The sequence below is a fragment of the Vicia villosa genome, unplaced genomic scaffold (genome assembly GCF_029867415.1).
Source record: "Vicia villosa cultivar HV-30 ecotype Madison, WI unplaced genomic scaffold, Vvil1.0 ctg.003310F_1_1, whole genome shotgun sequence".
Taxonomy (NCBI): domain Eukaryota; kingdom Viridiplantae; phylum Streptophyta; class Magnoliopsida; order Fabales; family Fabaceae; genus Vicia; species Vicia villosa.
The window spans coordinates 181381-253469 of record NW_026706172.1 but is presented as its reverse complement, the minus strand read 5'-3'; the positions used below and the strand labels follow the sequence as shown (position 1 = coordinate 253469).

At 38.2% G+C, this 72089-nt stretch overlaps 5 protein-coding genes across 5 annotated transcripts; 3 read left to right on the top strand and 2 right to left on the bottom strand.

Annotated features, from left to right (window-relative positions):
- Positions 1 to 26703: 26703 nt before the first annotated feature.
- On the bottom strand, positions 26704 to 29658 carry LOC131640780 (small ribosomal subunit protein cS22-like). The gene is made up of 4 exons (XM_058911162.1): positions 29247 to 29658; positions 28365 to 28466; positions 27977 to 28279; positions 26704 to 27109 (listed from the first exon to the last, which is right to left on the bottom strand). Exons 1-4 carry the CDS (start codon positions 29520 to 29522, stop codon positions 27071 to 27073), a joined length of 720 nt encoding a protein of 239 aa, XP_058767145.1. The 5' UTR covers positions 29523 to 29658; the 3' UTR covers positions 26704 to 27070.
- Positions 29659 to 32770: 3112 nt separating this feature from the next.
- LOC131640782 (uncharacterized) lies at positions 32771 to 33409 on the top strand. The gene has a single exon (XM_058911164.1). It carries the CDS (start codon positions 32771 to 32773, stop codon positions 33407 to 33409), a length of 639 nt encoding a protein of 212 aa, XP_058767147.1.
- A 4060-nt stretch (positions 33410 to 37469) lies between these two features.
- LOC131640781 (uncharacterized) lies at positions 37470 to 38873 on the top strand. The gene has a single exon (XM_058911163.1). The coding sequence runs from the start codon at positions 37470 to 37472 to the stop codon at positions 38871 to 38873; it is 1404 nt and encodes a 467-aa protein (XP_058767146.1).
- A 3492-nt stretch (positions 38874 to 42365) lies between these two features.
- On the top strand, positions 42366 to 44702 carry LOC131640784 (FT-interacting protein 4-like). The gene is made up of 2 exons (XM_058911165.1): positions 42366 to 44287; positions 44390 to 44702. Exons 1-2 carry the CDS (start codon positions 42366 to 42368, stop codon positions 44700 to 44702), a joined length of 2235 nt encoding a protein of 744 aa, XP_058767148.1.
- A 578-nt stretch (positions 44703 to 45280) lies between these two features.
- LOC131640779 (FT-interacting protein 1-like) lies at positions 45281 to 48032 on the bottom strand. The gene is made up of 2 exons (XM_058911161.1): positions 47051 to 48032; positions 45281 to 46916 (listed from the first exon to the last, which is right to left on the bottom strand). The coding sequence occupies exons 1-2, from the start codon at positions 47894 to 47896 to the stop codon at positions 45297 to 45299; spliced, it is 2466 nt and encodes an 821-aa protein (XP_058767144.1). The 5' UTR covers positions 47897 to 48032; the 3' UTR covers positions 45281 to 45296.
- Between the last annotated feature and the right edge of the window lie 24057 nt (positions 48033 to 72089).

The window sequence follows — 72089 nt, the reverse complement described above, 5'->3', positions numbered from 1 at the left end:
CAAGGATAATTCAAAAACAATCAAATAACCTCTCATCCTTTCTAGGAACCTTTCTAGGTAATCTTTTCTAAGACGTTTATCATCCTTTCGAGGAACCTTTCTAGGTAATCCTTTCTAAGATAATTCATATCCTTTCTAGGAACCTTTCTAGGTAATCTTTTCTAAGATAACTCATATCCTTTCTAGGAGCCTGTCTAGGTAGTCTTCTCTAAGACGTTTATTAACCTTTCTAGGTAATCTTTTCTAAGATAATTCATATCCTTTCTAGGAACCTTTCTAGGCAATCTTTTCTAAGATAACTCATATCCTTTCTAGGAGCCTGTCTAGGTAGTCTTTTCTAAGACGTTTATTACCCTTTCTAGGTAATCTTTTCTAAGACAATTCATATCCTTTCTAGGAGCCTTTCTAGGTTAGTCCTGTTTAAGACATATCTCAACCTCTCTAGGTAATCTCCCTTTAAAATATTTAACCAACACTTTCTAAGACATCTACTGCCCTTTCAAGGAGCCTCTCAATAATCTTCTACAAAGACACTTTTTCCCGAGCTTTGTTTAAAGCCTAATCTCTTTTACGTCAGTCAATGATCTATCTATTCAGGAACCTCTTCAGGTAGTCTTCCGTAAGACATTACTTCATTTTAATGAATCTCTTCTTCAATCGATGCATATGATCCCGTCTGAAAAGCATCTGCTTTAGAACAACAATTCTTCAAACATCTGATGGCATCTTCAAGCCCATCTCCAACAAGCGCCTTTCAATGCCTCAAGCTCGGATATAGTCTAGCGTACGACTTATCCTGACTTTCGTACTTATCCAGATCAAGTGGCATCTTTAAGCCCATCTCCTACAAAAGGTTCCTTGCTTCAGCTAGGGCAAATTCCTGGGTATTCTAGTGTTCAATCCTCTTCTACCCTCAGATTCCGACTGGCATACAAACCAGTCTACATCTTCAGGTTTAAGATAATTGAACAGGGGCAGCTGTCATACCCCAAAATTTGCCCACGAATTTGAATCTCACTACTGACGTTTTATTTGCTTCTAACTGCAGTTTTAATTGTATTTGATAAAAAAAAACCCACAAAAAATAAGTTTTTTTAATTTAACATTTTTTTAAATATCCAATTTTTATTATTACTCACCTTTTATTCAAAAAATCATACATTAAAAAAAAATGAAAAAAGATTTTCTCTTTTTATAGTTTAAACCAGTATTTTCTTAATTAGTTAAATATAGTCTTAAGTCTCAAGTAAAATTGTGGGCTTTTGGCCATTTAAATTAGTTATGGTCCATAATTTTATCTAACCTAATTACCTCTTATAAAAACTAAGGACTAATCCTAATTTTAGGATTCATGATCTTTCTCACGATCACAAGGATTTTTCTGCAGTCGAGTACCATAACCAAGGCCAAAATTTCAAGGAAAAAGCCAAAATCGTTCCATTGGTTACAGCGGATATAAAAGCGATTTGAAGGTTCAAACGTGTTGCTGGAGGGTTGTTGATCATCTCCCAGTCAGAATCGAAGCCCAGAACGCTCGGAATCATCACCTACGAGTTTACGGTTTGGCTTTCATAAACTTGAATCGTTTGATTTAATTTGTGTATGATAAACAAATTTTGATTGCATATTCACGTTCATGACATCGAATCGAAGTTGTCCATATGATTTAATTGTTGTTTAAGCATATAAATCGGTATCTGCCATGGTTAGGTTGTGAAGGTTTCAAATTGGGGTTTCCCAAAATAGGTAAAATTAGGCCAAACCGATGCCCCTGTCATGTTTAGAAGGTAATTTTAGGATGAACCGTATGCTTACTTGGGATTTATTCATAGTATTTGTCGAGCTTTGATTTGCAGGACCTATGGCAACAAACGAAAAGCGTTGCCAAAAAGTGCTGTGTTCTTGACATTTCCAACGAAGAAGAGGAACAGTGACAAGCGCGCGTTTTGGTTTAAATTTAAAATGTTACTCTGTTTATTTTGACTGTATTTCCATATTGAATCACATTAAGCGCGCAGCATGATTGGCAAAGACAAGGAGCTGCTGGTGGTGGGCACGCTGGTTCGATTCCCAGCCCCAGCGTTTATTTTTACGAATTCATAACTTTCTTGGTCCCATGCGCCTCATGCATGCAAGCCTGCCACACGCCCTCAATGCTCAGCCACAGGATCTTCCCAGCGCAAGATCCAATGTCTCAGAAGGTGTAGTCCACCATACACCATCAGGAGCGCGTCACATACAAGCAGAGCTAAGTCTCTTCCATTTTTATTTTATTTTTTATTTATTATTTATAATATAATCTTTTTATTCATTTATTATTTGTTTTGTCTATTAATATCTATTATAAAAATATGTTAAAAAGTCCCTTTTCACACAATTTAGTTTAATAATATTTATTTAATCTATTTATTTTAATAATAATTTATTTTAAAATGTTTTAAATTAATTTGACTTGTTTAGTTATCTTTATTAATTTTTATATAAATATTAGGGTTAGGATATTTTAATCGAGATTTTATTTTTAATGATTTGATTAATTAGGTTGAAGACCAATAATTAATTAAATCGTTTATTTAAATTCGTACCCTAATCAGGGTTTGCGAAGATCATGCCCTACACTGAATGTTTTTTTATTTATGCCTTTTCAGGGTTACTCTTCAAATGCCTTCCGAATACGCGCCAATCTCAAAACGCGAAGTTAAGTGTTCTATTCAGTCTAATTTAAATTCTATTTGGTTTATTTTTAAAATTAGGGTTTGTTTCGCCTTCATTCTTCTTTTGCCTTGCCTCTTTTCAGGGTTAACCTAAAGGCATCCTCCGACTACCAACCATATCAGGTCAAATGCAAAAAGTTAAGTGCCCTTTATTTGATTACTTATTTCAAATTATTGTCTCGACCTTCTTATTTTAGGGTTAGAGACGTTCGCCTCTGAATTAGCCATACACTCACCCTATTTTTGGTTTGTTTGCCTTTTCAGGGTTCGTTGATCGCCAAAGCTACGAGTTTGGTAACCCTAAACTCTAATCTTTTATTCTTTCTGTTAAATTATTACTTATGTCAAACCCTACTAAGGGATCCGCTGGTTTCATTGTCCCCTCCCCCATATTATTGTTGTTCTTGCCTTATATTATCTGCGTGGTTAGTAAAATAGGGAGTGACAACCACGAATTGAATTTAGAATCGCTAATTTACAAGATAATATAATTGAATATAATCACGTGATTGGTGCACACACGCACGCTTTTGGGTAACCCTCTCTGTTGCCTTGTTGCCTACTGCCTGTTGCCTTTGTGTTTTTTTGCAGAATAAGCCATGTCCCTCGAATACGAGGATACCTCAGCCATGCTACCTCGATAAATAAAGGTCATACGACCCTAAATGATGCTGCCTTCGATACACAAATATGACCTCGACCCTCGGAAGTTGCCTACGGAAAGAGGCTGAGGTATCTTCTGGCTGCCTACGAATAAGGCTTATTCTGATCCTTGCCTTAGACTACCTGCCCTCCTATGGCATGGGACAGTCTTATGGCAAAGGATGCTTCGACGACCCTTCAACCTCCAAACGAAAGGCTTCCTGCCCTCTTATGGCAAGGATTGACCCTTTCATTCTGAAAGGCTAAAAAGAGACCTATCATCTGAGTTTAAGGTAATTGCCCCTAATTGCCTTGCCATGCTTTATTTTCTATATTCTTTCTCAAAATTCTTCAAAAACTGGCTACGCTCATCTTACGAGCTAGAGTCCATTTTTCCTTTTTCATCTACATTTTCTGAAAACGAGCAAGCAAAGCAATTAAGAGCCCATGGAAAACCATGGATGCAAAGGGTGCCTTACACCTTCCCTTTGCATAAATTACCCCCCGAACTTAGATTTCTTTAAAAGGTTTTTTCTGTTTCTTTTTGCCTTTCTGATTTAGTTTGGATAAAATAAAAGTCGGTGGCGACTCTTGCTTACCGCGACATTCCGATCGATAAAAAGTCAGTTCACCGTATTACATCAGTGAATGGTAGTCTTCATCCAGAAGATAGTTCATGATCCCCAGCGGAGTCAACAAATGGTAGTCTTTCCCCAAGGAAAGACAGTTTGTCTGTTAAATACTCAAGAGATCGACAAATGGCAGTTTCTTCAAACAGTTTGTCTGTTTCAGGGATGTTTAGTTCCCCACAGATTCGATAAATGGTAGTTTTCCCCTTAGGAAAACAGTTTGTTGATTCCCCAGGCACCAGTCGACGAATGGCAGTTTCCACCCCGAAAACAGTTCGTCCGCCTTCAAACAAAGTCATTAGCCCCTCAAAAGAGCGCGGGCCCATATGACAATCTTTCAAAGATGCCAAGTCAAAAGGGAAGATGGTGAAGTTTCTTTATTACCATCAAATGGTATCTCATCTCCAAGTGCTGATGAGAAGTTTGATGAGGAAACAACCTTTGAAGTTTCTTTATTACCGTCAAATGGTATCTTACCTCCAAGTGCTGGTAAGAAGTTTGATGAGGAAACAAACCTTTGAAGTTTCTTTATTACCATCAAATGGTATCTCATCTCCAAGTGCTGATGAGAAGTTTGATGAGGAAACAAACCTTTGAAGTTTCTTTATTACCGTCAAATGGTATCTTACCTCCAAGTGCTGATGAGAAGTTTGATGAGGAAACAAACCTTTGAAGTTTCTTTATTACCATCAAATGGTATCTCATCTCCAAGTGCTGATGAGAAGTTTGATGAGGAAACAAACCTTTGAAGTTTCTTTATTACCGTCAAATGGTATCTTACCTCCAAGTGCTGGTAAGAAGTTTGATGAGGAAACAAACCGTTGGAAATTTTCTCTTTATCTGAGATATTGTCCAAACGCAACTAAGACCAGTTTCGAGATATGGACATCCGAAACAAGGGGAGGTTGTTTACCTTTTTCTAAGTGTTAACACTTAGTTAAAAAAGATGGATTGCGCATCCTACATTGCCATCCATTCACTAGAATCCACATCAAGTATTTCTGCAGGAGTTTGTCTCCTCATCCCCCGCCAAGTGCGACAACGGGATCAAATCATGCAAAGATTTTATCATCTCAGGAGCGCCCAAAATTCGGGCATTCTTTGATATTTAAGTCTCTTTTACGCAGGAGAAATCGAGATCTCAATCGCTCTCCCTCCAGATAAAAGAAACTTAAATAGGGGCATCTGTCATACCCTAATTTTTGACCCCCCTGAGATGACATATCTTCAGGATTTTCATCAAGTCAAAGTAAGTACCCAGGGCAGTCTGGCATTTAATCGAGGGTGTTCAAAGACAAGAAAACTCAGGCAAAGGATCAATCCATAGAGGGATTAGTCTCTAATACAATCATAAGACTCAAAAGCCTCATTATTACACCTATGATTGATTAAGACACCCAGTCATCTAAGTACAGGATTACTCAGATCAACAGACTAGGGTTTGGAGCCTATCAAGGACTAAAATCAGGGATCACCTTTGGGAAACCCTAAAAAGCCCCAAGAGACCATTCAAAGACATTAATCATCTTCAAATAACTCTTATGACAAGATCCACTGGACATTACACCTCAATTCAAAGTCTACACTCATCATTGTCCTCTGGTCGACAATTAGGGTTTTTTGACCTAATTCACCAAGATAGTTGACTTTTAATCAGGGCATGGATCCAAAACTCAAGACATGATTCAAGAATCTCTACTACCTCAATATAATCCATTTACATCATTCATTTGAGGAGAAGATCTTGTTTCTACACAAAAAGCCCAAAAAATTCACTTTGTCAGGAAAAGTCAACTGTGTGGGATCATCATTGACTTTTAAGGTTTTTGGTCAAAAAATGACTTTCAAAGATCAATATCATCAATATATGGATGTCAAAGTCATTTGACCAAAGAAATTCAAAGAAATTCATCAAGGAGCAAAAAGTCGGGAATTAGGGTTTTTGAGGGCATAGTGAGAACTCAAAATTTCACCTACACAACTCAAAAAACTTCCAACATGAAAGTTGTAGATCTTGCAAAATAAAACAACATCTCACATAAGAACTTTTTTCAAAAGATCAACCATTTAAGGGTTTTGAAAATTTTGAAGTTTTAGGTCATAAACACTTAGAAAATTTTCTAAGTGTTTTAACCTAGTTTTCATCCAACTTTGGGCTCATTTTTCACAAATTTCCCAAATGATTCTGAAGAAGACATAAACTAATGATTTGAAGTAGATGTTTAGGGCTTTCCAAATTGTGTTCAACCTTCTCCAAATTCAATTTGAGCTAAGAGTTATGCTTGTTCAAAGTTGGCCTCATGAAGTAAAATTATAGGTCATGCATCATTTTTGAACTTTGAAATTTTGTGCACATGACCTCAATTATGGATGCTACACGACCCATAACATATATGAAACAATGCCATGCATTCATTTTCACCATGCCATAAGGATTGAAGAAGATTCTAAAAACAAGAACATGTGATTATGTAATGATTACATTTGTGAATTTATGGCAAATTGATGAATCACCCAAGGAATCTTCTCACCAACCAATTAGAGCTCATTTCTGGCTCAGAATTGTCCCCTAAGATCAAGCAAAATCGAGGGCTAGGGGATTGATCAAATGGAATCAAAATTCTCATCATTGCATAAGAGATATTTGCAAACTTCCTTCATGCTTAAGAAACCAAACTTCTTTCATTAAGCAAGCTCACTCTTCTGCAACTATACTGAACCAATTGCCTATAAATAGAGGCCTCATTCTCATTCAAAAAACACACCAAAGCAACAGAATTCTTGCTTTCTCTTTTCTTTCTTCATACTTAGTTTTTTCAAAGGTCCTTTGGCAAGAAGACTCGGATTCTTCAAACCAAAGCTCTCTCTTTGAAAATAAGTATTCAAACACATTGAGGGAGGCATTTGGAGGTGATCCAAACCTCTGGAACACTGCTGGGTGTGGAGAATCATCATCTCCACCTCTCATTTGGAGCACTTGCAGTTTGAGGACCACAGAACAATTCAGGAGGTTTCAAGCCAAGCCAATCATCCAGGCACACTCCTCAGGTCATAGTGAAGCTAACCAGATGGCTGCAGCTCATCTGTAACTCCAAATTCAACAACCTCCATGTTCACTTGAAGCTGAAATCGAGGGAGGTCCATAGAGCGATTCAGGAGGATTCAAGCTCCAATAAGCATTCAGTTAGCATAATTGAGTCTCAGGGAAGCTATTGAGATCATTCATTCAAGCCCAGGTGCTCTCTATCATCCTCACGACCTCCATTTTCAGAGGTAAGTTTCTGAACCTCACCTCTTTAATTTAAGCACTCTTTGTGATAAAGCTCGATTCTATCTTGTTTAGCATCATCAGAGGATTAAAAACCCTCTATCATCATTCATTTATCTTTCAGTATAGTCATTTAATTTGATTTTTAAAATTTAGGGTTCTTCACGATTTCTGGTAAATTAGTTAGATGTAGTTAATATAAATAGATATTAGTTACATATTTAGATTCGTGAGGAAATTTGGAGTGAAATTCATCTTTACATCATCACGTTTGGTTGAGAAACGAGTAAGTTCAGAAGTTCAAATTTGAAGAGCTTGAGGTTGAAGATGAAGATGGTGGGTGGCGCCATTTTTGGATTCTCAGGGGAGGGTTTAAAATATATTTAACTGAAAGCGTGTTTTAAACGAATACATCGTTTGCCCTAGTGGCCTCACATGCACTCTTAGTCTCCTCATGCCTCAAGTCTGGGGTTCGAATCCCCCTCGCCCCAGACTTTTTATTCCTTTTATTTTTTTCATGGTTTACACGTTTATCTGAAAATATAATGTGTTGGATGTGTATCACTATCACCATGCGCGCGCTGGCCCAGTGGTTTGGTTTTGGGTATGTGACCTAAAGGGCGTGAGTTCAAGCCTTGGTGGAGACATTCCTAATTTTTTATCACTTGTCACACCTATTTTCTTCACAACTTCACACAATTAATTCACCTATCAAACTAAATCATTTTCACTTCATTTTTCATACACCTATTATTTAATATATCTATTTTGTGAATAGTCAAAAAAATCATAAAAATATTATTTATTTCATGAATTTTTATTAGGTTTAAAATAGTATGTTTTTAAGTGTTTTCTTAAATACTTTAAATATATATTGTCACTTTATTTTAACCTAATCATTTTGTAAATAATTTTATGATAAAACCCTAATTGTTTAGGTCTTAATTAGGTAAAAGATCTTTATTTTTACCTTAATTAAGTTGACTTTTGTCAATTTTCAAAACTGTTTTCAATCTCCGAATAAATCAAATGATTAGGGTTTTCAAACAACAAAACCTTGCACCATTCCAAATCATTTTTCAAATTGCTTTTACACCAGTACTGTAAAGTACTGGGCCTCTAATAGAGTGTAAGTCCCAAAAACCTTCTCTTCTTAGCTTGTTTTCAAAACTGTATTTTCAAAATCTTCTTTCTGTTTTCAAAACATTCTTCTGGTATTTGAAGGGCATTATTCCCGGTGAAACTCTTCAGATACCTATGTGACCTTTGTCCATCTTCACTTCTTCTGTTTTCAAAAACCATTAACTGTTTATCATATATATATATTCAACTGTTATCAACAAAACAACAAAAATTACTGTTGAGGCTCTGTACATACTTCTTCAATGGCCTCCACTCCATCCAGGTTAGGCTTTACAAGCTTTCAATTTACAGTCTTTATTTAAATTACTGTCAAATATAAACTGTGCATATATTAGTTTAGAACTACGTTTGAGTATAAACCCTAGGACAGTTAAACTATATATATATATATATATATTATAGGAATATGACCTAGGATTGAGAATGTCTTCCCGGTGAAGGCTCTTTCCTAATTAGAGATCTGTAGTTCAAACCCCCAAGATGAATTATTCCCGGTGAAACATCTTGGCAAAAACCTTAGAATCCAAAAAATATAGGACACATCCACCCAAAGAGGAATTATTCCCGGTGAAACCTCTTACCCATTTGCTTAGAGCCAAAATAAGTTCAAAACTACATAGCTTTCTCTTGTGCTATAACAAGGACCCTCGATTAGCCTCCTCTTGGGCTTTGTACAAGGACCCACAGGCTTCTTAAAAGCATTTCCAGCTTCCTCTTGAGCTTGTATACAAGGACCCATCAGGTTTCTTATAAACATAGGAACAGGTCTTTAGTCACCTTTTAGCCTACCCTGGTGAGTTTCTTCCAATTTAAACCAGACTTTAAACAAGCTAAGTTTGTCTCAATTTTGCATTGAGTACACCTTTTGGAATGAGAGACATGGACAGTCTCTATCACCCTTATCTCCATCAATCTTCCTTAGCAGAGTCTAGGATCTATGTTTATTTTCTCCTCAGCATGTGTCAGCCTTCATCTTGGGCTTTAAACAAGAAGTCTCCATTAGATAATCTTTCTGCCATCCATTTTTCAATCATAAAATCCCTGGAAAGGGTTAGCTTCCACACATTCTTTCATTTTTAATATAAATCCCTGGAAAGGGTTAGCTTCCACACATTCTTTCATTTTTAATATAAATCCCTGGAAAGGGTTAGCCTCCAAAGTCAATTAAAATCAGTCAATCATTTCAATAAAATTCCCTGGAAAGGGTTAGCCTCCAAAGTCAATTATTAAATGTCAATAAATAAAGATTCATTTCTCTTAGGAGATAATTTCTCCAAAAAGAGTCAAAACCCCTGGAAAGGGTCAGCCTCCAAAAACATGATAAAGTCAGTCTTTTAACAGACAAATTCACCAGCTGAGTCAAAATCCCTGGAAAGGGTTAGCTTCCAAAGAAAAACAGTCTTTTAATAAATAAAACCTCCTCAGTAGAGTCAAAACCAACAAAAATAGTTAGCCTCAACCTTGGGCTTCATACAAGGCACCCAAACAATAAAACTCCCCTGTCAAGAGTCAGCCTCAACCTTGGGCATTGTACAAGGCAGATAATAGAGTCTCCCTAGTGAGTTCTTCATCATTCAGTAGCCACAACCTTGGGCTTTGTACAAGGCAGATAAACCATATTTTCATGTGTCAAAGATTCCTAACACCTAGGATCTTTTCCCCATAGAGTCATCCATACTCAGTTTATTTAAGAGTCAGCCACAACCTTGGGCTTTGTACAAGGCAGAAAATAATGTTTTTTTCCTAGCTAGAGTCAGCCACAACCTTGGGCTTTGTACAAGGCACACAAAATAAAGTCATTCATAGTCTCAAAAATTCAATTATCCTCAACAGTTAGCCACAACCTTGGGCTTTGTACAAGGCACATAAATAGAGTCTCCCTAAGTAGAGTCAGCCTCAATTCTGGGCTTTGTACAGAACACAAAAATACCCTGTAATTAATCCCCAGTGGAGTCATCTCCCAGAGTCAATAATATTAATTAATCAATCAAAAAGCCTCAAGCTTGGGCCTCATACAAGCCAGCTAAAGTCAAATCTTTTATACAGTAGATAGACATAGCTTATCTCTATAGAGAGATATTTTTACTACTCTACCACATTCAAACAAACAAACATTTCATTTCAATTTTAATCAAGTCTCCCATTTAGGATTTTGAAAGGCATGAGCTGGCAGTAAAACCCAGACATGTGGTAACTTTCCCTAATTTGGATGAGCATCTTTCTTTCATTTAAGAGGCATTTGACTGGTATACTTGCACATACACAAGTAAGGTCCCCCTCTTGAATGAAATGAATTCAGTTATTCTGTCACTCCTTTAAATGTTTGTGGTAGAATAGTACTAATACCTCTCTGTAGAGATGATTCCATGTCTCTTTACTGTAAACAGAGATTTAATTCAAAGCTTCAACCTTGAGCTTTAAGCAAGGCACCAAAAATAAGTAATTTCCCTAGTTAGTTCCCCGAACTACATTAAGCTCTGACTTCAAATAGGGATATGTAGGCATGAGGTTCACAAGGAATCTCAGCGAGCTAATAAAATACCAAAAATAGTCAGTCTGTCTATCTGTCTGTCTTTCTTTAATCAATTCAATTCCTTCTCCTAATACAAAGGAGAAACTTTCCCAATCATTAGCAGCAAACATAATCACAATGACACAGAGAAGGTTCCTGTAGAGTACTACAGATATGTAGGGTGTTTAAACACTTCCCTATGTATAACCGACCTCCCGGACTCCAGAATTTTTAGTCTAGGTGAAATCCCCACACTTAGCAAACTCCTAGGGTTTAGTTGAGATCTTTTTTCCCCTTTCCTACTCGTAGGACAAATAAGAAAGTTCGTGTGATATCGTAGGAAGAACTGAAACAAAATTCATCCCACCATGGGCGCATTCTCCTTCCAAATTTCGCGTGAAGGGTTTAGCGTGCCGTCCTCCCAAGTGAAACGGGGAGGTAAAGAAAACGAACACCACATGGGCTAGTGGCTCGGAGAACACGACGGCGAGCAGCTCTGATGTTGAAGTTGTTGAGATTCAAAACACGCCCGCCACAGCCGAGGAGGACCATGAGGATTCCCCCGGCTCGGATGCCGAGGGACGGGTTTCTCCAATGCCGCTCTTTAGTTATGAATGTACGGTCGACCTAGACTAGGTAGCCGACGAACCTATGTCGGTCGTTTCCCGATACACCGAATCCTTAAACGGAGCTTGTAGGGAGATCGAGGTTCGGGGAGATGGTGACGAGTTGAACTACCAAGTAGGCTGCCCGTCTCGAGATGAGCGCGTATGTTCTCATTTTGACGGAGACAGTTTTGCTATGTATGAATATGTGTTCAAGGAGCTTGGTTTTCGTCTGCCCTTCTCTGGCTTCCAGACTTCTTTGTTGGCGTTTCTTGCCCTGGCACCCTCTCAATTGCATCCGAACGCCTTCGCCTTTATGCGGGCATTTGAGATTGTCTGCGACTACTTGGGTATCGGTGCTACGACCGCTTTGTTCGGCCGCTGCTTCCGTGTCCAAAGACAGACGGCGGACGGGCGTTATAGCTGGGTCTCCTTTAGAAATGCTGACAGAAAACTTTTCGGGATGTATACCGACTCAGTGAAGGGTTTTAAGGATCGGTATTTCCTCGTCCGTCCGTACAGCCCGGTAGCTTATTCTGATTTGTCTGATATCGTGGAGGTGCGGGATGAGGCCGGCAACTTGGAGAGGGATGAAAACGGGCAGGTAGTGAAGGAGTTCTGCACGGTGTTCCCGTTCTTTTGGTGGAAAGGCCACTTCTCGTCTCCCCCTAAAAATTACGCTTGGAAAGACGGAGAGCTGGACGAGCAGGATACGGCGTCGTATTCGGTTCTCTGCAAGTATGTAGACGGTTTCACCATGTCACAGTGGGTGACGAGGAAAGGGGATCCCGTCTTGGACGAGAATGGTGTGCCGAAGGTAGAGCCGCGGGCCATCAATACTAAGGCCCTGTTATCTTGTCAGACTCCCGAGGAGACCCGTGCGCTGTTAGGTCGTATTTGGGTTATTTTTGTTTTGTCTCTTCTGTTTGGTGTTTTCGCTAACCTGTTTGCTCTCCTTTTCAGATGCTATGCCGGATAAGGAGGACAAGCTCTTGAAGATGGTGACTCAAGACGCGAGGAAGCTTCGGGAGAAAAAGGCCCGGGCGGCGGGTGCCGGTGACAACGCAGGTTCGGCTGGTTCGCCCCGGGTAATCTTGGATGGTGAAAGGACTCCAAAAAGGTCTCGTCCTGCCGAGGGCGCTCGTGAAGAGACGTCGAGCCTTAGGCCCGACCGCGCTTTTGTGCTGCCTCCTTGCTTCAAAGATGGGGGTTACTTTGAGAAGTTTCCTCTAGCAACCTCTCCGGATGAAGCCCGTCGGGTAGAGAAGATGGGATCCCCTGCCCTCCTCAAGCAGCTAGCGAGTGATGGTGCTGCCGTGATAAGGGTTTTGGGGATGGCTCAAGTGTTGGCTAGGGGTGGCCCGGTTTCTGCCGAGGCTCTGAAGAAGGAGGAGTCGGCCAGGAAGCATGCCGAGGACGAGGCGAAAACCTTGAAGGCCGACCGTGAGAAGTTGAAGAAGAAGATTGATGGGGTTCTGAAGCAGAAGGACGTGGAGATTGCGGCGGAGAAAAAGAAACTTGTCGATCTTCAACTGGAACGGGCACCCTCCGCTGACGAGTTCCCGGATGTGGCTGCTCTGAAGTCCAGAGCCGAGCTCGTCGAGAAGATAGACGGGCTGAAGATGAACCTTGCCGAGATGGCTGAAGCTGGGTTCAATTGTGCAGTCCGTCAGCTGAAGCTTCTGAACCCGGGCCTGAAGATGGAAAACATTGGGCTTTCGTCAAAAATTGTGGACGGGGCGCTGGTGCCTGAGTCTCCCGATGACGAAGAGGAGCCTTAGTCTGGGACTGCGTGCCCGTTCTTTGTTGGCCTGCGTGCCTTTGTAATTCGTATGTTAGGCTATGCCCGGATGATTTTTGGGGCCTGCGTGCCCGTCAATTTATTGTAATATTTGGATATCGCCGGCCAATTTGGTCGGCAGTTAATGCTTTACTATTCCGCATTTATGCTTTGATCATCCCAGTGTGTGTTTTAGAATTTTTATTGTTGCATGTTTTGGGTCCGGGTTATGTTTGTTCCGGGAGGTATTCCAACACTTAGGAATATTTTGCTTTTGGATTGTGCTCGGCCGAGGTTGACTGCCCGGGCGTGTGGTGCGCAAAGCAGGTGTGCGCCATGAGCGGGCACGAGACCGCGGTCGGGGCCAAGTGGTCGCAGCGTGAATGGTCCCATCGCGAGCTGGGGTTCTGCCGTATAGGTACTGCCACGGTGGGTCTAGGTGTAGAATCCGCCGTGTAGCCGGTTCTATCCTTTTGATAGGGAGCTCCGACTGTCGCTGTCGTGGAGTGCTCGCGTTCGTACCATGACGCGAATCCATGCCCGGTTTCCTCTCGTGTTCAGGACGAGCGGCCGGGGAGCGTTAGGTTGGGTCTAACTGTAATAGCGTCTGAGTTTTTCAGCATTCCAGGGTCGAGCAAGCTTTTCACCGAGAAGGCTCTCGAGGTAATAGGCGCCATTCTCGGTTTTATCATAAACTCGGTATGGGCCTTCCCAGTTTGGGGCGAGTTTGCCCTCGCGTGAATCTTTCATGTTTCTGCGGAGCACTAGGGCGCCGACTTCGAACTCGCGTTTGAGAACTTTGGCGTTATGGCGTAGAGCTATCTGTTGTTTTAATTTTGCTTCTCAAAGGGAAGACCCTGCTCGGATCTCTTCGACCATATCGAGCTCTTCCCTCATAGCCTTGTCGTTGAGCTCTTCCTCGAGAGGCGACTCGGTCCACCGAGAAGGTTCTCGGATTTCCACGGGGATTACGGCTTCGGTGTCGTAGGTTAACCTAAATGGGGTTTCGCCCGTGCTTGAATGGGGCGTCGTACTATATGCCCAAAGCACACTGTGTAATTCCTCGACCCAAGCTTTCTTAGCCTCGCCGAGTCTCCTTTTTAATCCTCGGAGGATGACTCGGTTGGCTGCTTCGGCTTGCCCGTTTGTTTGGGGGTGTTCAACCGAGGTGAAGTGTTGTTTCGTGCCGAGCTTGGCTACAAACTCTTGGAATTTCTTATCTGTGAATTGGGTGCCATTGTCGGTTATTATCGCCTGTGGAACCCCGAACCGAGCGAGTATGTTCCGTTTATAAAAACGGAGCACGTTTTGGGACATGATTTTGGCGAGCGCTTCGGCTTCTATCCATTTAGTGAAGTAATCTACGACGACCACCAGATATTTGTTTTGGTATGACCCGACTATGAATGGTCCGAGGAGGTCCATTCCCTAGGTTGAGAAGGGCCAGGGTGATGAGAGAGACTTAAGCTCGTTTGGGGGAGCTAAGTGCATGTCGGCATGACGCTGACATTTATCGCATTTTTGGATGTGCTTCTTGGCGTCTTGTTGCATGGTCGGCCAGTAATACCCCGCCCTGAGGGCCTTTCTTGCCAATGATCGGCCTCCGAGGTGTTGGCCGCTGATCCCTTCGTGAAGCTCTTGTAGTATCTCGAGTGCTTGCGAGGCGTCGACACATTTGAGGAGAGGAATGGAGAAACCTCGCCAGTATAGTTTGTTCTCGACGATAGTGTACGAGCAGGCTCGTCTTTTGATTGCCGAAGCTTCTTTCGCGTTGGTCGGAAGTTCGTCCCTCGTGAGGAAGTTGTATACCGGGGTCATCCAGCAGTGGTCGTCGCCTATGGCGAGCACTGGTAGGGGTCGTGCGTCCTTGTCTATGCTTGGTAGGGGTGGGAATAGGCCAGGCCGGCCTACAGGGGCCTATAGCCTAGCCTACTTAAGGCCAGGCCAAGCCAGACCTATTTGATAAAAAGGCTAGGCTTGGGCTTTTTTAAAAGCCTATTTAATAAAATAGGCCAGGCCTAGGCTATTAAAAAAGCCTATAGAGCCTTGTAGGCCGGCCTATATTTTCATATATATTAAAATTAGTTTAAATAGGTTAGCCTATATATGCATATATATTAGAAAAAATGTTAAATAGATTGGTCTATATATGCATATATATATTAGAAAAAAAATGCTAAATAGGTCGGTCTAAATGTTCACATATATATATATATATATATATATATATATATATATATATATATATATATATATATATATATATATATATATATATATATATATATATATATATATATATATATATATATATATATATATATATGACCTATAAGGCTGCTTAAGTAATATGAATTAATTGAAAACATTAATAAGAAAGAGGCTTTTAAATAGGCTTTCAGGCCAGGCCAGGCTTTTAAAAAGGCCAGGCCAGGCTGAAAAAACGAGCCTATAGTAGGCCATAGGCCAGACTCAGGCCTTGTAAATTTATCGTAGGCCAGGCCCAGGCCTTATAAAGCCTAGCCTAGCCTAGCCTATTCCCACCCCTAATGCTTGGCCTTGACAGGATTTCCTGGATCACCGACTTGTTTCCGCCTTTCTTTCTCGTGCTCGCGAGTTTGGATAAGACGTCGGCTCGTGAGTTGTGTTCTCGGGGAATATGCTCGACTTCTGCCTTTGCGAATTCTTTCATATTATCTTTGACGAGCGTGAGGTACTCGATGAGTACGTCATTTTTGGCTTGATAATCGCCGCTGATTTGGGACGCGACGAGCTGGGAGTCGGTGTAGATCTTAACTTCCCGAGCACCCACATCTTCGGCGAGTCGTAAGCCCGCTAAGAAGGCTTCGTACTCGGCCTGGTTGTTCGATGTGGTGAAAGATAAAACTAAGGATACTTCGATAATAAGCTCTTCGTCGTTTTCTAGGATAATGCCGGCCCCGCTTCCCGAGCTGCTTGAGGCGCCATCTACGTAGATGGTCCACTTGTTCTCAGCGGGGGCCGGGGAGTTAGCGATTGAGGTCATCTCGGCAATGAAATCTACCAGTGCCTGAGCTTTCAGTGCCTTCCTTCTCTCGTATTGTACGTCGAATTCGGATAGCTCGAGGGACCACTTTAGCATTCTCCCGGCCATGTCTGGTCGGCTGAGGAGTTGCTTGATAGGCTGATCTGTTTGAACGACGATGGTATGGGCGAGGAAGTAGTATCTCAGCCTTCTGGCTGCCGTTATTAGGGCTAGCGCGACTTTCTCGAATTGTTGGTATCGCACCTCGGGTCCTTGCAGGGCTTTGCTGGTGAAGTATACGGGTTTCTGCCCGTCTTCAGTCTCTCGGATCAAGGCCGCGCTGACGGCCTCGTTTGAGACGGCCAGGTAGAGATATAAGGTCTCGTTGTCTCCAGGTCGGGAGAGAACGAGTGGTTTTGAGAGTACTTGCTTAAGGTGGGATAGTGCTCGCTCGCATTCCTCGGACCATTCAAAGGTCGCTTCCTTTCGCAGTAACTTGAAGAATGGGAGAGCGTGTTGGGCGGATTTTGCGACGAAATGGGATAGTGCCGTGAGCATCCCGTTTAGGACTTGGATGGATTTTTTGTTGTTAGGAGTGGGGAGTTCCGAGAATGCTCGGAATTTATCTGGGTTGGCTTCTATTCCTCTTTCGGTTAAGTAGAATCCGAGGAATTTGCCTGCCCGGACACCGAAGGTGCATTTCTCTGGGTTGAAGCGCATCTTGTAGGATCTGGCCTGCTCAAACACTCGCTCGAGATGCGTGGTGTGGTCGGAGTCCTCCCGATATTTGACGATCATGTCATCCATGTATACCTCGAGGGTGTCGCCGATCTCTCCTCGGAATACCTTGTTCATCATCCGTTGGTATGTGGCTCCGGCGTTTTTGAGTCCGAAGGGCATTACGTTGTAGTAATAGTTGCCCGACTCGGTCATGAACGCCGTGCATTGCTTGTCGCATCTCGCCATGGGGATTTGGTTATAACCTTAATAAGCATCCATAAAAAATAATAATTTATAGCCGGCCGAGTTGTCGACCAGCCTATCAATGTTAGGCAATGGATAAGCATCTTTGGGACATGCCCGATTAACATCAGTATAATCAACACACATTCTCCATTTTCCATTAGATTTTTTGACTAGTACAACGTTTGAGAGCCAAGTTGAATACTTGGCCTCGGAAATAAAATTCGCCTCTAAGAGGTCTTTTACAGCTTTCTCGGCAGCCTCCGCTTTCTCGGGAGACTGCCGACGCCTACGTTGAACTACTGCCTTCGCGGCCGGATCAATGGAGAGATGGTGGCAGGCGACCTCAGGGTCGAGTCCGGGCATTTCAGTTGCGCTCCACGCGAACAGGTCGGCGTTGGCTCGAAGGCAGGCCATGAGCTGCTTCCTCGATAGGGCTGGGATATCCTTTACGATCTTCACCGCTTTGTCGGGTTTGTCGCCTAGCGGGACGAGCTCGAAGTCCCCGTCTGGGATAGGTCGGACGGGATGAGCTGTCTTTGGTCGCGTCTCTTCGCCGTTCTTTAGTTCTTCTTCTGTGAAACGAGCGTCGAGATCGATTGAGCTGACGTTGGTCGGTTGATCCTGATCTTCTCGAGGATGCTTGTCTTCGGCCCTTGGTTTCTTGTTGGAGCTGGGTGGAGGGGCGATTAATTGCAACCCTTTCACCGAGGCGTCGAAGATCCTTCTGGAGGCTTCGATGTCGGCGTTGATGGTGGCTACTCGTCCTCTTTTCGTGTAGAACTTCATCTTCAGATGCACGGTTGAGGGGACGGCAGTGAGTTCGGCCAGAGTGGGGCGCCCGATGATGCAGTTGTAGAGGGTCTTGCACTCGATCAGCAAGAATCTTGTCTTGACTTGCCTGGAAGCTTCTCCTTCCCCGAAGGTGACGATCAGTTCGACGTAACCCCAAGGTTTGGTGGTCGCTCCGTTGAAACCCTGGAGGTCGGAGCCCACGTAAGGAGTGAGATGCGAGTCGTCTAGCTGGAGGTTTCGGAAAAGATGGGAATACATGATGTCGACCGAGCTCCCCTCATCGACTAGGACCCGACGGACGTCAAAATTTGCCATCCTTGCTCGGACGAGCAGGGGAATTGTGGCATTCGGGGCTCCGCCGGGCAGCTCTTCCAAATAGAAAGTGATCGGGTCCGATTTCCCTTTGAACTTCTGTAGGGTAGGGCCGAGGTCTGAGTTTGCGCTGATCAACTCATCAAAATTTCTCTTCACTGAGCTGATAGTGAGAGAACCAGGGTCCCCGCCATTGGACACGACCATCGCTGTCGGGAACCCTTCCCACGTGCTGAAGGCAGTTGTTATTTCGCCGGAGGGGATGAAGTCTTCTGGTCGGGTGACGGACAGAGCTACTTGTAGAGGTCTACTGTCCGGTGAGTTACCCTCGTCGGAGTTCTGCGGGTTTTCTCTTCGGGAAGGCTCTCCTTTCTTCGTGTATTTCGAAAGGCGACCTTCCTTAATCAAGGTTTCGATGGCGTCATTGAGATGTACGCATTCGTCAGTCAGATGCCCATGGCTCTTGTGATACTTGCAGTACTTGGATTTGTCGGTCCCCGGTCTGGTAGGGTTGGACTTCGGCAGTCTGACGTTGGAATTCTTGAAGTCGGTGCTTTTACACTCGGCCAGGATCTTCTCGCGCGAGGCGTTCAGGGGAGTATAGTCGCTGAATCGACTGGCTGGTCCTCGTCGCTCTCTTGCGTCGTTGGACCTGTCATCTTTTCTTTTCTCATGTCCCCGGCGTGAGCCCGAGTTATCATGGTTCGAGCTGCGGGCGGCATCATTGCCCCTCGAAGCTTTTATCGCAGCCGCTTCGCCTTCTTCAAAAGCGATGAAGGCTTGGGCCTTGTGGAGGAGGGCGTTCATGGTGTGCAACTTCTCGATTTTTATAGCCTTCTTAAAGTCGCTTCCGGGGAGAAGTCCTCGCTCTAGGAGGTATCTCTTCATGTAGTCGGTCGTCTGTACTTGGACGGCCTCTTTGTTGAACCTGTCGAGGTAATCTCGGAGAGGTTCGTTGATTCCTTGGATTACAGCTTCGAGGTTCGCCTCTGACTTTGGTTGCCGACGGGAGGCTGTGAAATGGCTCAAAAAGAGTTCCTTGAGCTCGGTCCAGGAGTGGATGGAGTTGGGGGGAAGATTCCTGTACCACGTCATTGCTCCTTTCTTGAGTGTGGTCGGAAAGATGCGGCATTTGATGGAGCCTCGGACGACGTGATAATCCATGACGGCTTCGATGCTTCGAATATGGTCATCGGGATCGGTTGTTCCGTCGTACAAGTACAAGGTTGGTGGTTTTTCCATCCCCATTGGGAGACGAGCTCTTCGGATGCTTTCGGATAAGGGGCTGCGGAAGTCTTCCTCGTCGCTTGGTCCCGGAGAGGTCGAGTGTCTGCCTCGCCGGGATTTCACCTGTGTTTTGCTCGGATTTTTGCGGTTGTCCCGAGCAGGGGAACGCTCGTGGGGTTTCAACACAGCTTTGGAACGGCCTCGGGAATCTCGCTCGGGGGAGAGGCTCCTAGGCTCTGTGGTCTCAGGCCTCTGATTCTTCCTGCTCTTTCGTGGTGGAGAGCGGGAATATGACCTCTGACGACGATACCTCTTAGGCGGGGAGCGCGAAGAAGACGGGGAGCGCCGACGATACCTCCTCGGCGGTGAGCGCGAAGAAGAATAGGAACGCGACCGATAGTGTCTCCACGGGGGGGAACGATATCGCTGCTTCCTTCCCAGCTCATGAATGTGGTCACCTTGAAGCCGGATGAGGCGGTTGGTCTTCTGCAGTTCTTTGAGCAAGAGGACGGTGGTGGAGTCGGCTTCCTCGGGGATGTCGTCTTGTTCTTGGTCGTTTCGTAGTGAACTCTTCGCCTCTCGGAGGTATGAGTGAACGAAGAAGCAACCTGCCCGTCTCTGGCGTCAGTTTCGTTCAGGTTCTGAGCCTGCTCGGGTCCATTCTGGGGTTGAGGCTGCTCGTTCCCACCGTTTTGAATTTGTTCGACGTTCTGAAGTTGCTGTCTTCTGTTGGGTTGCGAGGTCTCATGCCTCTGTCCCCTTTGCCCGTCAGCGGTATGCTGCTGCCCTTCCCGCCGATGCCGATGCCGATTCGTCCCCTCAGGGGTGGAACCCTCGATGAGCTGTTGTAGGTGGAAGGGATCAGGGTTTGGGACGTTGGTGTTGTTGTTGTTGTCAGCCATGACGATCGTGAATGGATTAGCTTTGATCTTTGTTTGTTAAAGAAGGGGAAGCAAGTTTCCCACAGAGGGCGCCACTGATCGTACCTGACCAGGAGTATCGTCAAGGCCTGCTCGGACGTTGGATCTTCGTGAAATGAGAAGGGGTGTACCTGCAAGGTACTCCGATGCCAAAGTGAGAAGAGGAGCAAAGGAGAGCAAGTACAAGCTAAAGGTTAGAAAGAAGTGAATACCTGACCCTCTAGTGAAAGAGGGTATTTATAGCCCCAGCGCTGGGCCATGATCTCGCTATTTAGGTCGGATGCCCAGGCCCAATTAGGAGACTTCCAGGTTTTCTGAGCGGAAATATCGGAGGTACGTGAGTGCCCTCTGTCCTGGTTTACCGCTCCGAAGTTTAAGGGGGACGCGGTCTTTTAGGGACCACGTGGGCACCATATTATTCTGAGGGTTGGATGTGAAAAGAGCCCCACGAGGAGCAGGGTCCTCGGTGGAGGGCCTGCTCGTGAAGGGCCGGGTCCTCGGTAGAGAAGAGCTCCGCGGGGGCGTCTCTGCCGGGCGTCAGAAGGTTCACGAGGAAGGTAACGCCGAGCATAATGGAGACGGGCATTCCAGACCCAATAGTGGGTCACAGAGGGATTTGGGCCTCTGAGGTTCAGTGGGCCAGAACTATCTTGGGCCTAGTCTTGGCCCAATCCAAAACAATATATATATATATATATATATATATATATATATATATATATATATATATATATATATATATATCATTTAAAATCTCTGCTTTTTCTATCACTTAAAAATCTCTTTTAAAACTGTCCAGAGATAGGTTGGAGTAACTCCCACTTGGGGTAATAGTTTTTTTATAAAACAAATTGTTAAAGTAAAAATATTTGAGTTTAATTATAGTGCACTGTCAGTGTAATGACTTGTTAAGATACATGGTTGTTATTGATTGACAATGTAAAAATAATTTACACCGTCAGTGCACATCCCCTTTTTTTATAATATTTTAATAAAAAATGTCAGTTTTATATGTTTTTTAAAAGAAAATATATGATTATTTTTCAATGATAAATTAAACATTAATATTTATGTAAAAGCTATTATAAATTTAAATTTACTTAGTATTCTTGTATTAAACATAAGGAAATAGTAAAATACATACAGTTTTTATTTTTTTATTTATATATTTCTCTTTTTATAGAATTAAATTTAAATTTGATAAAATAAATTTGTAAGTTTATACGGTGGTGGTGGTACTGTACGGTTTGAAATATACAAATTAAAAAAAGGTAATGATAATGAAACAAGGCCTAGACACTTAAATTGAGTTTGCAAAATATGGACTTTTTGGGTTGTACCGGTTTTGAAAACTGGATACCCATATACTGCTTTAATATGAAAAGTGGTAATGGTTCAGTTTTTTAAAAAACAATTTGAATTATTCAAAATTGGTGTTATGAAATTCACCAAATCAATATAGAGATGAATGATACATGAAGGAGAGAAAGAGAAGAGAGAAAGCAATATTGTATTATCTTCTTCCAAAAGTACCATTTACATTGCAATATGATCCATATTTATAGTACATGACCAATGACAACCATTAACTCAAGAAATACACAAAGGTTAGGAACTTAAATTATAGGAGTTAAGGAATATAGAAAGATTGGGGAAAATGAACATCCATATCTATTTACTATTATTCATAACACTCCCCCTTGGATGTTCATTGAGGATATGCCTCGTTAAAACCTTACTAGAGAAAACCCAGTGGGAAAAATTCTAGTGAAGGAAAAAGAGTACAATATCCTTTAAATGTGAATTGCCTCGTTAAAAACCATACCAGGAAAACCCAATGAGACAAAACCATGGTGAAGGAAAAAAGAGTGCAAAACATATGTATTTCTCCCCCTCATGCAGACATTTACATGTGAGACGATATTATTTGTAGTAGTTGCTTAAAATTTCTTCTTGGAAGTGATTTCATGGAGTGCTAATAGTTATGCAGGATTTGATGAAGTTGTTGCCATGAGTTGTTTGATAGATCGCCATGAAATGGTTGTACCATCACATGTAAACAAATAACCTCTTTCAGATATACCCTTGTGAGAATCTGACAAGTAACCAGCATCTCTATGATAACGAAGTATATGTTTGACTCCGTTCAAATGTCTTCATGTAGGCGAATAATTGTATCTTCGTAATAGATTGACCACAAACGATATATCGAGACGTGTATATTTAGCAAGATACATTAGTGCTCCAATTGCACTAAGATATGGTACTTAAGAACCAAACAATTTTTGTAATCATTTTCTTGAGGCCTAAAAGGATCTTTCTCTACATCTAATGATCTAACAACCATTAGAGTAGACAATAGATGATATTTGTCCATATAGAATCATTTCAACACTTTCCTATATAGCCTTCTTGATGTACAAATATTCTTTTTTCCAAATGCTCAATTTGCAAACCTAGACATATTTTGTCTTTTCTAGGTCCTTCATCTCAAACTCTTTATTTAAGAAATTTTTAGCTTTTGGAAGCTCTTCAGGAGTTCCAATAATACTTATGTCATCCATATAGACAACTATTATTGCAAATACTTTTCCACGTCATTTTATGAAAATACAAGGACAAATTGAGTTATTATTATATTCATCATTTAGTAAATATTCATTGAGACGATTATACCACATGCATCCAGATTCTTTCATCGCATAGAGAGACTTGTTCAATTTGATGTAGTAGTTTTCTCAAGATCCACAATTACGTGCCTCTGGTATATTGAACCCTCAGGGAGTTTCACGTAAATGTTACTATTAAGTGAACCATATAAATAAGATGTCATAACATTCACCATGTTCAAATTAAGCCCTTCATGTGCTACAAGGCTAATTAAATATCCAAAACCGATTGAATCCACTACAGGTGGATATGTTGTATCAAAATCAATCTTAGGTCTTTGTGAAAATCATTGAGCAATAAATCAAACTTTATATCATTCTTATTTTTGTTTTTCACAAAAACTCATTTATATCACATTAGTTTCACACCTTGAGGTGTTCGGACTACAGGTCCAATAGTGAGTTACTTGTAAAGGGAGTTTAATTCTTCTTCAATTAAATATATTTATTTTGGCCAATTCTCACTTTGTCTACAATCTTTAATAGACTTTGACTTATGATCCTCGTTATCATTGATCACTTTTAGCGCTATATTGTATACAAAGACATTGTCAATATTGACTTTATTTGGTTATCTCAATTTCGATTCCATTCCATTTCATCCATGACATAATTTATCGAGATCTCTTTATTTCATATTTCAAGTACTTGATTTGTTCTTCTGGAACTGAAAATTAAATTAGGTCACAGTGCTCTTAGCATTTTCATATCCTCACTTGGGTCATCTTTAGTTTCTTTTCTTAGTAGAGAAATTTTAACATTGGAACCGACTTTCATACCACGCTTCAGGCGCAGCTACAACTCATTTGCAATATTATATTATCCAATAGGAAATCCACTTTGAGTGGAGTATTATCAGCTGATAATTTATTTCATAGACTTTGCAAATGAATAATATTTTGAACTTTTGGTTCATATTAATTTGTACGAGGATCAAGACAACAATTTATTTTAACTTGTTCATTTGAACTTCTTGTTCATGATTTTAGCTGTTCATTTCCCTCCCCCTAATATTGGGAAAATTAATTTATCAAGTGATAATCAGTCTATTGGGCTGCAATCAAGTATTTGATTATTTTCTCAAATTATATCCTCAAAATTGAGAGTCATATTCATTATATTTTTCCAATATTCTTTCATGACTCATCTTAATGTATTATATTGGAGCAATTGGAATATACACAACACATCCAAATGTTCACTAAGATGAGAAATACTAGAATAAATTAGGGAGGACTAATACATAGTATCTTGTTGGCTTAATGCGAATAAATATCTTAATATCATAGTTTGGGTGTTTCAAATATATAATTTAGAATTGATGATCTCATAAGTATCAACCATATAATTAACTTTATACGTCTAAAGAATGGATCTTCCGGTCCATTTTCTTTTTATGAACATATATTACATGATATTCAATATTAATTTTAATAATATATGTGATACTTATACAAGAATTTTTATAAAATTCAGAAAACAAGAGATCTTAGTCTAATTAGTTGAGAAAATAAATTCACAAACTTCTGGTTGTGAGTAGAGACATAGGCATGATATTTTAGTCGATGCAACAATTAATGTCATAAAAATGCAATTTCTCAAATTTTTATTTTCTTTTAGAAACACACAAATATTGACTGGATTGAATAAACTTCTGGTTCTTCAATACAAATTATTCGCATCATATTATATCCGAGATGACCCAATTGGTTTTATCAACGACACATTTAAGTCTAATTTGTAAACTACTGGTTTACAATGATATGTGCTCCAATTGTACTAATATAAGTGTAGTACAAGCCCGGGGAAAAAAAACGGTAGCTTTTCTTTTACACATTTCCTGTCCAAATTGTGTTGTGTAATACAAAGATATTTGATACCTCCAATATAAGTCAAAACCAATATAATAGTATCTCCGTATTAAACACTTTAATCAAACACATTCATATGAACATATTATCATATAATTATCAAACAATTACCCCTTATAAAATTAAACATATTTAATCATACAATATTATACCACTAAAATTATATCATCATATAATTAATTTTATTTACTATCCTTCAGGGATGGATAAGTTCTTCAAGAACTATAAAAATAATTTATTTTTCTATCCTTCAGGGATGCTTGATAAGTTCTTCAGGAACTATATGAAAAATTTGTTATAAACAATAATCTAAAAAAAATATATAACCATCCTTCTGGGATGCGTTAAAATTATTTGTGTCATTTTTCTGGAATGACAATCTTTTTATGAACATATTACAAATTATGAATTTTTTGATCGATACTAAAAAAATTATGAGATCCTTCTGGGATTCAATAATATTATAGATGGACCCTTTTAAAGGTGATTGAACGTTGAATTCTTCTGGAATTCATGAATTATTTATAAACACAATAATCGATTAAACTCAATCTTTGAATAATAATTTGGAGATAGTTTAATAATAATAATAATAATCTTTTGTTCTACAAATATCACATCATAAACTATTTCCATAAACAACAGTCAAGAAAAATTATTCTTTGTGCAATCCTTCAGGGATGCTTGAATATTAAATTAACACGTGTTAAAATTCAATTCTGGACAAACATATAAAAATGCTTTAATGTTAAATTCTTCCGGAATTTAACAAGAATGATCAAAGAAATATAATATTATTGTACAAGATAAATAAATTTCTCTACAAAATATATAAAAAAAATAAACATATTTATATGAAGAAAAAAATAGTAACAAAATCATGAGTTATATTATATTGGTTCAAATATATTAAGATTAGGAAAATAACGTAGAACCTGGCTATATCATTACTCGCGTTGTAGAGTATCGTGCTGATAACGTGTTATGAAATTCACCAAATCAATATAGAGATGAATGATACATGAAGGAGAGAAAGAGAAGAGAGAAAGCAATATTGTATTATCTTCTTCCAAAAGTACCATTTACATTGCAATATGATCCATATTTATAGTACATGACCAATGACAACCATTAACTCAAGAAATACACAAAGGTTAGGAACTTAAATTATAGGAGTTAAGGAATATAGAAAGATTGGGGAAAATGAACATCCATATCTATTTACTATTATTCATAACAGTTTTCGGTTTTTATTAAATGGTTCTTATTAAATTATGAACCGGTTTTTTTGCACAGCCTATTGAAGAGTAGAGGTTTGTCTCCAAATTCAAGTTTATTAAGATGTGAACTCTTCGTGAGGACTGCGTGACTCTTGCATTCCAATGTCATGTATTCTTGAGAATATACGCTCTTAAAAGTCATCTAGCTCTCTTTGCTTCCCTTCACAATGGCACAATTATGAAATCATAATGTTCAACTGTCTAATATATTGAACTAATTGACAGCATCATCATAGCTACGAAAGGCTAATAAATTCAAAAAATTCTTTCCATCTCCTTATCTGACAATATTTAAAACATGTGTTAAGTCATTAATTATACTTTTGTAAATATGGGCAATACTTGGTTAAAATTGATGGAAGAATCATATTCAATGCAATGAAAAACTATTGCACAAAAACTCCAACATTTGCATCAGTGAATGTTCATAAAATTCATACAAAAGAAATGGAATTGAATACACGCATACACTAACAACACTAGACACAATGAAGAAGGTGAGAAAGATGCAACATAATAATGGAGAAAGCAGTGAGGTCACAAAATCATTCTGGACTACAGAGGGACCTGAGGTGCATTAAGCACTATGTTACACTCTTATGATTCTTCTTGGAACTCTATCAGTTGAAAATGATTAGGTTTGTGCTGTAAAAGAGAAAGCAATTTGCTTGTTTTTGGCTTCACCAAAGTATAGGACACAACAAGATCATACATGCTCTGCTACATTGCTAATTCTCTACGCCTTATTCACACGGATCTTTTGGCCTTCTAACAACTGCAGTTAACAAGTCATCAAATAAATAGCAAATTAGTGTGAGCATTGTAATATACTAAGATATCAGATTTTCATTAAATTGGACATGAAGTTTGGATATCATCAAATATGCAACATTTTTTATCACCTGCAGGACTAATTCAGCCATAGCCTATTTCTATCTTAAACGTGTGGAGTGACATATTCATGAACTTTGTTGAGGGTCTATCTAGATCTCACTAAAAGATACTATCTTGGTGGTAGTTGATAGATTAACTAAATTTTGTACACTTCATCCTAGTTGCGGAAATATTAATTAAAGAGGTAGTAAGATTACACGGATTCCTTCTTCTATAGTTTTGGATAGAGATCGAGTTTTCTTAAGCCAGTTTTGGAAAGATTTGTTTAAGATGGCTGGCACGCAACTAAAGATCCCCGTTGCAAACCAACCACAAACAAAAGTAGTCAATAGTTGATACTTGATTGGAAATTTACCTACGCTTTCGACAGCTTCTAACACGAAGCAATGGCCTCCCTGCCTTCCGTGGGTAGAATTCTGGTTTAATACTAATCTCAACATTTCAACAAGATGCCTCCTTTTAAGGCTTTGTATGGTGAACAAGACACGCCTATGTTAGTTAAGGGAACTATAGTGTCATCTAAAATTTGAGGAACTGAACAGGCTAACTCAACAGAGGGATACTTTACTAATTGATTTAAGAGCTAATTTGTTAATAACTCTAGATCAATTGAGGAAACATGCCAAAATAAAAAGCAAGGAAGTCACTTTAGAGAAGTAACTCTCCACTACATAATGGAGCCAAGAACTTGAAGAATATCAGGATGTCTTAACTTGGAAATAAACAAGAAGGACAGTTAACAACTTACAGCATCGTTGAAAGAAGAGATAGCAGCTTCTACATCCTCATCTGATGAAAACGTAACAAAACCAAAACCGCTAGATTTTGAAGTCCCGGGAACCCGTGAAACCTTGGCACTAAGAGCTTTTCCTTTTTCAGAGAAGAAATTTTTAAGGATATCAGATGTTACATTTTTAGCCAGATTTCCCACATATACCTTGTAGGGACTATCAACAAATTGTGTTTCCTTTTCCTCAGCCTGAAGTGGCAAACTTCCGGTTGTTAAAGGTCTTTCGGTTATATTCACTTTAATCTCCCGCCCTCCAATTTCCTGTCATAAAAACACCAAGTTCATAAGTCCTTTGAGAAACCTAGATCATCGAATGAACATTAGTAAATTCAGCAGTAAAACTTACAGTGCCATTGAGTTTCTCAACTGCTGCGTTTGCATCCTCAACGGTTTTCATTGTTACAAATGCAAAACGACGGCTCTTTTTAGAGTATTTGTCATACATAACCTATGAATAAAAGCATACAAAAAACTTACATTGGCATGGAAGCAAATCACCTAATACCATTTTACCCTAAATTTACTATACTGCATTATCTATGAAGCCTGGACTCGGACACGGATATAAGACACGACACGGACAGATCCCACTAATATAGAAAACACAGGATATATATTTTATATATTACTATAATAATGCAATGAATGAGCACAATTTATAAAGAGTTTAAAATGAGAAGTAAAATTTATATATATTTAGACTAATACTTTCAATAAAAAAAAACATAAATCCACCAAAATAAAATAATACAAATCATACCATAATCACTCCATATTGATAAAAACCATGAAATACCATAAAAATTTATCGTGGAGAAGTGAAATATGAAAGCTAAAAAAACCTTAAATAAAAAATCTGATAATTATTGAGTAGGGTTTTTTTTTTAAATTTAAATTTTTTAGTTGAGGGTGTCCTTTATTTAAAAGGAGGTGTCGTATCTGTATCCGCTGTAATTAAATTATTCTTTTTCTTTGAACGCCTTCTGAAAGACGTGTCGGAGCTTCATAGTGCATTACTAAGGTCACAGGCTTCTCAGTAATTACACATTCAAAAGTACTTTTAAAACACTTCTTAGTAATTACACATTCAAAAGTACTTTTAAAACACTTTTTAGTAATTACACATTCAAAAGTACTTTTAAAACTACTAAGGACTTGTTTGGATAAACAGCTTATTTAAAGCTTATAACACAATTGCTTATTAAAATAAGTGCTTATGAATAAGTACCTCGGCTTTTTCAACAGCGCCATGTTCTTGAACAATCTGAGCGAGTTCATCATTCCCAAGAGTCCTAGGAATGTTACCGATGTAGAGCTTCCTAACAACCGGAGACGCCGCCGTTGCTTGTTCGGAAACCGTTACATATCTCCTAAAACGGCGAGTGAGAGAAGAAGGTGGCGATTTCAAGTTATTGCAGTTTGCGTAAGTGTTGTGAATTGATTTTGGGGGTTGTGTTGAGAGGGAAAGGAAATTGGGTTGTGAGAGGAGAGAAAGAGAAGACATTGTTGTGAAGAGATGGAGTTTGATGAGGATTTGAGGAAGTAACGGGAAAGTTTAGAGGTTTATCTTGTTTGTTATCTTGGTGGTGGTTGTGGTGTTGGATTGGAAATGAGTTTATTTTGTTTAGTGAGGAAATGGAAATGGATTTTTTTTTTTTATAAGTCAAACGTTTTTTTGGGTCGGGTATCAAATACATAATAATTGGATTTAATGAATATGTTGCACGGTCTATGCATCAACCGTTTTCTAATTTACTCCCATTATTTTTTATTATAAGTTATTTTGGAAAAAAATTGTATTTAAATATAAGTCGTTTTACTATTTCAATAAATAATTAATGTTAGTTTTTATATTATATTCTTAAATATTTATTATTCTCTCATTTCAATTATATAAATTTATCTTCCACATGTCATTAATGAAGGATAATTTTGTAAAAATTTTTATAATTTCTCATTTTCATACAACAATTATTATTTTTCTTAATATGTATGAAAAATCTAAAACAACTTATAATAAAAAACGGAGAGAGTATATAATAACAATAGAAAAATAAAGATGCCTTGAGTTAATTAATTACGATCTCGTGCGAAATTAAAGTGAAGTTTTTAAATTATTTATATGAAATAGCATGATGATATATTCTACCGGGATAAAAGTTATATCTTCACTATAATAAGAAATTAATAAGAAATTTAATTGGTGCTCTGGGGTATTTTTAATTTAATTGGTGCTAAGGAGGATACCTCTGATAGATAGATGTAGGAGGCATGCCACATCATCAAGGGTGATGATAATCTCACCACGAGGTAGATGAAATGAAGAAGTCTCTAGATGTCATCTCTCTGCAAATGCCGCCAGCATTCCGTTATGTATCGTCCCGTAGCCGAGCTGACAGAGGTCTCTCATGCCAGGAGCTGATAGTACCTCCTGAAATCACTGTTGGTCAGGCTGCACGAGATCCTTAATCTTCCGTCTACGGTTGTAGAACCTTTGGGGATCCCTCTCCTAAAATTTTAAAAAAATAAAAATGGTTATTAATAAGAAAGGTCAGAAACAGAAGAAAATAAATTAATAAGTAATTACCAAAGAAAAATTACATCTCAATCCCAAATACGCATGGCTGCATGATTTGCATATCAAGTCAACAATGCCCCCCGGGTACCGTACAGGCTCCGGCACCGGATCATTCTCGTGCAACTCCGGAGGTGGCACATTCGTAGAAGCAGAAGAACTTCCCCGACGACGTCTGCGGGGGGTGGCATTTGTGAGGAACCCTTAAGATCATCCTGAGGCCTTCGTGGTGCAGTAGTACATGGGGAAGGAAAATCCAGTGGAACGGACGGAGAAGACCCGACTGGGGCAGGTGTATCAGATGTAAAAGGTGCATCAGGTGGAACAACAGCTTCATTAGTGACTTGAGATACTGCATGCGTCCGTTCTCGCCGCACGGATACGTGCTGTGCAGTCCTCCCACGAAAGTCCCTATCTTGGCTGTGGGTTATGATGTCTGCAAGAAAGTCCCTATCTCGAGTTAGATACTGTGTATTTATTAATAAACAACAAAAGAAAAACAGACAATTACTCTTCTCTAGACGCACCTACGGAAGTACCTTAGTTTCAAAAACTTTGGTGATTCCGCAGATGCATCTACGGAATGCCCTAACATTCATCTCTTCCGTAGATGCATTTACAGAATGCCATAACATTCATTTTTGTGGCTTGATCATCTGTTTTAAACCTCAAACAACACCTACACTATCTCTAAATTATATTTCTAAACATATCCAATCATTTCTACACCTAAATATCGAATTATAATTCGATTTTACAAATACTCTAAGATAACTCAAAATGTCGAAAACTTACCGACTAAATAGAGATTTTAACTTGATGGAATATGTTGATACTTGATGTTGATAATGTAGGCCTAACTCGGGAGAAAGAAATTTGAAGTTTGATATTTGGGGTTTAGAGAGTTTGAGACTGTTTGAGAGTTAAAAGTTTGAAATGAAGAGAATGAGGCAGGGGAAATGTCTGACGCGAGTTATAACGTCAAATTTTTCTATAGATGCATCTACCGAAGTGTTTGGTATGTGCATCTACGGAACGAAACAACGTTAAACAAAATAAAAGGTACTTCCGAAGATTTATCTACGAAAACACGAAGACATTTTTTCCAATTCGATGGTGCATAATAGACTCATGGGGTGGGATGAGAAATTATCGTCATAAAAAACTCACCTAATTAGACTTGATTGTAAGGTGAATTTCCATACACATATGCAACATTTCTCACTTTGTTAATATTGAAAAGGTTAGCTATGAGCATTATATGCGTGAACAGAACGGATATACAAGTTTATAAATAAGTTTATAAATATAAATTTATTCTTTTTTCGTGTATTTTCAATTTTGGTTTTTCAAACAGTAAAGCGGAATTCATAAGCAAAAGCAAAACCACTTTTACTAGTTTTAATTTTTTAATTTGAACTTAATTGTATAGCATGATTAAGGACAACACTGTTTGGATTATTGGAAATGGTAAAAAGGTCAATTTCTGGTTGGATCATTGGACAGGAGAGCCTTTAGCAAGTAAATTCAAGATTCCTGTTCAATTCCATGCAAACCTTGTTTCTAAGGTGGCTGATTATTGGAAGGATAACCAGTGGTCCCTCCCTGATAATCTGTTGCTTTCCAGACCTAACATTATGTCAACAATCTCCATTTATTCAATCTATGATTTAGACAAGGATAACTTGCTGACTTGGAAGAATGTGGAGAATGGATACCTAACTATACAACATGCCTACAAGCTATTGATGCAAACAACAACAGATAAGATGTTATCCTTCCCTTGGGACACGGATGCAGCTCCAGCTCACTCAATGTTATGTTGGAGACTCCTTCACAATAAAATTCCAACTGATGAGAACTTGAAGCTAAGAGGTTTCTCTTTTCCCTCTATATGCTCACTCTGTTATGACTAGACTGAATCTTCCTCCCATCTATTTTTCGAGTGCCAGTTTTCTAAAAACATCTGGACATGGCCCAGTGCTTTTCTCTCTTGCCTGATCCCCATTAATTCGATTAAGGACCGTTTCCTTGTCTTAGAAAGGCCGTGGAGTCCTCAAGCTAGGGCAGTGGCAAAAGCTACCATTTTGCATACTTTGTAACTGATTTGGCAAGCCCACAATATGTTTCGGTTTGAGAATAAACTTATCCAATGGAAGTCTTGTGTTAGCAGCATCATGGCTAGAGCTAAATTGGTAGATAACTTAACTAAGAAGAAAGCCGATGATTCCATGCTCAGTTTCACTTTTCTTAATATTTTTGACATTAACATCAATCACCGGGATACGATAGCTATGATTGATGTTATTTGGTGTCCTCCGCTCTTTGGTTGGATCAAGTGTAACGTTGACGGAAAGGCTGCAGGTTCTTTGGCTGCCTGTGGTGGGATATTTCGCGACTGGCATGCTAATCACATATTGAGCTTCAGTGCGTTTATTGGTGAAGGATCCCTGGTTGTGGCGGAATTTATGGCTACTGTTATGGCAATTGAGAAAACAAAGATGATGAAGTGGAATAAATTATGGATTGAGACGGGTTGTAAATTGGTTGTTTTAGCCTTCTCTAATAGCAACTTAGTGCCTTGGAAATTAAAATCTCTTTGGCTTATGTGTTGGGATTACACGCTTAGCATTGATTTTAGGATCACTCACATCTACCGGGAAGCCAATTTTTGTGCGGATTTCTGGGTGAATATTGGCTTTAACAGCAAAGCGATTACTTGGCTTAGTTATGTACATAGGGAGATTACAAAGGATTACTTGTTAGACATGAAAGGTACCCCTAAGTTTTGGCTTGGTCCTCCTCTTATGTTGTAATCCTCTTTTTTGTTTTAATATATTTCTCCCTTTTGTTAAAAAAAAATGATATGTACAAAAGTGTAAAAATATTTTATAGAGAGTATGTTTTTGGCCTCTAGAAAATTATAAAATTTTGTTTTTAGTCTCTATTAAAAAAATGACATGTTTTGGTCCCACAATTATTATGTACATAATTTTAGTTTCTGTTATTAAAACAGTGTGTATTTTTAAATGATTATTTTACAGAAATGTTTTGAACATTATAAAAAGTTCTTAAAAAAAACTCAAAATTTGATATCAATGTCAAGATTTACATATTTTGAAAAAAAAATCCAAATAACCATGTTTAATAATTTATTTACACCAAAAACCATCTTTTCGGAAAAATTACCTGTATGACCAGGTTTCAGAGGTGGTCTCCACATAGGAGCCACCTCTGGTGGCGCCAAAGACCATTTGCCCATAACTCATGCGCCACCCCATGTGGCATCAATGTGTGTTTTTGCCTTTTAAGCCACCTAGGGTGGCGCCTATATGCATTCATATTTTTTTTTTGTTTTTTTTTTTATTGTTTATATACTATTTTTTTAAAATTTTTTTTGTTATTTATTAATAAAATTGTTTTTAACACAAATAAATAAATTATATTTTGTTTTTTGATTTTTTAAAAATTGTTTTAACAATTAAATAAATAATGAAACACCACATGTCATTCATTCCAAACATTACAAATACAAGAAATGCAGAAACAACATTACAAATACGGTCATACAGTTCAAACATTACAAATACGGTAAAAAAAAGAAAATTTATAAAACATGGATATTATGCTATTCACGACCCCTCCGACCATGACCCCTCCGACCCGGCGCCGGACCATGACCCCTCTCACCGCCAGTTCCGCAATCTGGAACTATTCGAATCCGGTTTGAAGGATCTCGACGACCCACTTCTCCACGACCCCCCTATTCCTTGGTTGTTCTTGTTGTGTCTGGGTAGGTGGTCCTCGGATTAGCCCCTCCATGCGCTCATTGGACATGTATTCTTGTATGTTGCTGTCAAATAGTCGGGTCCCCATGCCCTCAAAGATTGGTCTTGGCGGTGGAGTTGCGTCATATGGTCGGTAAAACCCAGCGCTTGATTGGCCTTGGAAAAATGGCATTGTTTGTTGGGGTGTGGTGTACCCATATTGTTGGTGTTGTGGAAATTGGGGTGTGGGGTATCCATGTTGTTGGTACTGTGACGATTGAGTGGTCATTTGTTCGTTTGGGTCGTAATCGTCATCTAGACCCATGTCGGGGCTGGGTTGCCTATTGTAGTTGGAGGGGCCGGCGTCGCCGTGTTGTTGAGTGAAGCCCCATGATTGTTGCTGGATGGGTTGCCTAGTGGAGGTGGAGGGGCCGGCGTCGTAGTGTTGTTGGGTGAAGCCCCAAGATTGTTGTTGGACGGGTAGCCTAGTGGAGGGGTCGGCGTCATGGAGTTGTTGGGTGAAGCCCCATGATTGTTGTTGGATGGGTTGACTTTGGTAGGGCGTTGTTGGTGTTGTTTGATATTCCTCATGGTCAGGTTGTTCGGATGTTTGGCGTTGTCGGCGTTGTTGGCGTTGTTGGCGTTGTTGGGGTGGTTGTTGTGCGTATTGTTGTTGGCGGGGGTCGTGTAGGTAGTAGGGGTCGGACACATACATATCGGGGGTTGTGACTGTTCTAAACCAAGCAACGTATCCTGCGGTTGGAAACATGGGGAGTTGGGCAACAGGGAATTGTAGCAGACGGCTGCGACGCTGCTTCCACATCTCACAAAATTCAGGTGCGAATGTACGATAATCTGCGTGGTCCCATTGATTGTTAACTCTTTTAATATGCCAGCGACCCAAATCAGTGGGGGGATCCAGGATTGGTTGATGCATGCCAAACTGCAGTCTCACACGATAAGATTGGTGCATCTCCACGATGTTGAACCTTATTATAGGTGTCACTGCAGTCCAAACTTCCCGGTCACTCTCGTTTGGCTCATGGTCTAGCAACAAGTATGGTCTCCAATTAAACTGCGTAGGAGAAAAAATAACATATTATTAAAAAAGATGATGGATTGTAATACATCTATATGATCATATAAAAGTTTAGCGGTAATACATCTTCAGCTCGGAGGTGATCAATTAGGTCCCAATACAAAATAACACTCCCCCTCGGATTCTTACTGTAATCCAATTTAGGACCACAGAACCTAACAAAAAAAGAGCAAAAATGTTATTTCAGATTTTTATGTAAAAGAGAGTTAGCGTTCAAGGGATAGCTTTGAAAAAGACGTACCTTGTTGCATAAGGGAACGTGTAGTTGTTCCTGCCTGCAGGGGATAGCGTTGGCAGTCTCCACCAACCCCATACTTGTAGGAGGAACGCACATCCATAGAAGGTGCACTTGTCGGCAACCGCGTCCTTACAAAGAGATTGGTATAACATCGCCAAAACGGCGGACCCCCAACTATATTTCCTAATCTTGCTAATACTATCAAATTTACTTAAATAAAAAAAGTTGCCAGTGTTACCTGTCGACTCCGGGAATAAAAGGTTACCAAACATCAGCATTATATAGACCTTAGTCATTAACCAAACATGCTCCTCGGTAGAGTTGTCCATCAATACGAGTTCATCATAATAATCTCTAAGGGAGACCAGACTGATACCCTGGCCTCTTGCACCTTGAGTAGGCACAACTAGATCTCTTCCCAACACTCTCTCACATAGTGAATTAGCGTGTTGAACAGGTCCATTAACAGCCTTGCCATCAATGGGCAAACCAAGCAACATATAAACATCTTCTAGAGTAACAGTACACTCACCTATTGGAAGATGAAACGTGTGGGTTTCAGGCCTCCATCTCTCTTGTAAGGCAAGGATGAATTTTCTGTCTATAGTGTTGTTGTGCATTTTTATGATATATCTGAAGCCACATGCTTGTAGATTCGGAATAATCCTCTCGTCGGGTTCAACATAAGCATGAGACCGTGTACGGAACCGGTCAACAACCTAAGAACCACAAATAAATCGATTAAACTGGATGTCATATACGCATAGATGTTTAGAAATAAATAAGTATGAACTTACAAATGTCGCCAAGTTTGGTCTAGTTCCTCTGTGTGTTTCACCCATGGTAAGAAGTTGTTGAGCCATTTTCAAGAACTCTTTAACTTTTCTGCGGATTTGAAAATGCAAAGTGGTTTTTGAAATAACAGATGCAATGTTGGTGAAAAGAGAGTAATCTATGAGAGTATTTATAGAGGGGGTGGTGGTTGCTGATGTTTAGTGCATGATAGCCAAGTGGTGAGCATGCATGAGATACAGATCTCAAAGTGATAAAGATGGGTTCACATGCATTTTGTGCTTTGGCAGACTAGACTAGGTCTGTATCCCGTGTTCTGTGCTGAATTGACTATGCATTCTGTGTTTTGACAGAATAGACTAGGCCTGCGTCCCGTGTTCTGTGCTGAATTGATCAAGCATGCATGCATACAATATTTCCTATCACATGCTGGCAGAATATATTAGGGTTTTGCGTGGGGACCACTTAGCAAAATTAGGGCAAAAAAAATTAAAAAAAAAAAGAATCTAACACTAATGCGCCACCCCAGGTGGCGCCATTCTGTTAAAATTTGCACTAATGCGCCACCCCAGGTGGCGCCTATGTGTACCTTGTTTTTTTTTTTTTGAAAAATTTAGGGTTAGGGTTTTCTATGTTTTTTTATTTTTAGGGTTTTGGGTTTTCTATGTTATTTCTTGTTGTTGTTTCACCGAGTATTCGCATGTGATTGTACAGTATGCACTGCTCTGTATGGTTATGTCTGGTCAAGTCGACTGTGCAGCAGTTCAGCAGTGTCATGCATACCTCAAATCAATTGTGAAACAGTCTGGTGTGCAGCAGTGTCATGCATTCATCAAATCAACTCAGTACGCATGTGATTGTATAGTATTCGCCTTCATAATTGTCATCACTCAATGTTAGTCTACATAAAGGAAGCCTCTAACGTGTAAAATAACACAACTCATTACACATCTGAAATAAAACTCTCTACCCACTCAACAATGGCCCCTCCACAATACATTATCAACGCTCATGTTTTTGGCGAGACATATGACAACGAAGAAGTTGGTTTTCTGTTTAGAAACACTGAGGTTAAACGATTTTGTTTAAGCAGAAAAGAAAATTTCAGTTACTTCAAAGGGAGATTAGAGACGAAGCTTGCAATGGGTGGTGTATCCCAGATTTTTTACCAATATCGATTTCTTCGTGGAGACAACCCGGTCAAGTTTATCCAAGTTGAGATCAAAGACGATGAAGACATGCAGAATATGTTTGCCAATCATGAGTATTCTGGTTACGAATGCATAGAACTGTATGTTACTCTACCAGAAGTTCAACCCACACAAATGGTTGAGTCACAAGTCATTGATGCACTTGGAGACGAGCAAGCAGAGGTCGACGTTGTAGATGAAGAAGAAGAAGCACCGGAAATAGAAGTTGATAACCTGGTCAACGAGGAAAGTGAGGATGAACCGGAAGTTATTGTACCACGAGATCAAGTGCATATGCCTCCAGCGCACATGAGGAACCTGAATTTTGATGGGGATGACGAACCATCGACTGATATTTTCTATGATCCATACACCCAAACAGATCAACGGTTAAAAGTAGGAGACAGATTTCGTTCTAAGGAGGGATGTATCATGGCCATAAAAAGATTTCATATGGCAAACAATGTTGATTTTAGAGTTGATCGCGCCAATGTCGAAAGGTACAAAATTTACTGTAGAAACACTGATTGTGGATTCAGGTTGCATGCATCATACAGGAAGAGAAGTGACTCATGGGTTATAGGATATATTTCCCAAGATCACACATGTGTTAACACAAATGTTTCACAAGATCACCGTAAGCTAAGTTATGACATCATTTGTCAAGAAATCTTGCCTCTAGTTGAAAAAGATCCATCGTTAAAGGTGAAAACGATAATCTCTCATATCGTTGCAACGTACAACTACACTCCGTCTTATAGAAAGGCGTGGCTAGCGAAGACCAAGGCGATCGAAGTTGTGTATGGAAATTGGGAGGATTTGTATAAACGACTCCCACATTTCTTATATGCGCTTCAAATTTATGCTCCTGGAACTGTTACTATTTTAGAGACCCTTCCGGCGCAATCTCCAGACGGAACGTCACTTCAAGGAAATGTGATATTCCACAGGCTCTTCTGGGCTTTCCGCCCATGTGTACAAGGATTTTCATATTGCAAACCAATTCTTCAAATAGATGGAACTTGGTTGTACGGAAAATATAAAGGCACCATGTTGATGGTTGTGGCTCAAGACGGAAATAGTAACATCTTTCCTGTTGCTTTCGCTCTTGTGGAAGGAGAAACTGCTGGAGGTTGGGGTTTCTTTCTCAGAAATCTTCGGACACACGTTGCCCCCAACCTGGACTTTGCTTGATTTCAGATAGACATGCTGCCATCGAGAGTGCGTACAACAATCCAGCAAACGGGTGGCAAAACCCTACATCAACGCATGTTTACTGTATTCGACACATCGCACAAAATTTCATGCGGGAGATAAAGGACAGGGCTCTTTGGAAGACTCTTGTCAATGCCGGATATGCGTTGACTCAACCGACGTTCCAATATTATCGACATGAAATTGTAGCGGCAAATCCAGATGCAGGCAGATGGGTAGACAATCTTGCTAGAGAGAAATGGACCAGATCATACGACAACGGGAAGCGATGGGGGCACATGACTACGAATCTTGTGGAGTCTATGAACGGGGTGTTTAAGGGCATCAGACACCTTCCGATTACTGCCTTGGTGGAAGCAACATACTATAGGATGGCTTCTCTTTTCGCAAGAAGAGGTGAGCGTTGGAATGCAGTTATAGAATCCGGACAATTATGGAGCGAAACATGCGTCAAATTCATGAAAGAGCAATATGCCAAATCCAACAGCCACATTGTGACATCTTTCGATCGATTCAACCGGACCTTCAGTGTTAAAGAAACGATTGACCATAACGAGGGCCTTCCGAGACAACAATACAGGGTTCTTATAGATGAAGGGTGGTGCGATTGTGGAAAGTTTCAAGCCTTTCGGATGCCATGCTCTCATGTAATTGCAGCATGTTTGTATGCGCATCAAGATCCGTTAGCACTTTTATCTCCCATTTACAAGGCGGATACCTTGCTCGGGGTGTACAACAACTCATTTCAAGTGATGGCAAAGGAGGATTATTGGCCTGCGTATGAAGGGGACGTGGTTTGGCATAATGATAACATGCGGAGAAAGAAAAGAGGTCGTCCGAACAGCACCCGGATCACAACCGAGATGGATCATGAGAAAATGGTATGAAAGTGTAGCATATATCGTGAAGTCGGGCACAATAAAAATACCTGTCCTAACCGTGGATCAAATTCCACCAACAATTAGTTGTATGTCATTTGTATTTTGTATCTGTATTTTTATTGATAATGTTTTTGTATTTGTATTAGTATTTGTATTTGTATTTGTATTTGTATTTGTATTTCTATTGGTTATGTATTTGTATTATCCTTTATTAAATCAACTAGTTATGTCTTTGTCTCGTTGTGAATTTGTCTTCATGGCCCATACTGCCACTCTTTATTTTGGACAGTCAAATACGCATGCTTTCGTCTAGCTCCATCAAGTCAGTCATTGATCAGTGTGTCTACATTTATCATACATGTTAGGCGTGCTTGTAAACAGTACGCAACATCATTACTTTTTTCTACCCACTACTATTATAAATTAGGGGCTCCTATGGTTGAGTTTACACACAGATACACAAACTCCAAATACCAAACAATCACACAAACACAACCATGCCTCGCCGGACAACCATTAGGCCAGATGGATGTCACCGGACAACAGAGTTGCCGCCCCGGAGATCAACATGGCGTGCCGAACCTGAACCGGAGTATCGCAGAAGGAACGAACATGTCATATTCTCCGCCGTCAAACCTCCCATGCCGGTTATGTTTTGGAATATCTCTTCCGTCGAGCAACTCAAGAGGACTCTCCTGAGATTTTTAGAGGGGGAGTACGAGGCCGGCGAACAGATAAGAAGCATCAAGAGGCTTAAAACAAGGGCTGATGATGTGACTGGAGCAACGATAACTTTCTGGGATAACGTGGAATACGACATTGATGCCATTCAAATGATGCATGGACCTAATGACATTGTTTTAACCGTGGTGATTTCTTAGATGTTTTACTTTATCTTTTTCTGTTGGTTATTTTCTATGTACCTTTTAATTAATTAATGAACTACTCTTTTCCGTGGACGCTCGAGTTAGCTGATTCACTAATCTTATCTGTTGCAATTTAATATATATTTTTTTAATACTTTAAAATAAAAACAATTTTATTAATAAATAACAAAAAAAATAAAAAATACTATATAAACAATTAAAAAAAAATAAAAAAAAAAAGAAATGGACACATAGGCGCCACCCTAGGTGGCTTAAAAGGCAAAAACACACATTGATGCCACATGGGGTGGCGCATGAGTTATGGGCAAATGGTCTTTGGCGCCACCAGAGGTGGCTCCTATGTGGAGACCACCTCTGAAACCTGGTCATACAGGTAATTTTTCCGAAAAGATAGTTTTTGGTGTAAATAAATTATTAAACATGGTTATTTGGATTTTTTTTCACATATTTTTATCATTATTTTTTAAAAATTCAAAAATTTAAGGGTAATTAAATAGTTTTTAAAATTTTAGAAAATAACAAAGATTAAAACTGCATTCATAATTTTTTTTATAGAGATTAAAATATGTAATTTTTTTAATAGAGATTGAAAATGAAATTTGAGATATTTATAGAAACCAAAAATATATTTAACCCTATTTTATATCATCAATTAATTATAATTGTTTAATTATTTTTAATTACATTTAAATATTTTTTATGAATATTGTGATGCATCGATTAATCTCTTTTAACTTTTTAACTTTTATAGAAATATTAAATATTCTTTTTAGCTATAAGGCTTAAATCAAACTTTTGCATTACATCACTCACCGAAAACATTTGGTTGAAATAAATGTCTTTTCTCTTAATAAAAAAATTTGAATTTGAATTAATTTCTATAATTACGACGTAAAAAATATCCCGATTTATATTAAGAGAAAATGGGTCATACGTAAAATAATTTTGTTTACATTGCTCTTAACTTAAAAAAAATAAAATTGTGAGTTGGACTCTTAGATCAGTTTTAATTTAATACATTTCATTTCATACTTGTAGAAATAGTAAATATTTCAACTTGATAATTTGAATTTAATAAAAATATTATTACGCTAATTCAATACATTTAATGACACATATGATTACATTTATATGCCCGAATAAATAACATTGATTCCACTATGTAACTGCACACTAAACTTTGAAATTTTAATAGTAAATACAAAATGTATCTGTTACAAAAATTCTTACGCCAATTCATGTTGATAGAGTAACCAGCAAGCATTTAAAAATACCAGTTTCAAATTTCCTCAGAAATATTGCTGTAACAAGAAAAGTTCCTTAGAAATAGCAGTTATCATATTCAAAATTTCCACAGAAAAAGTTCCAAAAGTTTCATCACTTCTGCAAGGTTCCTCCGATCCAATTACTTCCTTGTAAGTATCTCTCTTCCCAAAGCAAAATTGTTTGATAGTTTAAAATTGCGGTTACAGTTATATCATCTGAGACACTGATACCTCTGAAAAATGTGTGTCTGTGTATGTGTGTATGTATCAGTGTCGTGTATAAGTGTCTGTGTCTGTGTCAGACACTTACACACATTGATTAATTGATTAGGTTATATTGCTTGTTGTTATGGAAATGAGTTCTTATTCTTGTTGTTCAAATTTCAAACTATGATTCCTGTTTTGATGATTTTTTTTTTTGTATTGTTAGAGTAAGCAATGGCGAACCAGAATCAAAACCTGATCCAGCGGAAGCAACGTGAAGATTTTTCTTTGAAGGAGACAACACCTAACATCAATGCAGGAAGAGTGATAAGTGGTGACAGGCTTCCAACAGCATTTGATCTTGTTGAACAAATGCAGTTTCTTTTCGCACGGGTAGTGAGGGCGAAAGACTTACCGGAAACCGGTAAATCCGATACCTGCAACCCTTTCGTCGAAGTGAAATTAGGAAGTTTTGTAGGAACCACAAAGGTTTTTGAGAAAAATTCAAACCCGGAGTGGAACCAGGTTTTCGCTTTTTCTAAAGAGAGGATTCAAGAACAAGTTTTGCAGATTGTTGTGAAGGAGAAGGATGTTCCTGATGCGTTGATTGGTCGTGTCGCGTTCACGATTTCGGATATTCCTATGAGGTTTCCGCCTAATAGTCCTTTGGCGCCGCAGTGGTATAAGCTAGAGAATCTCAGTGGTGTGAAGCTTGATCAAGGAGAGTTAATGGTTTCTGTTTGGATGGGAACACAAGCTGATGAGAGTTTTCCTGATGCTTGGCATTCGGATGCTACTGCTACGAGTGACGAGAACATCGCGTACACTCGCTCGAAAGTGTATATCTCTCCGAGGCTTTGGTATCTTAGGGTGACTGTGATTCAAGCACAAGATTTGTTACTCAAGAACAAAAGTGGAAACAATGGTGACATATTTATTCAAGGTGTTCTTGGGAACTTGGCGTTGAGAAGCCGGCCGATGAGGATTCATCCGAATCCTATATGGAACGAGGATTTGATGTTTGTTGCAGCCGAGCCTTTCGATGATTCCTTGCTTTTGAGCATTGAGCAAGGTCTAGGAAACTCCAACAAGCATGAAAGTTTGGGCAGTTGTGTGATTCATCTTAAGGACGTGGAGAGAAGAATCGACGCAACTCCAACGGCTAGTGTTTGGTACAATCTTCAAAAGCCTAAAGAACTCGAAGGCGACGAGGACATTAAATTTAGTACTAAACTGAATTTTCGAATCTCTTTGGATGGAGGGTATCATGTTCTGGATGAGGCAACTCACTATAGTAGCGATCTAAGGCCGTCGTCTAAGTATTTGAACAAACCAAGTATCGGTGTTTTGGAATTAGGAATCTTGAATGCGGTTGGACTATCTCCGATGAAGAAGGATCGAACTGACGCGTATTGTGTAGCGAAATATGGTCCAAAGTGGGTGAGAACAAGGACTATTGTTGATAGTTTTTCGCCGAGATGGAATGAGCAATATACTTGGGAAGTTTATGATCCTTGCACCGTTATCACGATTGTCGTGTTTGATAATGGAAACTTACATGCAGGAGGGAAAAATGGAGACGGAGGAGTCGATAAGAGAATCGGTAAGGTAAGGATTAGGCTTTCGACACTCGGAAGTGATAGAATCTATACTCATTTTTATCCACTTATAAACTTGCATACTCAAGGAGCACGAAAAATGGGAGAAATTCAATTGGCAGTGAGATTTTCTTGTCCTTCTTTGTTGAATGTTTTGCAAACCTATACTCAACCTTTGCTCCCGAAAATGCACTACGTATGTCCGTTGTCGATGTTTCAGCTCGATAGTTTACGAAACCAGGCTGCAGCGATCACGATAATGAGGTTCAGAAGAGCCGAACCGCCTCTTAGTAAAGAGGTAGTTGAGTTCATGCTAGATATGAGAGCAAATGTATGGAGCATGAGGAGAGGAAGAGCTCAGTTTTACAGGATCGCGAGTCTTCTCAGCGGTTTAGTCTGGTTTATCAAAAAATTCGAGGAGATTCGCAGTTGGAAGAGTTCGTTTACAACGATAGCTAGTTATATCATGTTTCTCTTTATCATTTACAAGCCAGGAGTTATTTTGCCATTCATGTTTACCATCTTATTCTTTAACGGAATTTTGAACTTCCGAATTAGGCCGAGGTTTCCTTCTCATATGGATACCAGATTGTCTCATGCTGATACAGCAACTACTGAAGAGCTTGAAGAAGAGTTTGATCCTTTTCCAACTAAATTCAGCGGCGGAAATCTTCAGAAAAGGTACGACAGATTGCGTGGCATTTCGGGAAGAGTGCTTGCTGTGATGGGCGATTTGGCAACCCAAGGAGAGAGAGTGCAGGCCCTTATCAGCTGGAGGGATCCAAGAGCAACAGCATTGTTCCTGATTTTCTGTGTGGTTGCTATGATTTTGACTTTTGTCATTTCTTTTCGCATTATTGTCTTCCTTTCGGTTACTTATGTGTTAAGACCTCCAAGGTTTCGCTTCGATTTGCCAGCTTTTCCGCAAAACTTCCTCAGGAGGATGCCTGCAAAATCAGATGGCATGTTATGAGCTGCAATTCGTCTTCCGTCTTTTGCTTTTTCTTTATTTGAATAATCTGTTTGGTTTTTTTTTTCCTTATGTTTAGTAATTCTCATTTGTGTATTTCAGAAATGACAATGTCTTTCAATTTCATTTGTTTTATTTTATCTCTTGATTAATCAATGGAGTGGCGCATTTTCAATAGCATTATGCATTTCCGATATGCAGGGCCGTCTTTGAGGGCCTGCATCAGGGTTAGGATTCAAAATTTGACATGGTCAAATTATGTCTAAACAAAGCCTAGTAAAATATTTGTTACCGTTAAACCGCTAATCCGTGTAAAATATTTGTTCTGTCACAGTTAAACTGTGACTAACCTACACGGATTCTTCAAAAACTTAAGACAGCCCTACCTGTATGTCTAACCTATAATCGACAAATTTCATCTAAAATAATACTACGAAATTGTGAGAGATAGATCGTTGCTAAAGAACAGTTTATTCATTGATGCTGTATGGATTAATTTACAGAAGTGATAAACTATGATGATCATACATATAACAAGCAAATTATAATCCTAATTTAGCATCTAAACTTTTTTATTCTGAAGAAAATAAACAAGTATCATAGCATGCTATCAGTTTGAGCTGGTAGCCTCTTGAAGAAATTGCTTGGAACAGAAGGCATCTTGCTTCGAAACTTCGGATGTCGTAAAAAGTACAAACCAGCAGCCAGAGCCACCACCCTTGGTGGCGTTGCGTAGAGAATCACCGCAGAACATAAGCTGAACACTATAAAGAGACTAGTTGCTCTTGTATCTCTCCAACTCAGTAGAGAATGAAACCTCTCTCCTTGTGTAGCTATGTCTCCGACAACAGTTTGAATCCTTCCCGCAACACTTCGAAGCCTATCGTACCTCATTCTCACAACATCATGAGGTTTAGAAGTTGGAAATGTATCAAACTCTTCATCAAGTTCGTCGATGTTTACTCCTTCGGCCCAAGAGAGTTTAGTATCCATATGAGTTGGATTTCTCGGACGGAACCGATAGTTCCATAAACCAATCAAGAACATGTAGAGAAATATCGTCGGAAGAATCAATTCTGGATACAAAATCAGTATAAAAAACAGAACGTGAACTAGAACCGAAGTGACCGGATTCTTCCAATTGCAAACTTGGTTGAACCATTTCCCTGTTGTGATCACGCTAGAGAAAAGCGACATAATGCGAAAAAAGTTCGCTTTGCTTCTTCTCATGCTCCACATATGAGAATCAACATCCAACATGTATTCAACTACTTCCTTCCTTAGAGGAGGTTCGGCTCGACCAAGCCTCGTAGCAACGATATTCATCGCTTGGTACCGTAAATTTTCAACTTGGTTAACAGTGAAAGGACTTAAATAATGCATCTTGGGAAGCAAAGGTTGTCCATAAATATAAACCATGTTGGCTAATGAGAGAGTAGTGAACCTTATTGCTAGTTGAAGCTCCCCCATTTTTTTGACACCATGTTGATGCAAAACAAGAAGTGGATAAGAGTTTGTGTAAATCCTATTAGCTTCTAATGTTGAGAGCCTAATCCTTACCTTTCCAATTCTTGAATCTCTAGGAGCTTTTTCTCTTTCTTTTTCGCCTGCACCGCCTAGATGGCAATTATCAAAAACTCCTAGTGTTATCACAGTGCAAGGATCATAAACTTCCCATGTGTATTGTTCATTCCATTTAGGACTAAACGTATCGAGAATCGTTCTAGTTCTGATCCATTTCTGACCATACTTGGCTACACAATATGCATCCGTGCTCCCACGGCTATTGTTCATCTTCATTGGAAGAAGCTTTTGTGCTCCTAAGATCCCTACTTCAAGCATACCAATTGGTTGCTTCCATAGTTGTCTAGCAGTTGGTCGATGATCACTAGCATACAAAGTCGATTCGTCCAAAACATGGTATCCACCTTCGAGGCAAATTCTCATGTGAATCTTACTCGAAAATTTAACCTCATTTCTTCTATCGCCTTCCATCATTCCAAAACCGTATTTCTCGAGATTGAACCATCGAGAATGAACCGGCCTATGGTCTAGCCGCTTCTCGAAGAGTGTCAATGGCAAGATTATCTTTCCAAGTACCTCATCTTTTGAGCCGTGCACGCGATCCTCCATGGTAATCGTCAATTGCTCCTCAAATGGCTCAGCCGCCACAAAAATCAAATCTTCATTCCAAATTGGTGTAGAAGTTGGACATACCTGTTACAATACAAGAAAATATCTCTGGTGTATGTTAGAGTATCTTACGATATCTCTTACAGATCGATTTTTCGTGGTTATAACAAACTCTGAGATAATAACGTATTCGATAAAAACCATAACTTTAACAATACCTTAGTTCCTAGTACTTGGCTTCCCATCTGAGCTTTGATAAAAACCTCTGGCCTGCGGTTTCTATCGCTCGATATCACGTCTTGCGCTTCAATCACGTTAACCCGTAGATACCAAAGTTTCGGAGACACGTAAACCTTTGATCTGATATTGAAAAGACCTTCTCCATACACAGTTGCAGCATCAGAATGCCAAGCATCTGAGAAAGCTTCATCAGCTTGTGTTCCATTCCAAACCGCAAGCATGATATCCCCTCGAACCTTTCCGTCTCCTCTTCTGTCTTCAAGTCTATACCATTGAGGAGCCAATGGACTGTCCGGTGGAACTCGAGTTGGAACTTCGTTGAGGTCGAAAACTACTCTTCCAATGTGATCATCTCTGCCAACTGTTTCTTTATCTTTCACAATCACTTCCAAAACCGAAGACTGAATTTGATCTTTGGAAAATGCATAGACTTGATTCCACTCCGGATTCGATTTCTTATCGATATGCTTCGTTCTTCCTTTATAGTTCCCTAGCCTCACTTCAACATAAGGATCACAGCTCGAGGTGAGACTATTCGTGGAGAGATTCTTCGCTTTCACAACACGAACATACAAATAAAACATCTGCTCAACTAGATCATACGTGCTTGTCGATCTTTCGCCACCACTCATCCATCCTCTTCCAGTTCCACCATTAGGCCATCGTTCACCGAGCTGCGGACTCGTGTCCCTTAGATTGTAGTCCTCATCATGATGACTACCAGGATGATGGAGGTTTTGAACTTGAGGGTTCATTGATTGCATTGCAACTTGATTATTAGCATTGCCTCCTGGCCTTCTCTTTATTGAAATCCTTGGCTGCATTATATTTTCGCAGTTGTTACCTTTTCGAGTAACGCTCGGTTGCAAATAGGCCTCGACTCGTGGCGAATAGTTTGAGTATGGTAAAGTTTGTGATTCAAAATGGAGTTGAGGTTGTTTGGAATAGGTCTTAGTGATAATGCAATAGGAAGCTAGAGCTTTAAGTAGCTATTCACAAGTAATGAAATATTCGATTCTTAATGAACCAAATTGTAGTTAAGAATGAAAAAGATGGAAGTTCACATAGTTAAGGTTGTTACACTAGTAGAAGTTCTTTGGTTTCAAGAAAGGAATAGTTTGATGAAGAAGCTGCATGAGACTAATTAGTATTAAGTGCTTTTTGATAGGTTTGTGTTAATTCCATAAAGTTACCAAAATGAAATTATGCGAGTGAAAAAATATGGTTGATAGAATGAATTGAGTTTAAAAAAGTAGTATAATTAAATAGGTTAATGAACTGAATTACTTAAATTTAAATTGTTTGGTTAGTTCTTTTTATAAAAAAATCCACTTTTTAAAATATAATCTAAAAATACTTTTTAATAAAAAAGTATTTTTCTTAAAACCAATTTTTTCAAGTATACAATGTTCTTAAATAAAAAAAAATTCTTTTAAATTATTTTTTTGTTTAAAAAGTAAAATATTTTTAAAAAATGTTTTTAATGAAAATAAAAAAAAAAAAGAAAAATTTAGTTTTTTCAAAAAACTCAATTTTATGAAAATTTAAAAATAATTTTTCCATAAAAACATATATTTTTTTAATTTATATTTTTCCCTAAAAATAAAAAATATTGAAAAATTATTTTGTAAAAAAAGTTAAATTTCAATTTTTATCTCTTTATTTTATCTGATTCACAAAATTAGTCATTTTATTTTAAATTAAAATAGTTTTGACCCCTCTCATTATTCTCACTCCAAATCAATGAAGTGTCAATTTGTAAGATTATATTTTATCTATAAAAATTTACAAAAAGTTCATATAATTTGTCAAGTTTCACAAATGACATATTATTATAGACAAATCATCAATTTTAAGTACAAAAATATGAAAAAAGAATCAAAACTTTTGATTTTAAAATAGATGGCTGATTCGATAAATAAAAAAAAAAAAGAGGAATAAAAATGTAATTAAATTAAATTAAAATAATTGTTTTTTTGAAAATAAATTTATTATAAAAGAGTTAAAAATATATAATCGGTTTATAAATATAAATGGATTTAAAAATACAATTTTAAATTGACTAAAACTACTTTAACCATGAATAATTTTTTATTAAAATAGTTATTTAAAATTGAACCAAATTCTTTGGTTAAATGCATTTCATATACCATAATCGCCAAACACCTTTAAACAAAGAGGTTATTTGTGTAAAGGGAGTAGTTGAAAGGAACAATTCTTTCTTGTATATGCAGCAATGCCAAAGGTAGTAAATTGAGGCTGGAGGCTGCAACCTGCAACATAGTAAAGGAAGCTTTGGGGTTGTGTTAATGTCCAAAGATACTTTCCTTGTGCTTTATTTTTCTTTCTCCTTTTAGGATTTTGTATATTATAACTGGTTATCTATCTTTATAGATTAGTGACATTTTTCTATATTGTTCTTTTTATACTTAATTCCTGTTAAAGTTATTCAAATGGATAGTGCTATTTTTGGGAGAAGTGATTTCTGTAAAATAGGGTAACATCAACGTGGGAGGGTGAGCTAAAAATGAAGAAAGGATAATGCAGTGATACCAAACCAAAACCAAAGCAAAAATCCAAAAGTCATTTACTTGAACGGCCTTATTAAAAACTTTGATTAAAAAATACTTTAAATCTACTTTAATATATACAAATTAATTACTATCAAACTTCCCTAATTATCCTAATGAATAGCAATTTAAGATAGTTTTACATACTCCTGGGAGTAATTACACACCCAAACCTATTTAATTGCAGCAGCCTAATTAATTAAAATCTTTTTTTATGGTAACACGTTTTATGCTGCTCAATGCATTGGAACATTCATTTTTTCAAAACCCTAAACCATTTCAATTTTCTCCCTACATCTATATTGTCGTACTCTTCAAGCAAGATGTCATCCCTAAGTTCTTCCTCCTTCCAGTTCCCGTCTTCCTCTCTTTCAATCAATACTATTGAGGTTTATTTTGTTCCTCCTTCCCCCCAATTCCCGTCTTCCTCTCTTTCAATCACTACTGATATATTTTTTTACTTCTATGTTGTTACTAAACAGAATATGAGCCGAAAATTTAGCTCCCTTAAGGACATTAACGATTCAAAGGAAACGTGAAGATTGGTCGTTCGAGTTGTTGATTTATGGAGTGTTATCAACAGCAAGGGTAAGGAGCATCTAGAGATGGTTATAATGGACGCATGGGTAATACTTCGTATTCTTTCAAGTAGTTTCGTATGATAGTTGTAGCAACCTACCCTAAAAATAAAAGTATTAGAGTCGCCACCTATTCTATCAAGGCGAATAGGAAACCTACGCAGTTAAGAGATCAAGGTAAGATACTATATTCAGGTCGAGGGAAGGTGTTAGGCACCCTCAACCCTTTCCTAAAGGCTAACATCCCAAAGATAAAGGTTTATGGCTAAACATAAAGAAAAGTGACAGACAATTAATAGGGTTAAAAGGCTAATTATATTGAACATGATTAGAATTTGGAAGAGGGGGACTCGCCTTGGTTATCCAAGTGCCTACGTATCTCCTTATGGAGAATCAGAGTCAACGTAGTTCAGGCACAAGATTGTACGCCTTAGAATTTGAATTGAAGGTGTTTGAATGCTTTTTGAATGGCCTATCGTAGTTTTGAATAAGGATGAAAATCCGTATTTTGATTTGAAGTGTTTGGAATGTTTGGGCGTACAACCCCGATTTGATATGTTACCATTAATCGCGATGATCAATAGGTTTGATCACCATAATTAAGAGATTAGTAGAGAATTGCTGACAATTCTAATCGATTGATTCGATTATCACTTTTAGCAAATTGAGGTATTTTAATTATTGATTTATTAATTTATCGTTATCCCTCATAATCAATAGATTCGATTACAAATAATAACGAATTGATAAGGAGAAATGCTAATCATCGTAACCAATGATATGGTTAAAATCATTTAGCAAAATAAATGTATTTGAATTATATTAATTAATAGTTGATTATCGATTATTACCCACCGCGATCAATAAATTTAATCAAAGCGAATAATAAATAAAATCCTAATATTAATTATATTCACAATTTAAATTATATTAGTTATTTTATGTATAAGTTAATTTTTAATTATATAAAAATACTCTAATAAAAATATGGTAAATAAATGAATTAAAGAAATCTAAATTTAAGTGAGATAAAAATAAATAAATAAATAAATAAATAAATAAATAAATAATAGATATTAAGTTAGTGATAGTATGAAATTCAAATTCAATCTAAAATTATTTTGACCCTAAATATTTAAATCAATTATTAATTAAAAAATTGAGACATGGGAGCCGCCCCATTTTTCCTATCATTATGGTCATATATTCTCTTTATTTTTTTTAAAAAGGAAGATAAAAAAAACTAAGTAAACGTGGACATACTTAGTCCACCATTAAACTAATTAAACAAAATATATTAAAATAAAGAGAAAAAATAGGAAATAAAATAAGAGGAAAAAATATCAGAGAGAGCAACAGAAACCAACACTCAGTTCTTTCTTCTTCACCTCCCACGCCATTACCCTTTGTTCCCTGCGAAATCGAAAGCTAAAAAACAACGACGGTATCGCACGGAGCAAAATTGCCGCACCCCTCTATTGTTCTCACTATTTGTTTCACATCAAACACTCTCCTCTCATCTCAAACACAATCGAAACACCATGTAAAGATAACAACAACGGCGGCGATAAAGACAACTACGCACGATTCGAAATAAACATGAGCAATACAAGAGAGATCACAATTTAAAGTGAGAAGATACCAAAACAAAAGTGAAGGAGGTTACCGACAACTCGTGGCGGAAGTTTGAACGGCTTATGCAATTTCCGTCGATGAGCGTAATTCCGACACCGATTCATTTGATTCCGGTTGTCTGTTGTTTTTGCAGGTTTGGTGAAAGGATTGTTGCTACCACAAAAGCAGCTTATGAGTATATTTGCTTGACAATGCAAATTTGCGAAATTGGTGCGATGTGTTGGATTGTTGTTTGCTATACGAAGATTGTGCGTCTGAGTTGATGATGTGCGAACCGGGTGGCTGTAGAGAGTTCTGTTTTTTTTTTGGTAAAAATTGTGTACAGATTAAGATTTATGATGTGGGTAGTAGTTAGTGGTGATTTTTATAGTAACAAAAGGACATGTAAGCTGTGAATAGAATCAAAAGGGTTTGGTGTATAATTGTTTGTGAGAAGGGAATGAAGGTTAGAAAAAGTTTTGTACGTGTGTTAGAAAAAATAGGGTTCTGTACAGTGTGAATTGGTCTCCCCTAATATGCACTAAAAATGTTTTATTTATATCAGTCAAAATTAGGTTTTCTACACCTAATGGGCTTATTGTCCAATCAACTAAATATTTATAAAAAGAAATCCTAAATTAACACTAATAATTCTAACAATATATAGTTTAACTCCTATTTAATTTTACAAATAAATACAACTATAAACTAAAATTAAAATACTTAAAAATATAAGGAATCATATTTTTTTTGTGATTTTTTTTCTAAATAAATAAATGAAAATTGATTAGAAAAAAAACATTACAAAAATAAAAGAAGAAAAGTTAGAAGTGGGATTCGAGCCCGGGACCTCTCGATCGCACACTCTTATCCTTAAGTTCTTACCGACTGCACCATATCAATCATTCGAAAAATGATAAGGGGGCAAATTTTGGGGTATGACAGCTGCCCCTGTTCAATCTTCTTAAGCCTGAAGAGTCAGATAGGCACGTTTGCCTATCGTGATCTAAAGGTAGAAGACGATTGAACACTGAGAATGCCCTGAAATTTGCCTTTGTCGGGAAGAAGTTTTGTGGGAGATGGGCTTGAAGATGCCACCCAAGGTAGATACCATTTTTCAGAATGTGCAGCCAATGCTTTTCAGGAGGAACCGGGTGCTTTGATTGTAGCATAGCCTAAAAAGGCAACCTGAATTTTATGCAATGTTATGATGCATGATGCAGCAAGCTTCTCAAAATAAATGAGAGCGATGTATGCATTATGTATGAATGAGGTATGCAAATTGAATGATGCATGATTGTTAGTTATGTTAGTTGAAGTATGTTAGTAATTCTAAAAAGAAAGATAAAACCTTTGATTGTTTATTGATGATGTTTTGGAGAATATCACTGCCGAGGGACTCACGTGATAAACCCAATTGAGGAAACCTTTTGTAAAACCTTGTGCTCGAGTGTGAGAGAAAAGAACTGTCCTGCTAAAGCCTGAGTCTTACATAGCGAGGACTTGTAAGAGGGATCACTTGTTATGATTCTAACAAGCTCACCTGCACCATTAGGATAATTTGCTAGGATTATAGCAAACTCACCTGCACCAATAGGATCATTTGCGAGGGTTATCGCAAACTCACCTGCACCATTAGGATTATCTGCCCTAGCTCGGACAAATTTCACCTACACCATTTGGGTCATTTGCCCTGGTTCGGACAAATTTCACCTACACCATTTGGATCATTTTCCCTGGTTCGGAAAAATTTCACCTACACCATTAGGGATTACTTGTCATAGTTCTGCCAAGCTCACCTGCACCATTAGGAGTCACTTGCCCTTGTTCGGACAAGCTTACCTGCACCATTAGGGATTATTTTCTATAGTTCTATCAAACTTACCTGTATCGAAGGAATTACCTGCCATGGTTCTGACAAGCGTACCTGCATAAGAAGAGATCATTTGCTATAGTTCTAGTAAACTTACCTGTATGAAAAAGATTCATTTGCTATAGCACTAGCAAGTTTATTCATGTAAAATCCTTGACGGTATCCTGTAAATGTATGAAGATGATTCTCGCGGCTCGAGGGTCGGCAAGGAAACAATATGTTTAGATGCTCATGACTCGAGGGTCGGAATACACACCTATCACAACACGAGGGTTGGAAACTCACGACACGTGGGTCGGAAAATACACCTATCACAACACTAGGGTTGGAAACTGGACATTTGTAGTATTTGATTGCACTAGATGATATGCATATGCTAATGCGTATGTATGTATGCTGACGCTGATGTTAATCCCAAGATTGAATCCGTTGAACTTGTTTACTCCATGTTTGCACCTATACCATGACTATGCTTATACTGGCTTTGTAATGTTTATGTATGCGGGTAATGATTATGCTTCTGTATATGTTGATTGATGTAGTGAGTGGAACGAAGTAATGTCTTCTATAAGACTACCTGAAAAAGGTTTCTGGAATGAATATGAAAATTTGTCTTGAAGAAGACTACCTGAAGAGGTTCTTAGAATGGATAGAAATTTGTCTTGAAGAAGACCACCTGGAAAGGCTGAAAATGTTTTACAAAGATTACCTAAAGAGGTTCTTGGAGAGGACAGTGAATGTCTTAGAAAAGACCACCCAGAAAGGTTCGTAGAATGTCTTAAAGAAGACTGAAAAGGATGCCAAATTGTTTTGAAAAAGACTACCTGAAAAGGTACTTAGAATAGGAATGTCTCGAAGAAGACTACCTGAAAAGGGACTTTAGAAAAAGGAATGTCTTGAAGAAGACTACCTGAAGAGGTTCCTAGAAAGGATCGTAGGATTTGTCTTAAAGAAGGCTACTTGAAAAGGTACTTAGAAAAAGAAATGTCTTGAAGAAGACTACCTGAAAAGGTACTTAGAGAAAGAAATGTCTTGAAGAAGACTACCTGAAAAGGTTCTTAGAAATGACGATGATCGTCTTAAAGAAGACTATACGAAAAGGTTCTTAGAGAATAGCGTCTTAAAGAAGACTACCTAACAAGGCATGGTGTAATGTATCAGCCAATGTATGTAATGCATGGTTTATATGTATTTGCATGATGCTCCAATGATAGGTTATTGATAACCAAGCGTATATAGCTCGCTGGAGTTGTAGGTTTGCTTGATAAGATGGGGTGTGATGCTAGCGCGATTCCCCGATACCTGTTTTTGAAGATCGTAGTTAGGAGAAAGATCTGTAAAGTGTGGGAACACCTTTTTATTTTGTTGTGCGCCTTGCCCCAGTTTGACTTTTTGAAATACTCCACGCCTTTAGCCATGCCTTTAACCCTTTTAAGGTTTTCTTTATGGATTTGATATCCAATGCCCCAATGTTTAGTGGAAAAGATGCCTATGATCTCCAAGTTGTGAAGGAAGTGCCCCAAGAAGTAACATTGTCATACAAATGTGATTCAAATGTTTCAGTGTTTGCATTGAAGGGTATGCTCTTGATCTCCAGGATATGGAGGGTTATCCATAGCGTGCTATCCTTTTGAATTTGAATTCTTCCCATGTTTGACATGCCCCTGATTGAGATTGCTTCGAGACGTGCCCCAAGTCGATTGAACCTTAAGATGAATGCCCCTAGTTAATAGGATGTTTGATTGCATGCCCCTGTTTAGGAAAACCCTCTGGGCGAGGTTTCCCCATTCAAGAGTCTTTATCAGAAATGATCGCCTTTGTGCTAAGTGTATATTCGTAGATGGTGTTGTACCCTTTGAGAAGTAACTCCAATGTGTATGCAAGTTTTGAAATCAAAGTCCGTTATGAATTAGGACTGGATGTTTTAGAAATGAATGCTTGAAGAAGCGTAGTGGTTAGAAATAGTTTTAACAAACATAGGAGTCAGTATAACAAAATCTTGCTTAATATGCTTTCGTAGTTAACCTTGCCTCAATTAGGACTTTTAAATGTTGTAACTTGGCCTGGTTCATGTTTTAAGAAACAATGGATATAAGGCTCAAAATTTTATTTATCCCACCCCTTTCTCCTTGATGTTCTCCAAATCCTAAAAATTCGCCTAATCCGATGAATGTGCTTTGTTTGTAAGAGAATCATTTTAGTTTTGATGCTGATCAGAAGCCTTAGTGTAGATCCAAGCACTGATGAAAAGAGTTGTAAAGATCCAAGCATTGTCGGGAAGCTTTTGATGGTTTAGCAGTCACAAGATTAACCTTTGTATTACGCCTTTGTTTTTATCCCTTATTTTGCATGAACCAAATCCTTTGAATTTGATCCATCGGGATGCCCCAATTTTGCCTAAGTCATTCTTATTTTCTTTCATGGAATTTTCATTTTGACTTAGCGGGCGTTTTCCTCCTTTTTCTTTTGAATGCTCCTTGGATATCGAATGTTGTGACTGCCATGTTGACTTTGATTTGTAAGCTTTGCCTTAGATACTTCCTCGATCTTGAATGATCTATTGAGGAAGAAGATTGTTGTGAATGTTATCTCCATTGCTTCCTCAATCTTGGATGAATGCGAGGAAGAAGGCATGCTTGAACCTTTGCTTTGCTCGATCCTTTGCTTGGATTGACTGATTCTCTTGACAACCAAAATTCACCACTGAATTAATTGAAATCTACCCTGCCCCTGGTTAAAATCAAGGTTTATTTGAAAAGTAGAAACAAACTCCAACTCCTGGCTCGAGGGGGTGACGAGGGATTAACATCCTTATATCTCCACTGTTTGGGATTTGAAATAATGCATGTACATCGTCGGTTCGGTCTTACCTTGAAAGCATATGTTTAGCTGGACTTAGTTATTTGTATTCGTCATTCTCCCTCAAGTTTGTTAATAATTGGGAGTGATAATTTGAAATGGAAAGTCATAGTAATGCAAGAGCGAAGAGAAAGAATTGATTTCAAAACATGCATGATTATTTTATTGAATTACTATTCAAAAGGTACAACGTTTTACATTAAATAGCTTTTTGTGATCGTAGGAAATACAACTTGAAAGATAAACCTATCAATCCTAAGGGCAATCTCCTTTGTGAATCCGTCGACCTTGCTTTACTCCTTAGTTCCTAGACTTGTAGAAGTAAAAGGGTAATCTCGAATTCTCCTTGGGCACGTCAAACCTGTCGGAAATAATTGTAAGCGGTGAGTTTTCGTCGTATCAGAACTTCATGAGTTTCCTTTGACTGAACCTCTTTTGCCTTTTTTTTTCTAAGGATAGCACCACACCATTTGCAGCCTTCGAAGTTTGTAGATTGATAGAAAAACCTATGGCCTTTTTGCCCCTTGGTATGGAGTTAGCATATGTCGCATTCCCTCCATCGTAGTCGCGCATTTTGTTCAGGGTATTGCCCTAGTTGGATTAATCCTTGCCCCCGGTTATCGTAGAGCGTCCTTGTAAGTTTGCTATGTTCGTAGATGAACCCCCTTATGACTAGATACCCCTTGAGTGTATCTATGAGGGAACTTCGTTGTTGAACTAATCCTTGCTCGATAATAACCTTTGTTGCATTCACAATCCTGTTACGACAAGGCGTGGGCATGTGGCTGGCATGGTGAAAGGCGTCCTCTTTTCCTTAAGATCATTCTTAATTGTTTATCCTCCTTCTTTCTCCTCTTTAGTTTTTTTCTCCACGAGTCTCGGGAAATCGGCTAGCACGGTAAGTGTGGGTGCGGGCGAAGATATGAATGCAAATGTAAATGTCAATGTAAATGTATGGATGCATGAAAATGCAAATGCATGCGTATGCACAAGACTCCTTGTATTATAACTCCTTGCATGCAATGCAGACGGGTGACATGTGATCCTAGGGATAACCTTAGAGGCGACATTGGACCCTCGTGGAATCTTTGTAGGATAAATGTTATGACACGCCAATGGGAATCCCTTAGATTAGGGGGTATGCAGAAGGTAGCGGCTGGTGACCGTTCAAGACAGTTTCCAAGTCTCATGGCCATCGAGAGGCCGTTCGACGTGTACCAATGAAGTTGTCCCTCGTGGGAAGGTTCTCTATGCGGAACACAACCTATCTAAGGACGATATCAAATGAAATGAAATCCCTACATGCTAGGGATTGAAGACGCATGAATGGAAATCCAAACCCTACAAGTTAGAGGGTACGTGGGAACAAGCACGGGTTCACCGTGCAAGACAGTTACCAGTTCTCATGGCCATCGTGAAGCCAATTGACATGCGTTAACGAAGATGTCCTTCGTGGGAAGGACATGGTCTTAGAAATTAGAGTCCCTACAGGCTAGGGACCACGTAGGGAGACCTGCAAAATTGAAACACATACATTCGTGGCATATAAATTGCAAATATATATCAAGAACAAAAGCACAAAATTCCTCAGTTCATAGGTTCGACGTAGCGGCTTTAGGGAGCCTACCCTTTCCATAGGAGTGTTCTAGAAGGTCTCATGGGGTCGTTCGTAGCCTCCGAGACTTTTTGTCTCTTCGGATTTTAGAACAACTCATTTTATCCATGAGGTTCAAATTTTTGGGGTAGGTTCTTGGAGAGATCAGCCAAGTATCCAGTCCTGCCCTCAACAAAGTCAAGCCTCGTTTTGGACATTTCCGAATACTCAACCCACTCCGAGTGGAGTTATCAATGAGACTCGTAGGCGATTCGATTCCCCCTGATCTCAAAGTTAACTCTCACACTTAGGGTTTAACACAACATAAAAAAAACCAACAATGCATATAATATATAATCAAACATTTTAAATAAAACATTCAATAAAAAAACCAATGACAAAAAACAAAACAAATAAATAAAGTATTTATTATAAAGATGAACCTCCCCCAAACCCTAAAAATGGCAAGTTTGCCAAACTCTAAAATGCTTCAAATATAAACCCTGTCAAAACCTATAGGAGCATAGTATTCACTATTAAGTTGCCCCCAGCAGAGTCGTCAGCTGTAGCAACTTGCCCTAAAAATAAAAGTATTAGAGTCGCCACCTATTCTATCAAGGCGAATAGGAAACCTACGCAGTTAAGAGATCAGGGTAAGATACTATATTCAGGTCGAGGGAAGGTGTTAAGCACCCTCAACCCTTTCCTAAAGGCTAACATCCCAAAGATAAAGGTTTATGGCTAAACATAAAGAAAAGTGACAGACAATTAATAGGGTTAAAAGGCTAATTATATTGAACATGATTAGAGTTTGGAAGAGGGGGACTCGCCTTGGTTATCCAAGTGCCTACGTATCTCCTTATGGAGAATCAGAGTCAACGTAGTTCGGGCACAGGATTGTACGCCTTAGAATTTGAATTGAAGGTGTTTGAAGGCTTTTTGAATGGCCTATCGTAGTTTTGAATAAGGATGAAAATCCGTATTTTGATTTGAAGTGTTTGGAATGTTTGGGCGTACAACTCCGATTTGATATGTTACCATTAATCGCGATGATCAATAGGTTTGATCACCATAATTAACAGATTAGTAGAGAATTGCTGACAATTCTAATCGATTGATTCGATTATCACTTTTAGCAAATTGAGGTAATTTAATTATTGATTTATTAATTTATCGTTATCCCTCATAATCAATAGATTCGATTACAAATAATAACGAATTGATAAGGAGAAATGCTAATCATCGTAACCAATGATATGGTTAAAACCATTTAGCAAAATAAATGTATTTGAATTATATTAATTAATAGTTGATTATCGATTATTACCCACCGCGATCAATAAATTTAATCAAAGCGAATAATAAATAAAATCCTAATATTAATTATATTCACAATTTAAATTATATTAGTTATTTTATGTATAAGTTAATTTTTAATTATATAAAAATACTCTAATAAAAATATGGTAAATAAATGAATTAAAGAAATCTAAATTTAAGTGAGATAAAAATAAATAAATAAATAAATAAATAATAGATATTAAGTTAGTGATAGTATGAAATTCAAATTCAATCTAAAATTATTTTGACCCTAAATATTTAAATCAATTATTAATTAAAAAATTGAGACATGGGAGCCGCCCCATTTTTCCTATCATTATGGTCATATATTCTCTTTATTTTTTTTAAAAAGGAAGATAAAAAAAACTAAGTAAACGTGGACATACTTAGTCCACCATTAAACTAATTAAACAAAATATATTAAAATAAAGAGAAAAAATAGGAAATAAAATAAGAGGAAAAAATATCAGAGAGAGCAACAGAAACCAACACTCAGTTCTTTCTTCTTCACCTCCCCCGCCATTACCCTTTGTTCCCTGCGAAATCGAAAGCTAAAAAACAACGACGGTATCGCACGGAGCAAAATTGCCGCACCTCTCTATTGTTCTCACTATTTGTTTCACATCAAACACTCTCCTCTCATCTCAAACACAATCGAAACACCATGTAAAGATAACAACAACGGCGGCGATAAAGACAACTACGCACGATTCGAAATAAACATGAGCAATACAAGAGAGATCACAATTTAAAGTGAGAAGATACCAAAACAAAAGTGAAGGAGGTTACCGACAACTCGTGGCGGAAGTTTGAACGGCTTATGCAATTTCCGGCGATGAGCGTAATTCCGACACCGATTCATTTGATTCCGGTTGTCTGTTGTTTTTGCAGGTTTGGTGAAAGGATTGTTGCTACCACAAAAGCAGCTTATGAGTATATTTGCTTGACAATGCAAATTTGCGAAATTGGTGCGATGTGTTGGATTGTTGTTTGCTATACGAAGATTATGCGTCTGAGTTGATGATGTGCGAACCGGGTGGCTGTAGAGAGTTCTGTTTTTTTTTGGTAAAAATTGTGTACAGATTAAGATTTATGGTGTGGGTAGTAGTTAGTGGTGATTTTTATAGTAACAAAAGGACATGTAAGCTGTGAATAGAATCAAAAGGGTTTGGTGTATAATTGTTTGTGAGAAGGGAATGAAGGTTAGAAAAAGTTTTGTACGTGTTAGAAAAAATAGGGTTCTGTACAGTGTGAATTGGTCTCCCCTAATATGCACTAAAAATGTTTTATTTATATCAGTCAAAATTAGGTTTTCTACACCTAATGGGCTTATTGTCCAATCAACTAAATAATTATAAAAAGAAATCCTAAATTAACACTAATAATTCTAACAATATATAGTTTAACTCCTATTTAATTTTACAAATAAATACAACTATAAACTAAAATTAAAATACTTAAAAATATAAGGAATCATATTTTTTTTGTGATTTTTTTTCTAAATAAATAAATGAAAATTGATTAGAAAAAAAACATTACAAAAATAAAAGAAGAAAAGTTAGAAGTGGGATTCGAGCCCGGGACCTCTCGATCGCACACTCTTATCCTTAAGTTCTTACCGACTGCACCATATCAATCATTCGAAAAATGATAAGGGGGCAAATTTTGGGGTATGACAATAGTATATTTCTCAGTTATGATATTGTAGTTGTTTGTTATCATCAGGCTGATAGGATACAAGTTTTGATTCGTGGTGACCATACACCAAAATGGAAAGAACGAATACATGAAAACATGACTTGCATAGTCAACAATGGAACTGTTTATGATAACGATTTCGAGTGGAAGCTTTGTGATCATGACAAGAAGTTTGTGTTTATTGGTGGTACGACTGTGAAGGAAGTTGATATTCATAACCTTCCTCCGAAAAGTTTCTATTTCAAAGACTTTTCTAATATACTTGCAGGCAAATGTCAACTTAACCGACTTGAAGGTAAATAGATTATGCTTTTTATTTTCTTCCTACTCAAATCTATTATATTACAAAACTTGATTTTTCACTCTGTTTTGTAGATATTATTGGTGTTGTTCAAGAGATCAATAATTTTCAATATAACAGCTCTGGAAAAAAGTCTTTTGTTTCCCTAAATGTTAAAGTAGACGATTTATAGTAATTTGCAAATCTATTATTTGATTTCAACCTTCTCCTATTTAAGTAGACGATTTATAGTAATTTGAATGTATTATATTGATTTTTATATATTTGTTTCTACAGAGGTAACATCCTTAACTGGACGTTATGGGAGAGCTACAGGACAATTTTTTTGGATTTCTACCATGATGAAAAAAACAATGATGCTATTGTAATTATACTAGCTCATGCAATGATAAAGGGTTCACAAGGTGTGTATCAACAACATCCTCTTATTAATTTGTGATATTTGTCTAAAGTTCATTTAATGTTTTATTTTTTATCTATTTCAGTCTCAAATGGACGGAATGGATCTAAATTGCTAATTAACAAAGACATTCTAGAGATAACTGAGTTTTTATCAAAGTATATAAAAATTTTAATCATCTTACAGTATAATTTTGGCCTTTAAAAATTATCATCCTTTACATGCATTGTGTTACAATGTTCCAGTTTACCTGCAAATGAGCATACTGAAAAGCCTTTGCAGTCATCAAAGGGTATGTCTCTTTGATTTGGTGCCTCTCAATTCACCCCAATTGAAAGTTTCGTCCATAAGGCCAAATGTATTTCTCTGAGTGAGCTCTGCAAGGTCAAACAGGTAAATGGTTATGGAAAATTTCCAGAAGTCAGCTCAATATTGTTTTATATAGACGATGTTATGTGAGACTGTTGCATATAATAATCTTTAACTTATTGTATTTTAGGACATGTTATGTGTTACTGTTGGAACAACTCAAAAGTTTTTTGTCTCAAAACATGGTTGGTTTTATTATGGATGTACTAAATGTTCTTTAAAGGCATCTGATGTGAACAATCCATACAAATGTTCATGTGGACAGAATGTTGGACATGTTGTTTGACCCAGTGAACAAGCAAGTAGTGTTCAGCAGGGACGTGATCATAGATGAGCTTAAAGATTGAGATTGGAATCAAAATGTCAAGAAGGATTCAGTGAGAATTCTTTATGACAATCTAGCTACTGAAGTTGAAAGAGAAGAAGTTCGACAAGAAGAAGTCAGAGGTGATGCAGGACGAGGCAGACCTCAGAGAACAAGACACATGTCTGCAAGGTTGCAAGAATGTGTGATTACATCAGATGATGTAATCAATGATGAAGGTGAGCTGGTATATTATGCTTTCTATGCATATGTCGAACCTCTCAATGCAACTAAGGCATTGAAGGATTCGAAGTGGGTGAAAGCTATGAATGAAGAATTGAAGTCCATCGAAGACAACAATACTTGGTCACTTGTCAAATTGCCTCAAGGCAAGAAGGCAATTGATGTGAATTGGGTATACAAGGTGAAGTGTAATCCCAAAGGTGAAGTGACTCGACATAAGACAAGGCTTGTGGCGAAAGGATTTCTTCAGAAGGAAGGAATTGACTTCGATGAGGTTTTTGTACCTATTACCAGGATGGAAATGATCAGGTTGGTTGTTGGTCTGGCGAACATGAACAATTGGCACATGTGTCAGATGGACGTTAAATGTGCATTCCTGAATGGACCCTTGGAGGAAGAAGTCTATGTTTCACAACCAGTTGGGTTTGTGAAACATGGCGAAGAGAGAAAAGTGTACAGACTGCATAAAGCCATGTATGGACTGAAGCAAGCTCCAAGAGCTTGGAATAAGAAGATCGACAGTTTCCTAAGGGAGAAAGAATTTGTGAAGTGCACAACTGAACATGGGGTATATGTAAGAAGAAGCAAGAGTGAATTTCTTAAACTATGTCTCTATGTCGATGACTTGTTAATAACAGGTAGCTGCAATAAAGAGATCGAAGGCTTCAAAGGTGATCTTAGCAAGGAATTCGAAATGTCGGATTTGGGCGAAATTTCATAATTCCTTGGCATCAAATTCTACAAGAGTAGTAGAGGCTTGATGATGCATCAAAGAAGATATGCAAGTGAAATTCTCATGAGATTTGAGATGGAAGAATGCAATTCGACTTCGACACCTGCTGAAACAAGATTGCAACTGTCGAAGAACCCAGATGAAGAGGATGTCGACCCAACCCAATACAGAAGACTTATTGGGTCATTGAGATACCTTTGTCACACAAGGCCTGCCTTAGCATACAGTGTAGGTATGATAAGTAGTTTCATGCAGAAGCCAAAGGTATCACACCTAGCAGCGGCGAAGAGGATACTGAGGTATCTGAAAGGAACTCTCGACTATGGCATTCTGTTTCCTACAGCTGATGAGGGAAAAGAATGCAAATTTGTGGGTTACACCAACTCGAGTTGGTGTAGTGACGCTGAGGATCGAAAATCCACAGCTGGTTATGTGTTTATGCTAGGTGGTGCACCAGTTTCTTGGAGTTCGAGGAAGGAACCAGTAGTGGAACTATCATCATGCGAAGTAGAGTATATAACTGCTTCTCTTTGTGCATGTCAAGCAACATGGATGGTGAACTTGGTTGAAGAGATAACAGGTAAAGATCATGGAGCAATTACCATGAAGATCGACGACATGTCAACTATCAATCTGGCGAAGAACTCGATAGCACATGGTTGAAGCAAGCACATCGAAATGAGGTTCCACTATCTTCGATAGCATGTAGCTAAAGGGAAGATGAATTTGGAACACTGCAGAACTGAGAATCAAATTGCAGATATCATGACGAAGGGAGTGCTGGTTGAAATATTCAGAAAAATAAGAGCTATGATGCATGTAGATAGCTTAGACACAACGAATTAGGTGGTGTGTTAATTTGTAATTCCTTGTGTCGAAGCAGGTTGTTGCTCGAACACAAGGTGTGTCGACGAAGTGTGTAACAGTTTGTTACACATAAGTGTAGCAGTAAAAATATACTCGAGCGTAATCGTACGCTCGAAATATCAACAGAGTAGCCACCAAATTTTATTTATTCCAAGCAGGAAAGGGAAAATATCGATAAAACCCATAAAGAGAAAAGAAAAGGATAAGTTGGTCATCGCAACCAAATTAGGGTTCGGGAGTCGGTTAAGCAAGGGGAAGGTATTAGAACCCCTCACCTCCATCGTACTCGATGGGACCCATTTAGTTAGTTTCGTGTTTTAGTGTTAGTGTTTTTGTTTGCGTTCTTTAGCTTACTAGTCGAGAAAAGATAAAAGAAAGGTTTTTTAGGTTTTTTATTATTATTGTGTAGAAAAAGAAAAGATTTTTTATTATTATGCTCTCCAAGACTTTTGTATCTTGTGCCTACGTATTCCCTCGTGCAATGGGAAAGTTAGAGCAATCGTAGTTCGGGCTAGGAACCACGAAAGTTTGTTGGTTGATTTTAGCGAGAGGTACTCGATCGCTTTCAAATGGAGACAATACTATGCGCACATGGATATGGGATCACTACAAGAATGGATGACTAAATCAAGATTGGGACGAGATTTTGGCCATCATCGCATTCGAGTGGAAGATATTCGATCTTCACATGTGGAAGTATGTTCGCATTTTGAAATTGAATAAGTGTCTTGTTTATAAAAAGAGATTTTAAGATGAAAAAGCCATAAGGCAAAAAGGTTTGAATGAAATTGAGGTTGTTTTTTAAAGGGACATTTAGCAAAGGATTGAGCATAGGTGTTCACCTAGCGCGTCTTTACCCAAGGTATTCAACAAGAGCGAGCCCCATTGTCACTTGTTGTCCTTGTTATTAATTAATTTTAATTCAAAAGATCAAAGTATTCAAGAGGTGTCCACCCCTTGTCACTTAATCTCTTGGTTTGATTAAAGTGTTTTGATTCAAAAGATCAAGATATTCAAGAGGTGTTCACCCCTTGTCACTTAACCTCTTGGTTTGATTAATGTGTTTTAGTTCAAAAGATCAAAGTATTCAAGAGGTGTTCACCCCTTGTCACTTAATCTCTTGGTTTGATTAATGTGTTTTGATTCAAAAGATCAAGGTATTCAAGAGGTGTTCACCCCTTGTCACTCGATCTTTCGATTTAATTAGAAGAAAAGATTTTTAAAAAGAAACTCGACGTTTGATCGAGAAATTTATTGAGACGACTTGGCGTTGGACCAAGGTTTATTTGTTTTTTGGATTTGGAAGATTAATCTAATATTTTTGGTATTTTTAATAATAGTAGTGGAAAAATTAAAATCTATCTAAACATCTTTTTGTATTTTCATAAATTGGAAATCAAACTGTCATACCCCAATTTTTGACCTAAGATACCACCTCATATCATTGCATATGCATCATCTGCATCTCTAACAAATTGCATAGCTTGTGTTTGTTACTTGTGACTCAGCAGGATTTAATCAAGAAATCACTCATCAGTACAAGTAACAAATCAATTAGGGTTTTGTTCTCCCTTTATCTCAAAGGAATCATATTCATCAACAATCAACATTTGGTCCTCAGATTCATTTCAACAAGCTCAAAGGCTCTGAACCAACCAGATTAGGGTTTTGACTGAAGATAGTATACTCCTGACTTTTGCTCAGAGTTTGACCTAATGACTTGGGACATGACCTCAAGACCCCAAGTGCATCATTTTGATCTAATCCATTGGCTCAAGACATCTCCTACACAAGGATTGATCAACAGTGAAATTTCAAATCATCAGAATTAGGGTTTTGAACTATCAGGGACTGAAATCAGGGATCACATTTGGGAAACCCTAAAAATCCCCAGGAAGTCAATCAAAAGTTTCAATCATCCTCAAATAATCCCTATGACAAAATCCAATGGAAATTACATCTCAATTCAAGACCTACAGTCATCAATTTCATCTGGTCGACAATTAGGGTTTTTGACCTAATTCACTGAATAACTGACTTTTTAATCAGGACATGGTGCCACAACTCAAACCATGGCTCAATAACCTCTAATGCTTCAATGTGATCCATTCATACCATTCATTTGGTGAGGATAGCCTGTTTCATTTGAAATCTCCAGAAACGCGATTCGTTTGAAAAAGTCAACTGTACAAGAACACCTTTGACTTTTGGGAATTTTGGTCAACCATGACTTTTGAAGTTTTGAATCATCAATATATGATATATGAAGTCATTTGATCAAGAAAAATCAAGAAAATCAATCAAGAATCAAAAAGTCAAAGTTTGACTTTTCATACTTAGAAAAATTTCTAAGTGTTTTTCATGGTTTTTTCCAAACTTTGGAAGGGAATTTCTCAAAATTTCACCTACAAACTGAAAAACACTTCCAACATGAAAGTTGTAGATTTTGATCCAATGAACAACTTTGTCACATATAAATTTTTTCCATAAGATCAACCATTTAAGAGATATGGAGCTTCAAAGTTGGCATCTTTGGAAAATTTCACTTGAAACTTCATTTTTCTCAAAGTTCATGGATCTTTTTCACCCATTTCCTTAAAGGTCTTGAAGAAACTTCCAACTAGGGTTTTGAAGTACACAACATGAGCTTTCCAAAATGTCCAAGAGCATGAAAAAACATGGAGTGTAGCTATGGTTTTGAATTTTGCCATTAGTGACCATTATGCATGAAATTACAAGCCATTTTTACCAAAGTTATGCACTATTCTACCAAATGATCCAATTGATGACACATAGAGGCAATAATTGAAAGATATTTCTGGTTTGAGATCAGAATGGAAAGAGATAAGAAGCTTAGAGAAATAACCATGGTTTAGTTACTTTTAACCATATGCATTAAATGTGAAAGATTCCTTTCTATCCCTTAAGCCAAATCATCAAACTTTGAAGCAAGTTGCAAAGCTCTGAGTTCAGAAAGTTTGGCCTATAAATAGAGGTCATTACTTCATTGCATATCACACCAAAACCTCACAAAAGATGGGTTTTCTCTTTCTTTCTTGAATTGCAAGTTTTAAGTTTCAAAGTGAGGAAGAAATCCCAACCCCCAAACCCTTGAAGTTCTGGCCAAAGTAATGATTCTAACATCTCATAAACATCATACATGATGTGTTTGAACCATTCACACACCTCAAATCATCCCAAAACTCAGAATCATCATCTCACCTCCAACTATGCATAACACTAGCCTTATCATGCCAAAATCCATACCAAGCAAATTCTGTCCAAACTAACCTTCTAAACATCATCCATATACTTCATATGAACTGTTCCAACCATCATATATGATCTGAAACACCAAAATCACTAAGCTTGATCCTCACTTGAGCCATACTGCAGATCGAGTACCATGGATTGATCAAGAGGTTTTCAAATTGTTCCAGGCATCCAAACATGTTCCATAAGGTCCACTGAAGGTGTTCAGATCAAGAAACAACAACTGGAACTCCTCATTTGCAGAATTCGATTATCACTTTTGCCGTTTTTGAAGGTAAGCTACTTGAACTTCAAACTCTATGAATCATGCATCATGAATGAAATATGAACATACCATCTCATTTCTGCACACATGAGGATCATTAACCCTCAATCAATTGCTATTTATCTTGCACATACACGATTTCAGATTGAATCATAGAATTAGGGTTCTTCATGTTCATCAGAAAATTAATGATCTTAGAGTGAAAATAAATGAAATTAATTGGTACCATCATGTTCCTTGTGGAAAATCGAGCAAGTTAGGCTATTCACTTGATCAAAACAATCCAGTTTTCAGAATTTTCAAATTCAATTTGGGGGTTGTGTTCTTGGCGCCAAATTTTGAAACTGAACTTAGGAACTTGATTCAAAATATATTCAATTCATTGCAAGAGATTAACAGACCACGCGCGTGGTTTGGTTGGTTAAGTTTTTGAGTTGTGAGAGAGAGGGCGCGAGTTCAACACTCATGGGGGCCAAAACATTTTTTTTTTATCACTATTTTCCTTCAATTTTTTTACACAACTTCATTTAATTATTTAACACATCAAATTAATTCATTTTTCATTCATTTTTTACACATTTCTTGTTTAACACATATATTTTAAGAATATCAAAAAAAATCATCAAAAAAATATTTATTTGATACATTTTTAAATAGGTTTAAAATGACTTATTTTTAAGTATTTTTAATACTTTTAAATATTATTTTTCATTTGATTTTCAAACTTAATCACTTGTAAATATTTTTTGAGTAAACCCTGATCATCTAAGTGATAATTGAAGATATTCTTTTTGTTTGTCTTGAATAATTTGACTCCTTTCAAAATTCAAACCGATTTAAAACAAGCGATCGCGATTCTTTTCAAAGACGATAAACCATTTCTTTTTGAAACTATTGATTAAATCTTTTTAATTGGTCAATTGATTTTCAAAATGATGTGGGGCCTCTCGAATATTAGAGAGTATAAGACCCACTCCTTTTTTCCTTTTATACAATTTTTTCTTTGAACAGAAAACTCTTTCAAAACAATACTGTTTTCAAAACAACAAACGACGCGTCTGTAAATAAACAATCAACCATGTTTTGTAAATAAAACACAGGCCTCCATGTAGGTATAAGTCCCAAGCCCCTTTTGTACATACCCATTCCTGTACATGAAATTAGGTATTTCATTGTACACATACATTTTTTGTACATATCTCAATCAATGTGTTTTTTAACTTTGAATAACAAATCAAAAATGAAGGTTTTCTTTAAATCTTCCCAAAAATATCATGGGCCTCCATGTAGGTATAAGTCCCAAGCCCCTTTGTAAATACCTGTTTACATAGCTTTGAATAAACTCAAAGGGCCTCTCCCCGAGTATGAGTCCCGAGCCCCCGTGTATACAAATGGAGCATGCTTACAGGTATATTTCCTTCATAAACTCCATTATATACACACACTTTGTCATATATATGTATAACTGTTCATATTTGTTCATGTACTCGTTCATATTTGTTCGTACTTGTTCATATTTGTGATTGTGTTATATATATTTGTTCAACTTAGTACAACACTAGGTTCCCCATAGCCTCCTATTGGGCTTCGTGCAAAGAATCTCCCTAGTTTAGGTTAGGACATAGAGTATGGTTTCCCGGTGAAATCGCTCTAAGAGCTCAGACCAACTATACCATGCCTCCCCTTGGGCTTTGTACAAACGAGTGACCCTCCCATAGCCTCCTCTTGGGCTTACAATGCAAGGACCCTGGATTGTCCCTCCCATAGCCTCCTCTTGGGCTTACAATGCAAGGACCCTCGGATAGCCTCCTCTTGGGCTTCGTACAAGGACCCACGGGCTTCTTATAAGCATCCCTAATATCCAAATCAAATACCCTAGGAGATTAGACATTTTTCATCTCTATGATAGGAGTATCTCTTCTATATCATCACAAACAATCAATCAATCAAACTTTTTGCCACAAGGCTGGCTAATCAATCAAACTTCTTTTTGCCACAAGGCTGGCTAATCAATCAAACGGTTTTACCACCGTACTGGATGATTAATCAAAGTTTTTGTCACAAGGCTGACTTCATTGAAACTTTTGCCACAAGGCTGGCTGATTAATCAAAGTTTTTGTCACAAGGCTGACTTCATTGAAACTTTTGCCACAAGGCTGGTTAAACAAAAACATCTTTATCATTCTAAGCACCATAAGTGGCATGGCCCAGGGCTTATAATGAAAAGATTTTCAAACAAAAACAAACAGATGTATGTGATGATATAGATTAGATACATCGAACATTTAGATGACATTTGTCTCTTTTCCTTTGCTTCCACTAGCATAAGTGGGAACTACGATTGCTCTGACTTTCTCAACATCCCTTTGAGAATACGTAGGCACAAGGTCGTATCCTTGGCGAGCAAAACTTCTCCCTCAAACCACTCAAACCTTAGCACCCGTAGACCCCGAGCTACAGATGCTCTGATTCCCTCTAAGGGATATGTATGCAGAGGATCGCGATGATCTTTGCGAGCATAATCAAACAAACACCTTAGTTTCTCACCTATTTCATAACAGAACCTCCACCATAACATAGAATGAAACAAACACAAAAAAAAAAAGCCTATAGAGAACTATAGATACGTTGGGTGCTAATACCTTCCCTTCGTATAACCAACCCTCTTACCCAAGATCTCTCCCCCACTTTTAAGGTTATTGCAGCTTTTTTCCTTTTCCTCTTTGGAAACAATAAAAAGTTTGGTCGATACAAAAGGAAAATCATTTTTTGAGCACTCGAGCCCAAAGAAGGCATCAGGTGTCTCATCCCGAAAAAGGACAAAGATTTTTCGCCCGCGACAGAAAAATGGCGACTTCACTGGGGACATCTTTTTATTGTTTCCAAAGAAAGGGTTAATTTTAATTTTTGTGTTTGTTATTTCATTTTTGTTACATGTGTGGTTCTGTGGTTCTGTTACTTGTGTGATTCTGTTACAAGTGATACATTATGGACAAATCCCAACCCGGATTAAGTACACATAAGAATTAGGTGGAGGGTATAGTCATGTATGGCATACAAGGAGTTCAGTCCTTAAAAAGTCAGCATGAGAATCCTTCCGCTCAGTGGAGGTTCCTTGTTGGCAGTATATGTTTAGCAAGCTCAGTTGCGAAGACATTATTGCTTTCATTGAACTGTAGAAGCTGAGTTGGCTGTAGAACCCCAACCCATCCTGGCCTTATTAGGACGTGGTGCAGAAACGATCCAGGTGAAGACTTGGATAGTTGTCATGCGGAGAACCACACTCAGACGAGTTTTTCTTGAGAATATTTCTAGCTCACAAGTTCAGTTGTGCAAACCGGTAATATCCGAAAGAAAAATGTAGACTCTGACGTATCAGTAGAACATGTTTTGCAGGTGATAAACCCTAGTACTATCCCATGTTTGGTTCTCTGACCTCATGCTCGTGACGCTGGACCTTTGAACCTATGTGTACTATGTTTGAATTACCATGTTTGTAGTACCATGTTTGCGTTACCATGTTTGAACTACCATGTTTGCTTTACCATGTTTGAATATGTGGCATCCACGCATCCATGCATTCATACATTCAAAAATCCATCTTTTTCCATAAAAATATGATCTTTCCAAAAAAAATTTTAGAGAATTTTCTTTGCAAACATTATAGGATTAAGTTATGGAAGGGGTAAAAAGGCATACCAAAAAGTACGATTTCAAAATGCCTAATGTGGAAAGGCTGAAAGAGTTAGCATCTTCTGTACAAGATCCTTCTGATTTTAGGAAAAGCCATGGAAAGCTTTTGCCTATCTTGAACACTCATGTTGATGAAGGACTTCTCAAAACTCTGGTTCAGTTCTATGATCCCGTCTACCGGTGTTTTACCTTTCCAGACTATCAGTTGGTACCAACCTTGGAAGAATACGCCGATCTTTTGGGTATTCCTGTGTCTGACAAAATACCTTTCAATGGTTTGGAAACCATTCCTAAGTCACCAGTCATTGCAGCAAGTATCCACTTGAAGAAATCTGAAATAGAAAGTAATTGGACTACCAAAGGAAACTTTCCGGGTTTAACTTCGCAGTTTCTAATAAAGAAAGCCTTTGATTTCATTGACACTGGTAGCATGATAGCTTTT

What these genes read in the sequence shown, in the direction of transcription:
- LOC131640780 (XM_058911162.1), bottom strand. Translation starts at nt 29,522, where the DNA reads ATGTCTTCTCTTTCTCTCCTCTCACAACCCAATTTCCTTTCCCTCTCA. An exon ending in GCGCTGTTGAAAAAGCCGAG is followed by an intron (nt 28,467 to 29,246) that starts GTACTTATTCAT and finishes TTTTATTCATAG; the next exon opens with GTTATGTATGACAAATACTC. An exon ending in TCTCTTCTTTCAACGATGCT is followed by an intron (nt 27,110 to 27,976) that starts GTAAGTTGTTAA and finishes TGTTAACTGCAG; the next exon opens with TTGTTAGAAGGCCAAAAGAT.
- LOC131640782 (XM_058911164.1), top strand. Translation starts at nt 32,771, where the DNA reads ATGGCTAGAGCTAAATTGGTAGATAACTTAACTAAGAAGAAAGCCGAT.
- LOC131640781 (XM_058911163.1), top strand. Translation starts at nt 37,470, where the DNA reads ATGGCCCCTCCACAATACATTATCAACGCTCATGTTTTTGGCGAGACA.
- LOC131640784 (XM_058911165.1), top strand. Translation starts at nt 42,366, where the DNA reads ATGGCGAACCAGAATCAAAACCTGATCCAGCGGAAGCAACGTGAAGAT. An exon ending in ATTTTGAACTTCCGAATTAG is followed by an intron (nt 44,288 to 44,389) that starts GCCGAGGTTTCC and finishes AACTAAATTCAG; the next exon opens with CGGCGGAAATCTTCAGAAAA.
- LOC131640779 (XM_058911161.1), bottom strand. Translation starts at nt 47,896, where the DNA reads ATGCAGCCAAGGATTTCAATAAAGAGAAGGCCAGGAGGCAATGCTAAT. An exon ending in GCCAAGTACTAGGAACTAAG is followed by an intron (nt 46,917 to 47,050) that starts GTATTGTTAAAG and finishes GTATTGTAACAG; the next exon opens with GTATGTCCAACTTCTACACC.